Source organism: Pseudochaenichthys georgianus, chromosome 15 (assembly GCF_902827115.2).
Source record: "Pseudochaenichthys georgianus chromosome 15, fPseGeo1.2, whole genome shotgun sequence".
NCBI lineage: Eukaryota > Metazoa > Chordata > Actinopteri > Perciformes > Channichthyidae > Pseudochaenichthys > Pseudochaenichthys georgianus.
Window position 1 is genome coordinate 19,219,243 of NC_047517.1, and position 72,089 is coordinate 19,291,331.

Below are 72,089 nucleotides of genomic sequence, written 5' to 3' on the forward strand. Positions count from 1 at the left end.
TAACACTGAGAGAGTCCTTTAGTTCACTGAGTCTCTCAGTCTGACAGGGAGGACTCTCCTCCACCTTGTTGTTGAAAAAACTCCTTATATCCGTTATCGTAGCTCGCTAGCACCAGAAGCTAACAACAATGATCTCCGGTACCGGTGCGCTCTCTCTCGCTCGCGCACACAAAATGGCTCGTTCCACACACACACAGAGCTGAGCTTTAATGAAACACAGAGACCCAGACGTACACTGAACAAAAATATAAACGCAACACTTTTGTTTTTGCTCCCATTTTTCATGAGATGAACTCAAAGATCTAAAACATTTTCTATATACACAAAATAACCATTTCTCTCAAATATTGTTCACAAATCTGAAAAAATCTGTGATAGTGAGCACTTCTCCTTTGCTGAGATAATCCATCCCACGTCACAAGTGTGGCATATCAAGATGCTGATTAGACAGCATGATTATTGCACAGGTGTGCCTTAGGCTGGCCACAATAAAAGGCCACTCTGAAACGTGCCGTTTTGATTTATTGGGGGGGTCTGGGGGGGGTCCGAAAACCAGTCACCATTTGCCTCACGCAGTGCAACACATCTCCTTCGCATAGTGTTGATCAGGTTGTTGATTGTGGCCTGTGGAATGTTGGTCCACTCCTCTTCAATGGCTGTGCCAAGTTGCTGGATATTGGCAGGAACTGGAACACGCTGTCGTATACGCCGATCCAGAGCATCCCAAACATCCCGCATTATCATGCTGCAACATGAGGTGATGGTCGTGGATGAATGGCACAACAATGGGCCTCAGGATCTCGTCACGGTATCTCTGTGCATTCACAATGCCATCAATAAAATGCACCTGTGTTCGTCGTCCATAACATACGCCTGCCCATACCATAACCCCACCAGCACCATGGGGCACTCAATTCACAACATTGACATCAGAAAACCGCTCACCCACACGACGCCACACACGCTGTCTGCCATCTGCCCTGAACAGTGAAAACCGGGATTCATCCGTGAAGAGAACACCTCTCCAACGTGCCAGATGCCATCGAATGTGAGCATTTGCCCACTCAAGTCGGTTACGACGACGAACCGGAGTCAGGTCCAGACCCCGATGAGGACGACGAGCATGCAGATGAGCTTCCCTGAGACGGTTTCTGACAGTTTGTGCAGAAATTCTTTGGTTATGCAAACCGATTGTTGCAGCAGCTGTCCGAGTGGCTGGTCTCAGACGATCTTGGAGGTGAACATGCTGGATGTGGAGGTCCTGGGCTGGTGTGGTTACACGTGGTCTGCGGTTGTGAGGCCAGTTGGATGTACTGCCAAATTCTCTGAAACGCCTTTGGAGACGGCTTATGGTAGAGAAATGAACATTCAATTCACGGGCAACAGCTCTGGTGGACATTCCTGCTGACAGCATGCCAATTGCACGCTCCCTCAAAACTTGCGACATCTGTGGCATTATGCTGTGTGATAAAACTGAACATTTTAGAGTGGCCTTTTATTGTGGCCAGCCTAAGGCACACCTGTGCAATAATCATGCTGTCTAATCAACATCTTGATATGCCACACCTGTGAGGTGGGATGGATTATCTCGGCAAAGGAGAAGTGCTCACTATCACAATAGTAAACTATCAAAATTATCCTAATGACCACAGTGGTCAGTCCACTTACCCAGGAATTTTGAGTAGAACAATTACAAGAATATTATGTCTTTATGTTCTAATAATTTAAAAATAGTTTAGCAAATTGTTACCACAGAACATTTGCATAATGTTTTAAACATAAAGCATGTTATCCTTCTCTAAAATAATAATATTCTGGCAACATAAACAAATCTAACTTGCAGCTGAAAACATTTTAAGAACAGTAGGGCATAATGTTCTAACAATGTTATCAAAAACATTTTAAGAATGTTTTTAGAGACCGTTATCCTACCTTTCAGAAGAACATTCTGGGAACCAAAATAAAAGCTTCAGCTGAAAACATAAGAATAGTAGGGCATAATGTTCTAACAATGTTATCAAAAACATTTTAGGAAGGGTATCACCAAACATTTTAAGAATGTTTTTAAAGAACGTTATCCTACCTTTCAGAAGAACGTTCTGGGAACCAAAAGAAAACTTCCCGCTGAAAACATTCCTAGAACAATGAATGTAACATTCTCAGAATGTTTTTAGAACCAAACATTTCTAGCTGGGTTTATGGCATGGGAAGGACTGCTTTACTACAGAGTAAGCCCGCCAGTTGTTATGTTTCTGCCTACTGTAATGTCTTGACTTACTGCTGAATAAACCTGAGTCGTAAAAGATATCGACCCTCGATCATTCTACCAACCCGATATCACGGCAAGACGTGAACATGTGACGATTTACCATGCTGGGAGACGTGAAGATGTCACGATTTCATCCCTTCAAACGTGACAGTTACACGGTATTGTTAACCCATGTTAAAGAAATGCCAAGCAAATGCTACCCCGACGGTCGGTTGTTATTGTCAATATTAATATAATAATGATTTATTTTTTAATAGTCACACTCGATTACGCCAATTTTCTTGTTACCCCAGCTGGTCGACACCTGTTTTAGCAGAAACAAAGGCTACATTAATGTAGTAAATCGATGTTAATCCATGCGTGTAGATCTGGTGTGGATGTGGAATTAACGGACGTGACGTTGTGCGATTGAGTTGCCAGGCAACAGCTTCGGTTCATGTTAATTTACAAACTCTTCAACTACAACCGTAGTTATATTTAAAAACATGTTGGAAGGCCTCACGAAATACTTTAATGCAAATTAAAATGTAAATGTGAAGGAATAGTGTGTATAACAAAATACATCGGTGATAAATGAAACCGGAAACTGACGTAGGCAAGATCCTCAGCTCGATGATTGGATGGTTTAGCCGCAATGCATGCTGGGATTTGGGGTTTATGTGATGTGAAATATGAAAACGTTTTTTAAAAACAAAATAAAACTTTATTCCGAGTGTGCTTGCTTTTCTCTTTGAAAGTCATCACATAACAGCATTGTAATACATGGTTCGGCTACATTAAGTATTACATATCTGCCGTAGTTCTCTATGTATAGAGCCCTGCTGAGAAGACTTCTAGACAAGCAGGAAGAACTGCCGCCAAAACTGAAAACGTGACGTGGATCATAAATATATAAGCAATTAAACAACATCTTACATTTATTTTCACACAATACGTCTCCTTGCAGTATCAACACTAATTCGGCTGACTTTTATATTTGATCCAATTAGTAGATAGGCTGTATTTACACCATAACGGTGCAGAGCTGATAGAAAGGGACACCTGGTGGGTAAAGCACGTTATTGCATTTTATTATTTATTATTAGATATTAATAGGAGGATGTGCAAAACAGACAAACTAATAAGGCTTAATTCAAACATTAAAGAGTACTTTAGGTTAAGGTCTTCTTTTGAATAAGAAAAAAGCTTTGGGGGTATAGAAGAAGAATATGGAGGGATGAAACCCTCTTTAATGGTCACACATGCAGAGCACACAGCACACACAGTGACATTTGTATCTACAGATACATATTAAGCCTGACAAAGTACTTAATATAATTGCTTTCCTGCAATGTTAACTATGTTTAAGCACTTATTTGTTTATTATTTGTTTATTATTAAACTGATATTATACTGTATTATACTCTTATAACATGTATGTAGATAGTATAAGAAATATGCAGAATGACAGTTTAATGGTGGAGGTATACACACAATATTGATAGATGTCTTGTAATGCACTGTTGAGGAACCTGCGACCCAAGTTTTTCATTCATTGCATAACTACACCGTAGTTGTGTATAATATGTCAATAAACCTTAGCTTAGAACATCTTTAAAGGGGTGTGGAAACTAGTCATTATATACAGTCTGTTGTGACAATACAGTCTTTAATTAACTATTAGTAGAGAATAACGAGTAATGAATATACTTTATAGGGATCCTATTAATATCTAATAATAAAATTATAAAATTCAATAACGTGCTTTAACCACCAGGTGACCCTTTCTATCAGCTCTGCACCGTTATGGTGTAAATACAGCCTATCTACCAATTGGATCAAATATAAAAGTCAGCCGAATTAGTGTTGATACTGCAAGGAGACGTATTGTGTGAAAAGAAATGTAAGATGTTGTTTAATTGCTTATATATTTATTATCCACGTCACGTTTTCAGTTTTGGCGGCAGTTCCTCATGTTTGTCTAGAAGTCTTCTCAGCAGGGCTCTATAAATAGAGAACTACGGCAGATATGTAATATTTAATGCAGCAGAACCGTGTATTACAATGCTGTTATGTGATGACTTTCAAAGAGAAAAGCAAGCACACTCGGAAAAAAGTTTTATTTTGTTTTTAAAAAACATTTTCAGATTTCACATCACATAAACCCCAAATCCCAGCATGCATTGCGGCTAAACCATCCAATCATCAAGCTGAGGATCTTGCCTATGTCAGTTTCCGGTTTCATTTATCACCGATGTATTTTGTTATACACACATTCCTTCACATTTACATTTTAATTTGCATTAAAGTATTTCGTGAGGCCTTCTAACATGTTTTTAAATATAACTATGGTTGTAGTTAAATAGTTTGTAAATTAACATGAACCGAATGTTAAGTCATCCCAGATGACGGGAGAGTGCAGGTGAGCTGCCTGATTTATGTCATGGGCAATGAGGCTGAAAACATATTTAAGTCGTTCACTTTTGCCGAAGAAGATGATGGCGATGACTTTGCCGTTGTGATGGGAAAGTTCAACGAGTACCTTTTCGGAACATTATCCACGAGAGGGCATGTTTCCACCAGCAGGTCCAGCGGCCAGGGGAGAAGGCAGAGGGTTTCATCCGAGCCCTGTTTGATCTATCAGAACACTGTGAATTTGGCGCAAGCCGAGATGAGAATATCCGCGACCGAATTGTCGTCGGGATACGAGACAGAGAGCTCTTGCGCCGGCTACAGCTAACGGCGGACCTAACACTAGCACTGACGACGATACGGACCGTCAGGCAGTCAGAGGAGGTCGCAGCACAAGTGAGTCTGCAGGAAGACACAGTGGGATCAGTACGGGAGGTGAGATTCAAAGAAAAAAATAACAAATGGAAACATCAACAACATCAAGGCAAGTCAAAAGACAAAAAATGACAGAAAAAGCTACATGCTACAAGTGCAATAAAATACGACATTGGGCCAGAGTGTGCCGAAACAGCAATAGATCAGTGAATGAGGTCACAGGGACTGTACAGGCTGAGCAGACCCCTTATTTATTAGGTTCAGTGTGCAGTGCAGATGAGAAAGAGCAGTGGACAGTACAGCTCTGGGTGGATTATACTCCAATGGAATTTATAATTGACACAGGAGCTGATGTCAGCGTCTTATGTGAGGATGCATTTCACACACTCACTCCACCAAAAACACTGAAACCAGTTGACATCCCATTAGATAGCCCAGGAGGTGAACTGTTGTGTCTGGGACGCTTTAATGCTACGGTCAGTTACAAGGGAAATAACTACTTATTTTAAGCATATGTAGTCCGTGGCCAGAGTGTCAATAACCTACTCAGCCGGGATCTATCAGTGGAGATGAACCTGGTAAGGCGTGTTGATGAAGTGAAATTCACTACCAGTGAACACCTTCAAGCCTATGGTGAGCACGGCACACTAAAAACTGAACCTGTTCAAATCCAATTAAAGTAGGCAGGGGGGGAGCCTTCCTCACTATTTTACATGCAAACTCTTCACGAGGTAAGCGTGTCTGAGTGTGCTCTATCAGCCAAGTAAACTGCGGCCCCGACTCCTCCACGGTCATGGCCGAGGGAGGAGAGGTTGCGGTGCAGTGGCTGCTAACCAGAAAGCCGGTCAGGGGCAGTGTGATGGGTTGTTGGACGACAGGGCGTGTATCCATCAGGGCTCCACCCACTGTACCCATAGAGTCCAGTAGAGGGCGGAGCCTGTGAGATATAACGATGGGTTACGTATTGTAACCCTAGGAGATAAGCACAGGCGGAGCCCTCTACTAGGGGCCCTGTCTGTCCTATGCTGCTCGCTGAAGAGGGTGTAGGATGACAGTCAGGGTCGGCTTGCGTTTAAAGATATCTCAGTAGGTGAACGCTTGCATAGTAAGGTCAAGGGGTAGTACCCATAGAGTCCAATAGAGGGCCCCGCCTGTGCTTATATTCCTAGGGTTACAATACGTAACCCATCGTTATTATTCTTTTTTCCACAGATGATGTTTTCTTGGTCAGCAGATTGGCTGCCTTATTGTGCTTTATTCACTGCTTCCAAAATCTATTAAAAACGTTCCTTTCTGTCCTGCAAAAAATAATTAGTCTACTGGATAGGTCAACTTAATCATTCCTGAAAATAATATTCAATTATCTCCACAGCAACTTCTAGAGCATGTCTCCTATTTTTAGCCCCCACTCCCCTCCCCCTGCTTTACAGAGATAGGAAGTTTGATCGTTTTTATGTCAAGCCTGCATCCCAAATCAACGCAGAGAGCTAAACAGTCCTCGGCAGATACCTATTATGCCTTAATAATAGCCCTAACTCTCTCATTGTCTCTTCCTCTGACCGGTGCACCCCATATGAGTTCCTTCCTACTCGATTACGGCTCCCCTTGCCCACAGCTTTCCTCTACAGCGTTCCATTAGGAGCCTTTGACTCATGTCTTCAGTTAGTCTTAGCAAAGGTCAAAAAATAATAATAACTTCCAGCAAGTTACACATTGTCATTATATCATTAATACATGTGTTGGAGGGAGGGAGAAGAGGGTGAATTGTCTTGAGCTTGTAAACTGTTAAACATCCTATATGTCCTCATCGAGGTAAGATATCAGGTACATAAAAGCTCTTGAATGAGTTCCTCAGGCATAAGTGGCCCTACACTCTTAGAACCTCTGCTAAGGGAGGCATTTAGAAATAAATGGTGGACAATGTCACTAATGCACTGTACATAGCTATTATATGGAAAAACAGAGCAGTAAAAGTGGCACAGAAACACAATCAGAAACTACAGCATGCACAGACATGTAAACAGACAAATGCATTTGCAGCTCCGAGAAGCAAATCTGTCTCAAACACAACCTGCGAACTCCATTTCACGCCTAACCTCTCTCACTCTCACCATCACCATCAGTGTCTCTCTCTCCATCTGCGTCACTCGCCCCCCTACCTCTCTCTCCAGTCACATTAAAGACTTCGGGAATAAATAAATAATCCGAGTGTGTTCTGTGCTTCAGGAAACAACATAATTGTGGAAGGAGGGGGGAGGCACTGACAGTCATCACTTGTCCAGACAAATTATAACCTTTGAAGTTGAATTGGAGCAAAGTAGAGAAATGTTGCTCTGTTGCCAGAGACTGTGTCACATCCTAGAGAGGGGCCTTGCTTTAAACTCAGCAGCATGCGTGCATACTGGCTCTCTGTCTGCCTCGCCCCATGCCTAAAACTCTGGGCTTCACTCTTTTTTCCCCCATTAAATGTCCCAAAACAACTTGAGTTGTGTACTTATATTATACCAATTGTTGTTAACAATTTTCAAACCTAAAGAAATCTGTAATTTTAATCAAGGTAACAGTCGGCTTCACTTAAAAAGGCGGGGTTTACCCTCTGCGCATGCAATCAGCATTTTGTTTGTATGCCGTTATAAACTTGACTGTTTATCCTGTTTCAAGCCAAAGTGCAATTTGATTATTTTATATTATATTGTTATTTTTTAACCAGACAAAGGATTGAAGTTATCAGACTTTAGTGCTTAAAGAATCAAGCTGAGCGAACGTTAGTAGCAAATTAACAGCATTGAATACACGAAGATTTTTAGCGGGAAATTGCTTTATTAAATGTTTTGCTGATTTTGAGGAGAAGATTAATATTTTGGCTTCCAGTGATAAATTTGTGGACAATGAACAATACAATAAATCCAATCCAGGGGAAGCTGACTGGAATGATGTGATAGACGCCAAGAAACGCAATCTTTTGTAATGTTCTGATTAAGAGACCCCTAGTGGCAGGAAATGTTGCGTTTTGAGCATTTTACACGTGCTCATCATATTTCTCTGGACATATATGCAAGGATCCCCTCACTGACTATCAATTATGTGACTCAGCAACAGAAGGAATGAACGTGAGACTCAGTATGAGCCAGAGAGTGATGATGCCTGTAGACTGTAGAGTAATGTTGGAACTAATAATCTGTGACATTTTTCATATAGTGTTTTTGTTTTTGGTATCACTAATTCTAATTCACTAAATCATATAGCAGATGGGTGACAAATTAAAGGAAAAACACCAGTACGTTTCCAGAGCGGCTTCAGTGCTCCTTGGCACAGATTCTTTGTCTTTGGTTTTCTACTCAAGGTAAGAACGACATTCTTCCAAAAAATAAACACTATGGTTTGTGTTTCATGATGGTGGTTGAAAACAAACTCTCAAAAGGGTTAAACTAGATTCACACTGGGAACTGCCACATATCATTTGATAGATGTTTTCTTCCACAGTAAACATATTTGCACTATGTTCCCTTTAATTTATTCTGGTCTTTTCTTTCATTTGTATTTCAAAATGCAATGTTGTGTAGGGTTGCCAATGTAATGAAAGTAATAAGGGTATTGCTTCCAACAGCATTGATTTCCTAATACTAAATTAAAGAGGAGATAAGCAAATACCCTAAGATGTCCAAATGCAAAGACTATGCTGCTGTCATAGATGTTATGCCGTCTCAGATAAAAATATTTTTCTCCACAGTCCAAATAAAACCTCTGTTAATTGTGGTGAGAAGCTGTTCTATCCCTGCTTTATATTAAACATTAAAGCAGCTTCAATGCAATGCTCACCTCTTCATCACGCCCCCGGTGGTGTCCAATCAGACACTATCAGCACCATCCAGTCACACACAGGAAACGGCAGTGCTGCTGGAGATCCAGCCAGGTGTCGTTCTTATTGGAGAAAGGCTCATTTATGAAAGGGTGCTCTCTTGTGGCCAATGGGAGTAAAATATGACCCAAGGATGCTGGAGGGAGAGATTGACAGGAAATAATGTGCTCTCATAAAAGAGAGGCTGGTGCTGCTGGACATCTTTTTATAGACTCAACATAAGAAGATAAGCTGCCCACAGAATATTGACATAGGGGCATTAGAGTTATTAGACTTAAAATGAAACATATAGATAGATGGATAGATAGAAAGGGAGAGAGAAAGGTAGATGGATGGATAATATAATAGTAGATGGATGGATAGATTATAATAAAAATAAACTCACATCATCACTTCTCTCCAGTCAGTTCTGAATCCGGAGCCGTGCTGTGCGCTCTAGGGTCCGGGTTTTCTTTTTCTCTCCTCCCATCTTTTTCCTCCTTGCTTGCCACTACTTTACCTTCACTTGTTCAGTCTTCACTCTGAGAGGAGGAGGAGGATGGTTTATGATTGGCCAGGCGGGGACTGGTAGTCCGGAGGCTGGCATTGTGTTCCGCGTTGATCCCCGTGTTCTTGTTTACACCTTGTGGACGGGGACGAGACACCCAGTGGCCCAACAGAACAAACTCGGGGGTCCAGTGTGCAGAAAAGCTGGCTATCTGACAGCATCTCCTCCGTGGTTACTTGTTTTCTATTTCCCCAAACCACAAGTTTCTCTTTTGCTGGGAATCGGAACTCTCCCACTGCATTCAGAGCAGCAATGCTGCGTCAAACTTTTTGGTGACTTCTGTGGCACCTTACGGCTCCCAGGCAAGCAGGGTATGAGTCCAGCTGGACATGAGATCTACCAGGAATAACAGCGGCAAGTTGTTTCTTTACATCCACAGGGTCTGATATTTACGGACCGCTTCAAACTTTGATTACGGGCGGAAATTACACCCTCACATTCTGCTTGGTGATGGATGTGTTTTGAGCGTTGCAGTCTGTTTGCGTAAACAGTCAACTATTTACCAAAAAGACGACATCCAACATAAATTACTGGACTGTTTTGTATTTCTCCTTTTCCTGAGAAATCTGTCAGGGGACTTTGTTGGACAAGAGCAACTTGCTGTGTGAGAAGCACCGCAGGTTACGCTGCGTGGGAAACCCTGGGACGCTCCGCTACGGCGTAGCCGGAAAAGATGCTCTCTGTTCGGATACAGCGTGGCCAATGTCTCGGTCCTCTGGTTCTTCTCCTCCTGGTCGGGAGATATGTCGTGTCTGGCACTGGTAAGTTGTGAAATCAGTTTGTTATTATTTTTGGAAACACTGTATGTGACATGGTGCAACACTGGCATATTTACACAGCGAGTTTGTTTTTATTTAATTTGAGTAGGCCTATATCAAGTCAAACAACAAGAAAACATTCGGATTTTCCACTTTTTACTAACCTCAATGTGACCTTCACGCCCTAACTTTTGCTCCAGGCAATTTAAAGTACTTGGACTCCAGAGAGCACCCATAACAGTGCAGGGATCTAGATTCGCCTGCTGACCAGCACTTTCTTTTCCCCAGTAAAGTCTTCAGTCTTACAGTATAGACCCGAGCTCAGAGCTCTCTTTTCTTGAAGCGGAAAAATCAAACTCCCCCGGTGCGTAGGGAGTAATTAAGGTTTTGCTCCATGCCTTCTCAGCCTCTCCAAAAAAAGAAAAGAAAGGCCTTGTAAAAAGTAAGAGAGAGTACTTAAAGCGCTTGAGGGGAATTATTAATACAAAAATCTCATTGCAAGATCTACATTGAGTGTCTGAGGTGTAGAAGTTGTGTCTGAAAGACTACACCCACAGGATCATAAACCATTGATTATTTTGTAATCATTATTTTATTGGATGTAGAATTTCATTCTGAACAGAACATGCTTTGATCTGGGAAGAGCATATTTCTCAGAGTTAATGCCTTCAAAGACTGCAGCAGCTCTCATGGAGACAAAATCACTTGGTACATAGGGCAGGTCACAGTTGGTGATCTGAGGGGATAAGACCTGGACACCAAGGTGACACCCATTATGAATGATTTCTCTCAGTGTGGCCTAGTGGTAGGCACGCCTGGACCTTTGCTCCCCTTCCTTTGCCTGATAAGATTGAAATACAAGGCAGAAATCTGAGGCTTTAGTGGATTGAGGATTAAGCTCGGTTTACAGTAGGAAAAAAAAGAACAATGCGAACAACAATGAGTGCAGACTCCACACATGCATTGCTAAAAGTCCACTGACTCTGGTGAGGAAGTGCATTTTTTACTTAATGACAGCAGTCATCTTTTCTAATGACACTGCCTGTCTGTCCAGGTCTGTGGTCATTTCTTTGATTGCCAATAAGAACCCACCGCCGTACCTCCCAAGGTCCTCGTGTGTATTATTCCCTGAACAGGCGGAGCAGAAAAGCAGCTTACGTTTATTAAAATTGTGGAACATTCTGAAATCCTTGCATGAGAAATGAGAATCGTTCACATGAACAGTTGAGGATTGCAGTGAGGTCCTGTTAGGGGAGCAGAGCCTGGGAGGAGGGGGACGGCAGGGGACAATAGCTCAGTGTGCCCCAGTAAAGTTTCTGTCTGGGCGAGAGCAAGGCAGAGATATGTTTAGGGAATGCATGATGGGACAGACAGATTGCATTTATCTTCTCTCCACTTGTGTGTATACCTTTCCTATGCCGCCTTCCCTCAGATCCCTCCTGTCTCGGCCTCTGCCTGCATTGTGGATGTGCTGAGCTCACATTTCTGCATTGGTACTCCTCTTTCTGTGTTGACATACGCATTAATTACCCAGACTGCCGGGAACACTTGTCTGGAGTAACTACCCTGCTGTCTGCTGCCTCTTTCTCTGGGTTTGTTATTATTAATGACTTCATCAGAATTAAAAAAAACACACGGGAAATGTGCACAGTTTGAGACACATTGAGATCAAATCTGGCGATGACGGGGGGGGGGGGGGGGGGTGAGGCAAGAGACCAGTGTCCAGACTGGGAGGTCAAGCCAGGAGGTGAGCGAGGCTGAGGGTAGCGAAGAAGCAGTTGAGTGTTCAGAGTCAGGCAGCGTAGCATGTCAGACACTCCCAAAGAGGTTGGGCGGATAGTGACACCCCTCCATGATGTGCTGTCTCATCTGTGTTTAGTGTGGGAATCATCTTTCTCTTGACTAACAGCACAGCGACACTAAGAAGACTCTATGTGAGTTAATAACAGGCTACTAAAATGTTTGTAGCCCTGCTCTACACTTTGCTCCGAAGAATTCTGCAATTTTCAGCCAAAGTATGAATTTTAGATGCATACAAAGAAAGACACAGCTAACCTCAAACAAACACCAAAGCAGAATCGGCTTCAAAGATGCTCAACAGATTGGGTGTCAGGTTAGATTAAAGTGTCTCTGAAACATGTAGTCATAACAAAAGTGCTGCCAGGCTGTTGCATCTGCAGAGATTTGGACAGGTGGTTGGGCACCGTGATAAATAAACACACCGACAGCCCTCTTTAGGCCAGCCCACAGGCCAGACTAGTTCCTGTAGGCAAGTCCTGCTGGCAGACCAGACCGGGCCACATGCTGTCCCAGAGCAGTGCATTAGTTTTATGACCGTCAGGCGGCAGGGGATGGGATCGCTGGCCAGCCACTGCCTTCTCTGCTGTATTATTCATATGTGCAAAGTGGTCTTTGTTAATATTTAAAATGTGCTTATGATGCTCAAATTCTTGACATCGGAGACAGCAAAGGACGTGGGAGGAGAGCAGTTGCGCGGCTCTTATTGGCTTAGCTGACCCAGATGACTGCAGGGGGTAGTGAAGGATTTTAGGGTACCAATAGGCAATTTTAGACAAGATAAAAGAGTGGCAGTTCGAGCAAGTGTGCCAATTGCGGCCAGGGGCTATTGCAGAGGCGGTGTGTGAACCAAACAACAAGAGGGGCTACGCAGGGAAATGCTATCCATCTGAAGAGGAAATAACAGAAAGAGAAGATGGAAGAGAAATGAATCTGAGAGAGACACATTGAGATAGATCGAATGCAGGACATGGCTTTTAAATATCCTTTATGAGAAAAGAGCGAAGAGGAAAACTCCATAGCAGTGGCATTCAAGCGTCATTACACCTCTGGCAAAGGCCAGAGAATGAGGCGAGGTGTGTGTAAAAAAAGATTAAGAGAAAAGCAAGTGATGTGCAGCAGGAACCAGGTTAAAGCCAGCAAGGCAGAAGAAGAAACGGTTGTTCAGGGAGAAAGATATCGTCGAGGAGGGGCGGAGGGTGGAAAGTGAAAAAGAGACACACAAATCCACTTGGGGGATGTTTTTATTAAGGCTCTTATCGATGGAGAGAGCTCACAGTATTAAGAGTAGACATGTTTAATGCTTTGCCAATACTCTGCATGTTAGACCGGACCATAAATCTCCAGCAAACGGCAAGGGCTCTGTAGGAGGCAAAATGGCGAGGTGAATGGAAGAAGGAGCTGACTATAAAGAATGAAGAGAGGAATTGGCAGAAGAAGAAAGTTAGAGCAGAGATTTGCAGACTTGAGATGAATATGGTTTTATGCACAGGTCATTATTTTCTTCTGCAAAAATGAAATGTTCCCCAAGTATTAAGAATCAGAGGACGTAACATAATTATATAATCAATACTACTAAGTCAAGCAACTTATTCAAACTGCACATTATTTAAAAAGTGTTCATCAATTGAAGCAGTTTGAATATTTCATGTAATGCCACCTTGGATTCTGGCTGGAAAATGTTTTGTTTATCTCACACCAGATGGTCTCTCTTACCTGGGTGCCTTCACATAAAGCAGTGATCAAATGCAGGAATGCTTCAATTTAATCCAAACATTTAAAGCCATTGATGTTTGAAATTTAAAAACATTTCTGACCGAGCTATTTATCCCAGGGTTAAACTCGTTTTTTTTAAAGTTTTTTATCACTCATTGACTTTGAGGTGATATTTTCTGAATAAAACACAAAGAGTTTAACACAGGCAATGAAATAGCCCGGGAGTGTGTTTGAGGCAAAAAAGTTAAAGTTGGAGTGAGAGAGGGAGGCAGATGGGAGCTGAGTTGCTGCTGGGCTGGCAGGACAGGGGCACCCCCTGCCCCTCCAACCTGCCCTGTGGGGGAGATGGGTGGGGCAGGCAGGGAAACAGGAAGAAAACCTCTGTGGGGTTCCATTGTGCTTTAGATGAATAGGAGACTCCACAGAGCTTTTTCAGCCCCTTTGTGTGGGGTAAAGGGGGGCTGAAACAGAACACACACACACACACACACACACACACACACACACACTCAGAACTCATTCACAACAGGAGCTACACTTGCATTTATGTGTTTGTTCACGCTTCCTAAGATGGGTGTTACTGTTGCATAACACACAGGTTAGTTAGGATCACACCTGCTTGTTGTCTCTTAAAAGATCTCTGAATCTCATTACAATTGATATGCAAAGACAGTGACACCTGACATGAAAAGTACAGCACACACACAGAATCCCACACATACACCCACATATGCAAAACGGAGCCACATCCCCCGATGAAGAGGTAGTATTTATTTGTATAATGGTGAAAGACCCGCTGGGTCACTTGGGGCGGAGTGAGAGAGTGAGTGCAGGAATTTTCATTTAAGATCTCAGCAGCACTCTCGGCATCGTGACCAATAGGATCAGGATTCACGACGGGAGGTCTTGCCAGATCCTGAACAACCCCCCCTACCCTAAGATACACACACACACACACACACACACACACACACACACACACACACACACACACACACATATATGCACACTTGGTAAAAGTGGTAGCGCTGAGGTCCATAGATCAGACGCAGTGTCAGCACTTGATTGGCTGTGCTGTGGTCCAGCACTCAGCGTGTGTCTTATATAAAAGGGAGGTTTTTCAGACCATGTATATTCCCCTCAGCTTCTTAGCAGAGGCTTTTTGTCTTCAAAAGGCGGTTGAGCCAAGTCCTCTCAGAGCTTAGACCACAGCCAATCTGTTAATGCTTGTGTTTGTGTCTGTTTGTATGTGAGTGTGCCATGTGGGCTTGGCTTACTGGAGGAAAATTCAGCTTAAAGTGTGTTAAAATGTACTGCATTAGGGAAGTGATGGCAGTTAGTGTTATTCTGACTTCCTCCTATGAATGTGGCATACAAAGCTAAATTCCCCCTCATCCACATTAATAAATTGCCCCCAGTCTCCCTTCCTTCAATCTCTTGATAGTCTCATCAGGTGTATTTATAGCTTATAGGCTCACATATACCAACCTTTGTCATGCATATCTCTCACACTCCATCATTTTTCCCCCCAGCCAGCTCTCTTGGCGGAGTTTGGGAATTGCTCTTTATAAGGCACTGTGAAGAATCCCATTTCTCCGAGTGTAACGCTTATTAGGGTCCCATCTGCCCTCAGGGTACTTATGAATGTGGGGGGTGTTTGGGTTGTCGTGAGTAGGTAAAGGAGGAGGGACGAGGGGAGCTTTGTCATGACTCTGTGTAAGTGGATGTGGGTGCCACTTGGGGCTCGTGCGAGATGGGATGGGGCTCTTAACATTGTGGAGCACACACACCAAGCAGCTGGTGTGTCTAAAGTAGGGGAATGACACACAGACCTCCCCGGAGAGATGGCGGATCGAGCGTACGTGTGCATATCTCCGGCTGAGAGCGAGGGAACGGAAATGATCTTGCCTCCTTCTGTCTGCATGGCAGGCAGCTAGGCAACAGCAGGACTTTCAAACAACTTACCATTTCTTTCTTCCCTTGGGTTTTAAATCAAGGCGAATGATTGCTCAATGAGAGTATTTGTTATTTGTGAGTGTGTGTAGGGTTGTGTGATTGGCTGCATGTCAGCAGTGCGTAGCAGTGCGCTGCTGGGTGATTTAAGGGAGTTGCCATTGTGGAGTTAAAGCACCACTTTTCGTCTCTCTCCCACCCCCGTCAGTAATGGATCAGTGATTGGCCACTTAATCAGAGGTCAACACAACAGACCTCTCCTTGCCTTCTATTTGCCTGTTTTCTTACTTTTCCTTGTCTTTCCGTTCTTCTTCTCTCCCCTCCTCTCTTCAGTTAAGCTTTAAATACAGGGCTAAAGAAAAGTGTCTGCTGCTATGCAGTATCTAGCTTCATCCTCCAAACATATGCAGACACATACAAGCACGTACAGTAGGGGCAATAATCCTGCTTCTGCTCAAGCACTCTTGGATCACAACCATGGCAAAGAGAAGAGTGAAAGAATGATATCTGCCCTCATCCACTCTTTAATTCCTCCACCTGTCTTCAGCGCCAGGACTTACTTCTTACTTCTCCTCCAGAGGCTTTGACTGGGAGGCTCCTAACACAGTAAAGATTCTGTTCTCGCCTTCGATGCATGTCTTAATCAAGGGCTGACAGGCCCTTCTTGGCTCCAGCTTGTGGTGTGGGCGCATACGCGATGGGTGCACACTGATGGAAAGCAAGCCTTATTACTTAGGTATTACTCCCTTTTCTGCATGGGTCCCAGTGGGGTCACACGCCCAGCCTCACTCAGCACACAGCGCGCACACCCATCTCTCTGGCTCTGGCAGGTGCTCTGATTGCATAGGAGGAAACCTGGTCTATCCTCCTGCTTCATGCACCCTGCCAGGTGTATGGCAAGTGCTCCACAAAATGCCACCAGGCGTTGGTCACAGAAGAGTCAGGAATCACTTTAAATGAGAGCCATGTGTGAAGTACGACGGCTGGCCTAATGTGGCAGATGTACCGGCATGTAATTAAGGTTATATTTAAGTGCATGAGCTCACACGCACGCATCAAGTGTGTCAGCGGGTGTGTGTTTCAAGCCTCGTCTGCTGCTGACCAGATGGGCTCAACAGCTGACCTCACGCTCACCTCTTCCCGCCACTCCGCATAGATTAGCTGGTGAGCCGAGCTGAAGTGCAGTGGCATTATGATGGACACATCGACCCCCCCTCTCCCACCCCAACACACATGTGCGGCCCTCAATCTTTACGTAGGATATGTAGGTGATACGCTGTGTGTGTGGGCAACAGAGTGTGTGTGTGTGTGTGTGTGTGTGTGTGTGTGTGTGTGTGTGTGTGTGTGTGTGTGTGTGTGTGTGTGTGTGTGTGTGTGTGTGTGTGTGTGTGTGGTGTGTGTGTGTGTGTGTGTGTGTGTGTGTGTGTGTGTGTGTGTGTGTGTGTGTGTGTGTGTGTGTGTGTGTGTGTGGTGTGCGCATGTAGCTAGTTGGGCAGCGCCCGTGGCCGGCTGTTTATGGGGATTATGAAAGCAGATGGACAGCCATGCTGACTGGTGAGGGTTCATTAACTCTGGGTGTCTCTGCTCTGACTTCGCTCTCGCTCAGCTTCACTTGCCTCCAATCCTCTCAACAACAAGGTGTGTGTGTGTGTGTGTGTGTGTGTGTGTGTGTGTGTGTGTGTGTGTGTGTGTGTGTGTGTGTGTGTGTGTGTGTGTGTGTGTGTGTGTGTGTGTGTGTGTGTGTGTGTGTGTGTGTGTGTGTGTGTGTGTGTGTGTGTGTGTGTGTGTGTGTGTGTGTGTGTGTGTGTGTGTGTGTGTGTGTGTGTGTGTGTGTGTGTGTGTGTGGGCAGAGTAGGTAGAAAAAGCACCTCACGCAAGCAAAGGAAAGTCTTATAGAGGTTCATCGATCGGGGATATATATGACGTTTTTAGCTTGATTGGTTGATGTTGTAGCGTTGCAGCGCCAGTGGCTGCCACATCTCTGTGTTTGCGCTGTCTGACGTCATCATGTTCACCTGCTCCTCCCACCATAATTCTTATTGCAGCATTCCTGTCATCTGTGTCAAAAAGAGGGTTTTTGCAGCAGGGGAAACATGTTCCACGTAATCATACTAGTGCCGGCTGACGAGTTATGATCTAGTTTTGATGCAATACCTTCAGCAGAACATCATTTTCATGGAATTTCACTGCCGGGGAGATGAATAGGTGTAGTTATAGTGGGTCATTAAACACTGAGCGGTGTCTCTCTATGTCTTTAGCTTCAACCTTCACGCTGCAGCCAGCTCCTGCCCTCTTTGTCAGCGGCTTAATAAAAGAAACATGTATCACGCCGGGACAGATAGGGAAAGACAGACAGACAGACAGATTCCTGGACAGATGGGTGGTTCAGAATCCCTCAGAAGCCCCCCTAATTTACTACTGCTAACTCGTATACATCACATTGTCATCCAGCTCTCAAGTATATTTCCCTTAATGTTCCTTAAATGATTATCAATTATATAAAAAAGTCGTTGCTTGATTTTCTTGTGATAAACCACTTGTAAATAAAGCCCTGTTGTGGCATGGCATGACTCTATAGTCAAGGCATAATTCTGTAATTGTAATGCCCTTGGTTACTTTTCATTGACATGAACCTTTTGATGTCGTATGATGAGAACCAAAGCTCTTAAAAAACAGCAGGAATATCCCTCACATTAGCACTTCAAATTAACCGCAGGGGCACAGGGAGATCATTAACTGGTACCTTTCTGGAGTTGTGCGCCCTGTGCCCTTCGGAGTATAACATAACTAATGGGAAAATGGTTTACAGCAGAACAGAGTGTAACTTCTCTGCTGCTCTTTAGCCCTTTGTGATGAGTTGAGGGAGCCTTTTTTACATTTAGGCTAGAAAACTAAGAATGGCAGAATGAAATGGAACATTTATGTGTGCATGTCAACGTCCACCCACGGCTCTGCCAGTACCGAAGTGTGTGTGTGTGTGTGTGTGTGTGTGTGTGTGTGTGTGTGTGTGTGTGTGTGTGTGTGTGTGTGTGTGTGTGTGTGTGTGTGTGTGTGTGTGTGTGTGTGTGTGTGTGTGTGTGTGTGTGTGTGTGTGTGTGTGTGTGTGTGTGTGTGTGTGTGTGTGTGTGTGTGTGTGTGTGTGTGCGCGCTTGCATATGCGGGCATGGTCTGGTAAGTGTGTGTGTGCTGAGATGCTGTCGCTTACGGCGCTTCTCTTTATGCTCTTGTGAGCGTGAGTTTGTGAGTGACAGTTATACAGTGGTGGAGAGTGTGTAAATCTCCTTTCCTCTAAAGCTCCCAGCAGAGGGCCTTACATTAGCACAACAATTTACACATCTGTCCTGAGGCGAAGTCTAAGAATAATGAAAGTCTCAGTCAAAGATGGACTGTGTGTGTGTGTGTGTGTGTGTGTGTGTGTGTGTGTGTGTGTGTGTGTGTGTGTGTGTGTGTGTGTGTGTGTGTGTGTGTGTGTGTGTGTGTGTGTGTGTGTGTGTGTGTGTGTGTGTGTGTGTGTGTGTGTGTGTGTGTGTGTGTGTGTGTGTGTGTGTGTGTGTGTGTGTGTGTGTGTGTGTGTGTGTGTGTGTGTGTGTGTGTGTGTGTGTGTAAGAGAGGAAGAGGGAGAGGTAGGGGAGTCTCTGTAAACAAGAGACAGTGGAGGTTTATTAAAACCCCACTGCCACTCACCATCCTTTTGTCCTTCTATTTTCTGTTTCCCTCACCTCATCTCCCCCTCTCCTAGCCAGAGGGGCGATTACATGCCTCTGTCTCTCTTGTCTTTCATCTCTTTCTGTGAAGAGGAGAGGAATGAAGGTCCTCTGCAGCGTGTAATTACATAGAGAGATCCTGGATGAGGGTGTCTGTCTCCACAAACAAAAAGAAGCAACCCCCTCTCCCCCTAAATACCTCTTGATAGGGGGAGATCTAAAAAGAGACATTTAACTACCTTTGATCCCCAGCAGGGCCCTTGTCTTTACCTGCCACTTATGGAAGCCAAATAAGTACTATCACAAGTGTATTTATTTCATTAGAAGCACTGACACTAACATATGCGTGGCTCAGCTCCAGCACCCTGGGAATGAAATACACAGCTCCTCCATTCATTTTAAGCACAGAGTCATAATCGTGACACATTTTCAGGCCGGTGTTCCAATCTTACCCATGAGTCATATTGCTGAATGATTATGGAAGGGTGGATTTTTATGGGCTTACATTGGTATTGGCTCAAGCTCTAATTGGACCAAAGCACATTTGCATTCTGGGAAGGTAATAATGGGGCTCTTTGGAGGCACTTTCAATGAGAAAGTCATTGCACTATGACTTAATTCTGCTCATAGAAGTGCTGATGCCTCCAGATGGCTTTTTTATTGAGTTAGATATGGCCGTTTTGTGTGCATGATCTTACACTTACCCAATTATTTGGGAATAGCTAACGTGCTAGCAATGCCATTGCTCTCTTGTTAACCATTTTGAATTATAATATTTTTATTGCTTTCAATTTATTTGTTGCCACAGAAGAGAAATGCAAAAAAGCTAGCTAATATGACATGCTTGCAGAAATGCAAAATGGGAGTTTACACTAATAGGTTGTTTGTCATGAATCTAGTGGACAATTAAGAGTTACTTTGCCCCTCTTCTCTGTATCTAAATGTATGATTGAGTGTTATGTTGAGGGAAACAAACAGAGGTCATACAGTGTGATTTTAAAATGCCCGGCGGTCACTGAGGTCAAGCACCTCTTTGTCTGAGAGATAGAGTAGGCCTGAATGTGTTTAACGTGTATTTTTACTTGTGTAAATCCGCCCCCATTGAAAGAGACTTCACTGTTTCTCTGAACTCACTGGGAGATGAAGTGAGCGCTCTGGTGCAGCTCAAAAAGACCTGGCGTCAGACAATAGACTGGGGTCTTCTATTGCACTTAACTGGAGTTGCTGAATAGAGCCGGTGCAGCTGCCGGACAATAGCCAGCTCAGCAGAAAGGCAGCCGGCGACCTCCAGGTCTTGTCCACTCTGATCCCTGAACCCTCGCCACACAGAGGCAACACCAGAAAGAGACCCTGCAGTAATCTGAGCAAATCAACCAGAGAAACATTTTGTGTGCACTGTTCAGCTTCTAGTGGCTGCCATAACAGGCATAGTTATACATTTTCATCAATATCCCCTTTTTTCCGTTGTGAGTCAGATGAGTCATATCTGTATGAGAAATGTGGGCTAGAGCTGGCTTAGTGTAGCATAGCTTAGCACAAACATTGGAGGCAGGGGAAACAGTTAGCATGGCGGTTTCCAAATGTTGCACTCCAAATGTACTCAGTGAAGCATAGGTTTAAAACTAGAACTCATTCGACTTCCTTTGTTCTAAAAATACAGAAACACAAGTACATAATTTCTATCAACCCACTAAACACTCCCACTGATGACATTTAGTACACATACACAACTTATAATTTAGCTACAGGTGGTTACACTTTATACTTTAATCCATATTAGCCAGCAGGTGACATGTTGTGTTACATGAGACACTCGTCATTTACCCGGTAGAATCACGATAAATGCTATATTTAAATCATATCTGCATTACCGCTAGTTTTTTTTCACTTACACATTCATTATACATCTGTGTCACTAGCTTAACTGAAAATACAGAACTTGTGCACATCACATTATATCATGGAATAAATCTGAATCCAATTAGAAAATGAATACACTCACTTTGGCTTTATTACTGAAAATGTTTTCAGGAAACCACCGCACTGAATCTTTGTTCGAGCAGTAAATAGAAAACATTTTGTTCTACTTTAATAATAGTACCTCTCTGAGCTGCAGACATACTTTCATTTCCCAAAATAACTCCTAAAGTACATCCAAAACACAACTTTACACAAATCCCACGATCAGGAAAAAAAAATATCAACGCACGGACGCTTCAGATCCCAACCCTGTATTTGATCACTCGCGACCTCCCCTCCTCCCCATTTGTGTATATTCTGAGGATTATTCTGACCTAATCTCTTTAGAGCATAATTCAGATTAGATTGTGTGTTGTTATTATTATTGCTATGTCCATTCCCTACTGTCCTGCAGGGATTTCCTGACTGCTGCAGTGCTTCTGTGTTTGAAAAATTGATTAAAACTGCTGACCACCGCCCTAGATAGCGCAGGATCTGGAAAGTGGATGAAAAAACAAAAGCAAACACAAAGATATATTGCTGCATATTTTAAAAACATGTTCTCTGTAATATGGCTGTACATGCTCAGCTGCAGCGCCAATGTGGAAATCCCCTTTTCATGCATCTATTTAGCATTTACCCTACGTTAGAACAGCAAGGATATTCTCATTCTGAAAAGTTAAACCGTATAATGAAACACAAGATTTGACTCTGCTTAGCAGTTAGAATCTGCCTTAACAGCCATAACATTTTGCTTATAACCTAAAGCAAAAGTCTGTATGTGTGCAGTTAAAGCCAGGGCTCCATCTGTATTTGTGCTGCCATATCGTCTTGAAATTAGCCCAACAATTGTATTTGTTATGTTTAGTTGCATTTCAAGATAGTGTTTACACACCATCTGCCTCTTACCTACGTCTTTACGCTCTCAAATCTGAACCACAAAAAAACCTTGAAAAATATTACAGTATATGCGTTAAATTACAGTGAATTAAAAAATAATTCAAACATGTACCTGCCATTCATAATGTGTCAAACAAACGGAGTGTCATTTCCATTGTTTTCATTTTTGTTATTTTTCCAATTGAAATTAAACCATATTTCTAAACCACATTGTATTCAGTCTTTGTAGCACAAAATAAAACTGTACTCCTTTGTGCATGTTCTTTTTACATTTCTACCTTTCTACCTCATTAGAGTAATACTTCTTTTAAGTCAAAGTGCTCCCAAAAAAGAGAAAGTTGAATACATTATTGCAACAGTAAGCCCGTGCATTCACCTCACACAGAGACAAAACACACACCAGTCCAGGTCCCTCAGTCCCTGAAATACATGACCTGCACTTAATGTCCTTCCAGTGCTCCCCTTTCCTTGCTTGCTTTTCTTAATTAAGATGAATTATAGAATTGCATTGGGGAACGGGGACAAGGAGGGTTTATTGTGATGTTACCCTGAGGCACTCAGTCAATGAGTTGGAGAAACAAACAGAGTGCTGTGGATATTTTGGTCCCTCAGAGTCCTAATGGACCACCTGATATGCAACTTTAGCGCAACGTAAGACAGCCCTTGCATGTGCGTAAGAAGGAGAGACAGAGGGAAGAGGAAGTGGAGCTGGGGTTTATTGCTCATATGAGGAGGTGGAAGGAGATGAAGGAAGGGAGACAGGGGAGTCGCTGGGGCTGTGTTTGTGCTATCAGTTTGGGACTTGAAAGAGCTGGCTGCAGTGTACATTTCATTACTCTGTTCTCCTCCTGAGGTCCAGGTGTGTGTGTCGCAGCACCTTCAGTGGGCAGCAGAGCACCAGATGATTAGATGAGCTGCACCCCAGCAAATGGATGCTATTGATCTCCACACCTTGTTATATGGACCACCTCAGAACAGGAGTCTAAAAAACAAGACGGCATGATGAATCTCACACGTCCCAAAATTGCCTTTTCTGCTGGGCGATCTTTCTGACTTTTTCATCTTCACACTCCTTAAGTAGTATAGCTTCACCTCATCCCATCCACTTTGCTGTTGTCAAGTCGTTCTGTTCCTCTTTCCTCCTTGTTTAATTTGCTCCTCTTATCGCTTTCAACGTCTCCACAGTCGTTAAAATGATTGGGGACTGTGTAATGTATATTAATGTGCTGGTACTTTTAGAGGAAGTTTCGCTGTGCATGCTATTATATTTGATGGGGAGAAGACACAGTAGAGCGCCTCTGTGTCTGGTAATTACATTGAGATTGTGATCTGTTGTTTTTTCTACATGCGTATGCAGAATAGTCGTGCTCTGTGTATCAGAGAGGCCACCTGTGTGCGACTATAACAGGTGGAGGTGAGAGGTCGCAGAGGCTGAGAGACCTGGGTCGTCATGTCAACACACGTCAACAGTGTAGCCAGTAGTCTTAGTGCAGCAGAACCATAATTATAATTTTGAACGCTAGAATATGGAGTTAAACGAAGGGCAGCAACCTCGGATTAGCACTGGATAAATACATTGAAATGTTACATGTTGATGTTATGAAGGCACAATTGTGAGCTATTATAACAGAAACTGCAACATGAATACTCAATGTTATTAACCAGCTTCAGAATGGGTTGATAACACTGTTCGCATAAATTAAGCTATTTTCAGAGAAGCTGCACATAGTTTAATTTGTATTCACATCAATCATTTGCTGTTTGTGTAAATGTCTGATGTTAGTATGTTAACTATTCAAGCTGTTTTATAGTTGTGCATATGATGCAGTTTATAATATTAGAATACCCTCAATTTCACATGGTTTCTGTAATCTCGTCAGCCACCCAGACACTTACATGTTCCCCAGCACAGCTTCTACACACACACACACACACACGCACATGCACACGCACACACACACTATATGCTGGGTCATTGTTGTTGTGGGAAATTGAAGTTGTGAAGTCAGTCATGCTGAATAGATTGTAAATTGCGGGGAAGATATAAACACCTTTTATGTTTGCAGCCTGCCATTGTGCTTCACAAATGACCCAAGTGACCGCAGCCATATGAGGGTCAAGCTGTTCTATTCTTATCGTTTCCAGCACAGTGGGGCCCATTCAAGGCTTGCCGCCGTTGCTCTATGGCCCATAAGTATTAGGTAGACATATCTAGCGGAAGTTATTAGAAAGTTTTCCCTTCTGTTACAACGCTTGAATACTTTGAACTGAAAGAGATTGTGGAACTTTTGAAATTCTTTTACTGAAGAAGCTATAATCAATATTTTTGCTGTAGCAATCGACAAAATTATGTGTATTGTGCTAGTGCTTGCTTGCCATGCTTACCCCTTCCATCATGTTTCATGAATGTCAGGAAAGCAGTTTTTCTGTTATCCTGCTGACAAACAAACACACCCAAATCATATCGGCCTTTGCGGTATGTTGTTTCCCTCGGAAATATTTTGTGTTGCTAACGAAAGAACTGAATAACATTAAGCTCCAGGATTACCGCTTATGTTGATTGTCAACCATCTAAATCTTGTTCTCGATTTTTGTTGAAATATCAATGCTATCCGCTAGCTCCTCCTCTCAAGCTAAATTGAGACAATAGACCGTATTTCAGTGAAATCTAGCAAATGTGTGTGGGTTTACCCCCAAATGACCAAACAAAGTCAATCAGTGCATGTTTAATGTGGGAATCTATTTAAGAAGGCTTGTGTTCAGTACACACAGGACTTGGTCATTATGGTGATTTACTGACTACTTGCACTAGATATGCAGCTCCACAACTTCTGGCTTTTAAACTTTATAAAAGCAACTATTGTCTTTGCCTTTTTTTAAACAAGTACAAGCATTCTCTCTGGTACTGTAGTCTCTTTGGATAAAAGTATCCACCTCTCATCCTAAATAACAGATGAATGTGGAGCCGGGTAGAGCGCACTGTTTGGCAAGAGTTTATTTGCTACCTGTGTTTCACTTTAGTGTACTATGAGTCTTTGACGGCGCATCTTTGGCTGGCGTCAGCGCTATGAGCTCAGAATTCTCAAAGCGATTATACAGAGTTAATCTACGTGAAGCAGAATAATCCAGACTGCAAATGGGGAGTGTGTTTTCGGTACGCATGCATGTGTGTGCGGTTCCAAGCCCCTCTGCGTCGTCTGTACACATTCCACAGATTGCCCCACAAAATCCCACACAAAATCTAATCAGATCATGGGGCGTCCCATATGTTGCATTGGTGCCCTTGTTAATGCTGTTTGTGTGTGGATCCAGCGAAAACACAAACAGTCCCTACCTGTTATACTTTTCTTTCTCTTTTGTTGTCCCTCAGCCTTATCCTTCAAAGCAATGGATTAAGCACCTCACTTGCTTCCACCTTGTCACATTTAAGGCAATGCATTTGCAATAGTCAGATTCTGGGTGCGTACGTTGTGTTTGTATTACTTTCACCCAGTTCTGTCTTCGCAGGCCTTTGCGTGTGAGTCCATTTATCTAGTCTCAGAGCAGCTCTTTCCTTGACTTCACATCCTCAATAATCAATACTGGTCCTATGAATCCAGGTCATCTTGTGGCTTCTCTCTCTCGCTCTCTGTCTTTATCAATCTCTGTCTCCCTAACTCCCTCTTTCCCTCTCTCACTTGTACTCTCTCTCCGTCTCTGTCTTCTTCCTATCTATTCCTGTCCCCTTTTTCTCCTTCTGTCCTCACGTTCTGTCTTCCTCCTCCTGCTATCCTTATCCTGAAAAATGACTTTGCCCATCTGGACAGAGCCCTGCACGGCCGTTACACTATTAGTCCTCGTGTGGCACTGATTAAAAATAGATCAGTACTGAGTCAGAATTAGTCAAGACTTTTTTTTCTCTCCAGCCTCCTCCTTTCCCCGCTCCTTGTATGCTGAATTCAATTGGCTAATGTTAAAAAATGGATATAAGATTAAAGTAAAAATAGCCATAAACGACCCACTCTTCCCTTTTTGTCTCTAGTCAGGGTGTGTGTGTGTGTGTGTGTGTGTGTGTGTGTGTGTGTGTGTGTGTGTGTGTGTGTGTGTGTGTGTGTGTGTGTGTGTGTGTGTGTGTGTGTGTGTGTGTGTGTGTGTGTGTGTGTGTGTGTGTGTGTGTGTGTGTGTGTGTGTGTGTGTGTGTGTGTGTGCTGCAGTGAGGGTTTGTCAGTGAGTACGTGTACCCCCTGCGGACCTCTTTGCAGGGGTGCTGTCTCATGTCGAGCGGTGTGTTTGAGAAGCTTGTCGAGGTAAAGCTCCTGTCAGCGCCTGGCCGGAGGGAGTGTACTGATGAAAGGCCTCTTCATCATCCTAATGGGATACACAAACCTCTTAACCAGCACTGCTGCCATGGCATGGAGGGAGGGAGAGAGAGAGAGAGAGCACAGAGAGCACAGAGAGCACAGAGAGAGCACAGAGAGAGCACAGAGAGCCAGGCCACACACGCCAAGGAGGTCAGACATTTTTTATAGTGTAAACAAAAACAATGCTGTTAGAAGAGGAGGAGGGGGCGTGACCCTGGGTTAGATCAGGTTGTGAGAGGTTCAGGGGGCCATGGCCATCAGCATTAGCGTTACAGAGGGTTAATGCCCAACGGAGCTACCACCAAGCACCACATTCCCACTGGCAAAGACTCAGAAATAGGACTAGAAATATCACACATTTTACACATTTAAATAAACAAAATAGAGACAAAAAAACGTATGGAAAAAAGGCATCACTTTGACCACATCTTCCCTTTTATTCAGAAACACATCTTCACATTCACACCCCCTTAGGACACATTTTAATAACTTTGACTTTTTACTTACAGTCATCCTTAAGTTAAATGTTCTATTTATCCCATGCTTGTATTTATGAACAAATACCTGCTGGGCTAATGACAGTCCCCTCCAGATGTCCTTTCTTTCAAGTGCTAATTTGAAAATGCCTAAACGCTGTCGAGCTACACAAAGATGGGGAACGTACATCTTCAGCGAGGCAGTTTTTTGTGTTTGTTGAATAAATTATAATATCTCACTTTTTCGTTTGCAGACTTATTCTATATGTTGGCACGAAGGACAGAACAAATTTTAACCGACATCTGTTGAGCATGCACTGCATGAGTTGGGTTTAAGGGATCACAAGACTTTTCTAGCAGATACGATTTGAGTCAGGCGAGAGGAGGATGCACGGTCAGGGTGTGGATCAAAGCACCGGCCCCGCGGCGGGGGAGGGGGGGGGGGAAGAGAAGGAGGAGAGTGAGAAAGGAGGAGAAGAAACCAGAGAGAGATTGGGAAAGAGTCTCTCAACATTATTGTCACCGTGTCACACACTCCGGCCACTCAGTGTCACCATCAGTCTGTATTGGCCCTGGGCGTCTAGCGGGTGACACTCTGACTCTCCGTCCATCCATCTCCCCCTGTTTCAGCTTATACACAGGCATGTTTTCTCCCTCATTCGCAGCCGCATATTCTTTTTATGTTATGATATGCCGAGGGGATTCTCGTCATGCTCTCTTCATCACTGCTCTCCATCACAGCCATTCCTGCCAGTCCAGTCATATTGGCCGAGGCTCTTGGGTGTCCTCTTTTCCCGTTATAGCCGAGTCACTATCCTGATCCCCGGGTCAAGGACGTGTTCCCGAAGCATCGTCGAAGAGAAACGAAAAAACAGGCAGAAACCAAAGCCTCATGAATGATTGATGCGTGAGTGCTGACTCATCACACAGGAGAAATAAACCAACATTTGACCTAAAACATAACAAGATTTACATCCGGAGATGCACACCGGTCGTCCGGGCTGCCGATACATTTGCAGCAACGCTACCAGTCTCTTTGTGCAATGCAGAGTTATCATTTCTCACTGTTTCGCAATCTCTTAGCAGCTGAGATGGCCAGATATGGAAAACTTGGCCTGGCCTAAACTGATAGTCTGCAAGATGCTTGTGCTTTAGTTATTACTTTTCTGTTTTGTTTCTGCACCTGGCAGTCAAACAGCGTGGTGTGTTTGTGCCTTCCTATCTTCAACTGCACATTTCCCTCTGATGTTTTACTTTATCTGGGTTTATATTTTTTCCCTTTCTTGCTGTCGAATTGAAAAAAACACGCAAAGTACCTCAATAACTATGAGGAAAATGCAAAAATAACTCGTGTTTTTGAAAATGTGAGCAAACGTGACTCAACATGTGCTAATAAATAATAAATAAAATCAGATCTGACCACAAGACGTTTGGATGGAAAACCTGTATTCCCCTTTCCTCCTTTGGCCTGATTTGAGCAAGTGTGTCCGAGTTGAGGCAGGGGCCAGAGGGAAATTTATTTTTGAGAGAATGATGAAGCGAGGTAAAAGGGGAGTGAGAGAAAAAGATCAGAAGGATAAAACAACCATTAGCTTCAGCACAGGACTACTGTTGCTTACAAGACCCCGACATGTGCGGGGCGAGGAGATTCAATCTCACCTCCATGTTCTACCTCTCCATTTGTCCTCCTCTGCTATCGCCACATCACCTCCAGTCATCTATCTCCTCCAACATGGATTTTCTGACTATTAGTGCCCTAATCTTTTCTCTTCCTTGTCTACCTCTGTCTCCCCTTGCTATCTGTCTATTTCTATCCCAACCTTTTCTCATTTTTATTTTCTAAAATGTTTTTTAAATCATTGGCTTTTAAATAATCCCTGTTATTCAAGCAATTATTCAATATTTAATCATTGGTTATCCTAAAGTATCATTTTCGGAAATGTTGCTGCTTGTCGGCTGTTTTTGGAATATTAATGCGATTGCATCATTGCAGACATACAATGGGCGGTATATTCTGCAATTTAATTTGCCCAATTTGCCAAGCTCACAAACCATCTCTCTGTCACACACACATACACACACATTTCACACACAGAGGCTAGCCCACAGCATGTTGCTTGTTATGTACCGCATGTCTAGGGATTTCTCTGATGCAAGGGGACGCAATGAAGGAACAGAGTGACGCCAACCCCGCTGTGTTTGTGTGGAGTGTGAACGTGTGTCTGCCTGGGCACATGTGTTGTTGTTTTATTTTCCTCTCACTTTGTTTGTCTGTGTATTGTCAACTCTGTCACAATGACTTGGTAACTATAGTTATTTGTGAGTGGGGATATCTGGCATCTGTTCGCATCTATGACAAGGAGGTCTGCTCTGGTCTTCACATGGCGTCCGACCCTCTGTTTCTGGCGGTGACTTGTATCGCTCGTCCTGTGTGTGGCCCGTCGATCCGCTGTCAATCCGGCTCATCTCCTCATCTGTTCATTAGCATGACAGAGGAGCCCTCCTGCCAAAGCAGTTAGTCACAAGAATCAGCCCCTGTCACAACACATTACACCAGCAGGCATCTCTAATAGCACTGGCAGTCGTGGCAACCATAGCCAATGCCCACAGTACGCACACACACTCACACACTCGGACCAATCAAGAGTTGCACTTGATCTGCACCATGGGAGTGTTTCTGTCTCCCTCCATCTCCTTCTACCCTGCTCCTTCCATCCACATATCCTGCCTCCTTCCTTCCTTCCCATCTAGCATGGCGATAGCCTTTTCATTAATCCCCTCCCTCCTTACCCTCTCCCTCCATCATCGCCTTACATCAGCCAGGTTAACTGTACTTACCCCTCCATCCCTCCCAATTTTTTTTTGTCCATTCCCAAAAAGTGTCTCCCTGACTATCTCTATTTCTGTCTCCCTTCTTCCTGTTCTCTGTCTTCATAATGCTGGAAGAGATCAAGACTTTTCATTTTTAACCCATCACTCTTCCCCCCATGATGGTTTGTTCTCTTTCTCTTTCTCTCTCGAACCCCCCAACACTCTCCTCTCTCTCTTCATTATCACCTGCTCAGGATGTCGAATGTGATTTGTACAGGAAGTTTGATCCGGCCCGCTTCCTGTCTCCAAGGAGCCGAGTTGTCATATCAAATAATAAAACGTGCATATGCTGTGGCGCTTTTTGCCGTCTCTTCTCACAGTCACAGTTCATGCCTCCCGACTCTACATATTGCCATGTAACAATTACACGCGATGTTGGGCCGGATACAGCTATATTCAATTTCTCTTTTATATTCTCTTCATTTTAAGACAAACAAATAGTCAACTTCAAATTCCCATCTATATCTCCTGTTACCCAGGTGTATTGAATGATGAATTGTGTGGGTTGTGACGTTCATTATTAGCAAAGGTAACGCACACTAAACACTATATAAGAGCAGATTTGTGCCTTGTGTAAAAACGTTGGCAAATACTTAATAGTTAGAGAGCCGACACCAAAACCGGATATAAGAAGAACTATTAAGAACTAAATAACCTATACAACGACAAACTTGGTTTTTCATACCGTCAGTTCTGGGGTTAAAAGCAAAAGGCCTGGATCCCCAAAGCATCTAAGAGCAGTGTGCTAGCCATTCAGAGTACACTTTTTCTTTTGTTAATGTGATCAATCGACCAACAAATATGATAATCAAAGTTCCTCACATTTAATACTTATTTTTCTTTGCAATAAAAATGATTTGCCGACTATGAAAACAGGATATTTATTGCTTATCTTTTTAAGAGTGATCTCTTGTCTTACTTATGAAAAGATTGGTGAATCCCAGAAATCAATGGGTTCCACAACAAAAGCAGCAGACATGTGTTTCTATATCGCTTCCAACTAGAGCCAATGTGATATTCTGAGAGCTTAAATAACTGTAAATTAGTCCCATGCTGAATATGTGCTTGAAATCAAATGAGAGGGTAGCAGAGCCCGAGACTGTTGGTTGATGCAACAATTGTCGGTGTTTGGGTGAAAGACGTGTAATTTGACTGTCTGTGTGTCTCCAGTTTTACCAGAATCCCTGACTGGGGTGGACTTACTGGTTTTGTTGAGGTTTGTTTATGTGTGAGGTCAACCCCACCCTTACTTTGTGTGTGTCTTTGTGTAAGAGACAGAAAAGTGGGGTGATAATGAGCAGATATCTGCCTGTAAGGCAGGAGCTGTCAAGTCTTGTCTCAAGGAGTGGCCATCAGGATTGACTGGCATTTGACAACAACTTCCCCCCACCCAGTCATATTTACACAAACATAAGCACAGACATATACCTAGAGTAGGGATACCCGTAGAAGTAGTATTAGTGGTCATTATGAATTGACAAATATAGCTTTTGATATAAAGTATGTGCATAACCCTGCCTTGTTTAGAAATGTAATTAAGATTTTCCATACAATTTATTCCTCAATAAGAGATCTTTAGGCAACAGTGTGTGTGTGTGTGTGTGTGTGTGTGTGTGTGTGTGTGTGTGTGTGTGTGTGTGTGTGTGTGTGTGTGTGTGTGTGTGTGTGTGTGTGTGTGTGTGTGTGTGTGTGTGTGTGTGTGTGTGTGTGTGTGTGTGTGTGTGTGTGTGTGTGTGTGTGTGTGTGTGTGTGTGTGTGTGTGTGTGTGTGTGTGTGTGTGTGTGTGTGTGTGTGTGTGTGTGTGTGTGTGTGTGTGTGTGTGTGTGTGTGTGTGTGTGTGTGTGGTGTGTGGCAATCAGTTGGAGGAGCAATGAGAGAGGACAGAAGAGTGACCTGGTGAAGGGACGGGGAGGGCCGCAAATTTGGGAGAGAGGTGGATCAGAGGACAGGAGCAGGGGGGGAAACAGAGCCTATACAAGTACAGTGGGATGGGGGTGAAGAGGGGGGGGGGGCAGGGTAGAGTGGGTAATTACAGGGGCCCAGAGAGGAGAGGCCTGTAATCAGCCTGCCCTCAGGAAGGAATGCAGCTCATCTTCTCATGTAATTACTGCCATTTAAATGGCCCCGGCTTCCAAACACTCATCCCACTGTACTGCTCACCTATACACTATACAGACGTGCGTGCAAACACACACACACACACACACACACATTTGCTGCGAGACAATTGGTGACAGAGAAGGAGAGATTGTCTACAAAACTTCCAAATGGAGGAAGTGAGGTGGCAAAAGAAAGACAGACAACAGACACGACGTGTGTGTCTCTGTGTGTGTGCATCATAATGGCTGTGTAGACCACAGACCTCTAGAGGAGCCAGCTCCATGTGAACACCCACCATGGCAACTGGCCACTCTGGGTGAATTTGCGCAACTCTCATCAAGCAGCTGCACAGTGGTGGAGCAGACGAGCAGTGGCGCCTCACACCACACGCACGCACGCACGCACGCACACACACACATACACACACAGAAACTCATTCTACCATATAAGTTTGACCTGCAAGTAATAGTTGTGACATTGGTCTGTAATTTCGGGAGGATAATAGGAGAACAACATAGTCTCACCCACTCTGTCTCCTCTCCCTCCCTGTCTCCTCACCCCTCTGTCTTCCCCTCTGATAGTGATTGATAGTGCCGCTTGTGTATGCCTGTGTTCCCATGCAGTAGGTGGCCGTCGGGGCACACACAAACAGCGCAGGGCCACTTCTTGATGGGCTATGATTAATGAGCTCCAGGAGGGGGGGGAGTGGCGCCCCCTAGTTGTGATAGAGCACACTTTCAGCCACCATGTGGGCTCCCCCCCCCCTCCTCCCCAACAACTATAGGCGCTTTCACACCAAGTACTTTTCCCAGGAATAGTTCCCGCAACTTTTATTTCCTGGAACTATCTAGTAAATCGCGTTCACACCGGAATAAGGCCCTGAGGGAGCCGCTGACGTCACTTCTTTTTCTTCTTCTGCTTTGGGTTTACTGGCAGGCCGCAAACAACTTCATGCCGTATACTGCCACCCGAAGTCCCCGGCCGGAAGTCCCCGGAGTTGGGGAGTTTCTACTGAAGCCTTCCGAGTAAATCACCAGAACGCAGACACCTCCTCATCACTCTCCCGCTCCCATGTTTTATTTTGTGTTGCCATAAGTTAGTCTCTCTCCGTTTGTGCGCTGGGCTAATGCTAATAATGCTGATGCGAGCAAAGAAAATGGCGGCTTCACAAAAACTTTTCAGAGTTTTACGGGGCGTGGTTTGCAATTTGGCCAGCCAATCAGAAATTGGAACCTTTTTCTCCCCAGGAAAGGGGTGAAAAGATTCCCAAAAAAAGTTCTAGTTCCAGATGTTTTTGGTGTGAACGCAAAATCCCAGGAACTATCGGAACTATTCCTGGGAAAAGTACTCCGGTATGAAAGCGCCTATTGTCTATCTTGCAAAAATATTTTTCAAATGCTCCAGTAGCAGCGTTGGAATCACAGCAACACCACAAGCGCAAATCCTCTTAGCGCTCCCACTCTCGCAGTCACACTCACCCACACACTCCAAAACACAGTCACAGAAGCTCCCTTGCATACAGTTGGCAAATGTAATCCATAGTTAGTTACAAACACGCCCCTGCTACCTCTCACACACACAGTATGGATGCAGTGTGGGTCGATGTGAAAAACATTCTGCGGTACTATTCACCCAGTTATCAGTTGAAAAACACTCCTGACTGTCACTCTCTCATTGCGCCATATTTACTGTCTGGAACCATGCAGTTAGATAACTTGTTTACTTGTGTGTGTCTGCAATGTGGCTAATCCTCCAACAACTCCAACTGATTAAGTGTCATTATAACCAACTTACCTAATGCTCATAGGTAAAAGGGAGACGGAAGGTTAGTCTGTTTGAAAAAGGGCAGGTCACACTTCATTAGCAATTACAGGGTTGAAGGGCAACACACCTTGCAGCTACGAGTGGGGGATAACACTATGGACAAGAAGATCTGTAAATGAGTTCTTGCAAGCCTTTCCATTTGCTTTGTGTGCGTGTGTGTGTGTGTGTGTGTGTGTGTGTGTGTGTGTGTGTGTGTGTGTGTGTGTGTGTGTGTGTGTGTGTGTGTGTGTGTGTGTGTGTGTGGTGTGTGTGTGTGTGTGTGTGTGTGTGTGTGTGTGTGTGTGTGTGTGTGTGTGTGTGTGTGTGTGTGTGTGTGTGTGTGTGTGTGTGTGTGTGTGTGTGTGTGTGTGTGTGCGTGTGTGTGTGACTGAGATCATGTCCTCAGGCTTGCTCTCTCTCCTCCTGCCACCCGGACATGTTGGATGGACGAGCGAAGCATTTCTGTCACTCTGCATCTCCATCACCCGTTCGGCCTTCTCACTCTGCCAATCTGCTTTCCAGTCTCCTGTCACCTCCCTCCCTCTTTCTCTCTCTTTCTCACTCTCACACACAAACACTCACCTTTTCTTTCCCTCCTTCCTGCTCGAGCTCACACAGATTTCAACTTTTTTTACTCCCTTGCATCTACTCGAGTACACGCCTTGCACAATCAATTACATACTCACCCCCCATAGGTGGCACAGAGAGAGGAGGGTTCACACTGGCACAGATATAGCCACTTTGCTGACACCATTTTTTGCATGTTGGATCCAATCTAAGGTGTGACATTTCCATTGCAATGATGATGAACCTCCAACAACTCTCCACAAGCTCCCGTAACAATTATTTTTGATTTAGTGATTATTAGGCAACAATATTTGGCTGGTTTGGATTATTTTTTTTGGTCATAAGGAAAGAAAAAGCTAGTCAAACATGTGTTTTTGTGTACTGTTGTGTCCAAAGTTAATATTTGGAAGCAAACAATGTTAGCAGTATGTGCTAGCCATGCATCGAACACACTCAATAGAAAAGAAGGATCGCATATGTGAAAACAAGACGCCAACAAAAAAATGTTATCACATTTTTGGTTTACTACAAAAGTAAAAGACAGCTATATGGTTTAGAAGGAATTATTCAGATTAGACATATGTTATTTTTTAATCTCCAGAAGGAGGAGACTCCACAGGTTGAATAAATAAGCCTGATTGTATAGAAATCAATGACAAACTAACCCCAACTCACTTTATTTATTACCTCAGTATACAATTTCCTTATGGATTTTTGGTCTCAATCAAAGTTGTTTTCGTTACACCTTGTAGTCAATGGTCCCAATTATGAAATGGTTTTACTTTGCTTAACCTTCTTGTGTTACTTCTGGTTAAAACAAACTATGAAGTATCTGGCCAAAATTCCTTTTGGATCCTTTAAAACGATAGTCTACAAACCAATGGCCATGGGGGACATCATTTTGACAATGTCTACTTCTCATTTACTGTTAGTGGTATTGACACTATTTATTAATCTGTACAGCACTACGATGTGCTGAGCTAATTAGAGAAATTCCACTATGAAGGATTTTCTCAAGTTTGTAGCTAGAAAAAGTGTTTTTACGAAGCCTATCTACTTTGTCTTGTTTCCAGTTTTGCCTTACACATCTTGGACCTGTTGCTGTGGGCAACAAGGCATACAAAGATGCTATTAAAAAATGTTTTATTATCTGACTGGGCAAAATGTAAGAAATTATTTACCATCAGAACTTTTTATATCTGAAAAAGGTCATTTTACTTGTTAGAGGGGGGAAAACTGAAAGGGCTAGAGGCAGAAAAGGGAGGTAAGGAAGAATCAAGGAGAACCAGAGGAGGAATGTGTGCGCTCGCCTTTGTGAGACATGGAGTCTGTTAGTTAGAGAGTAACCGTGGTGAGTACAAAGAAACAGGCTGCAGAGGCATGTGGAGCCGCCGCAGGTGCACATCTTGGTGCCGGTTTCAAAATATCCAAACTACTTTCAAGACCAACGTGTCAAAGGGCTTTATGGGAGAGCACACCGAGTTGGATCTGTGTCGCTATTAGCAGGATGTCAAATTTGGCTTCCTGCCTCTTGTTGCCTCACAGCTACCACGATGAAGTGAAAATAACGGCGTGGCTGTTAGTCACTGGTGAATCAACAGCGTTCTCCATTAAAAGATGACCAGGTTTACCGCCTGCCTGTGCTGGAAAGGGTTTTATACACCCCAAGTGTTTGTGCGAGTGTGTGTTCAGTCAGATGGGTAAACTGCATGACTCTTCACACTTGTTCTGCCATTGTTGATGTGAGAAGTGATGCTGTGTGGCTCCGTCCTGCTCTCATGTCGCCTCATGCCCTGCCTGATGCCAACACAAACATGTCCCGCTCACACGTTTTTCCATCAAACTCTTCATCCCAATCTTGACACTTGCTTTTTTTCTCAGCCTCGTCACTTCATCTTTTTTCCTTGCCGCTGTTTCCTTCTCTGTCCCCCCTGTAGCAAGTTTTTTTTCAGGCTGATGAAGATGAGGTCTGTCTGCATATCAATCACTCAATGTAATTGTCCTTTAAGGAAAGCAAGGAGAGACTGTCTCCCTCGATCCATCTTGTGTCTTTCGACCTGCCGTGCGCGACCCTACCCTGGGGCTTCATTGCAAGAATGATGATAATGAGGTAGATCTGGTGAGGGATGATGAATCTGCTCAGCCCTGTCAATGCTACATAATGGATGCTGATCACTCTATTTATTGGCCTTGTTTCCTCTGTCACCTGCAGTGTTGTCATATTGGACTGTCTGTCCTCACAGCTGTTTGTCCTTAGTGGGCTCAGTGAACCGGTTGAGCTTCATGGCTGCGGGCTATGGTTCTCTCTCTCTATGCGTGTGTGTTTGTGTTTATCGCTGTAGGATGTCATTTGAAGTCTGGTGGAGCTTCACAAAGTGCTTTGAATCCAGCAGGCTGGAGGGAAGGAGGACTGGAGTCAGGGGAGGGCCGGAATAAAAGCACTCCCAAGTCAGACTCCAATCTGGGAAGGGGGAGGGCGGAGGTGGGATGCTGTGCTTTTGTTTGTTTGATTTCGAAGCCTAAGAAAAAAACCTGACCCCTTGTTTTTTTATTGTCCCTTTCTCATTGTTTAGTTTCTTCAAAGTGTTCTTCCTCCAATTCTCTCTTGCTCTTTTCCCCCCTACCTCTCAGTGTTGGGATAGTGATGGCACTGGAGGGGACAGTAATGACTAACTGACTGTAAAGGTAATGATAAAGTACAGATGCTTTAGATTCCTCTCTGGCTAGAGGCGCTAGGGCTAAGAAAATTACAGTCGTCCATGTGTGTGTGAGAATGAGAGGCGAATGAAAAGAGAGGGTGGAGAAAAAGACACAGGGCAGAAAGAATAACAGAGACAGTTCCCCAGCCTGGCTGAGACAAAGACAGACATTTTCTATGATTCATTTTCCTCGCCAGTTATTATAGCAGTGAGAGTTGTGTGTTTGTGTGCTCTCCGTCGTGCCTTTCCTCTCCACTTGTCGATTAGAGTCTCTTGACCCGTCTTTGACCAGCCTTCCTGTCTTCCCATCTTGTCACCTCTGTCCAGATTCCTTCTATCTCTCTCCCACGCATGCCTGGCTTGTAGTGTGGCCTCGCTTCACCACTGTTACTCCGACTCTCGGTTACACTGCGCTGAAGCTCTGACCTCCAGCACCGAAGAAGGGGACTCCCTACGCCATTTGCATGCAGCATCCATGAATAAGAGTGGGAGAGAAGTTACTGGATAAGCATAGGTTGTCATCTGGTGTCTGAGTCTCCATGCGTGTGTTCTTTCAATTGTGTTCAAAGAATACCCAGAAGCCTGTGTTTGCTTCCTAGCTGTCTGCTGTCTGTCATTAGAGTAATAAAATACTTGCTGCGCTGCACGACGATGAGTTCTTGTCTTCCTCCATTCCGCACAAATTGCCAGCTGCTGAGCTCTGATGGATGTTTGTATGCTGGCCCAAAAACACAGGTTCCACTTTAAAGCCGCTGCTCCATTATCCCGGGGAGAGACAGAAGCTGTCGGTCTGTCTACTACCTCTGTCATCCAAAAGTGTTTTAATTAAAATGTGCCTCTCTGCAGAGCTCCTCAACAAACATGCACACACTGAACAGTGAACACACAGACAAGGGTTTATCCAAATACACAGAGCTCTCCTCCAATTCTCTCTCGCTCTAAACCACCGTCTCTCTGTGTTTGTCTGTCTCTGCTGCCATTATTCCTCTGCCTTCTTCTTCTCTCTCTCCACGTGCCCCCTCTCATCGGGCCTGCGGATTGACAGGCAGTGTTTTGCAGCCGATGTTTGAACACAGAGCGATCAATGCCGGACAAAGAGAAAAAGCGGGGGTGAGGGGCAACACAATTGGTTATTGACAGTGAATTCAAAGTCTGAAATACTGGAGGCGACAGCTTAGGAAGAGGAGAGCCAGCGGAAGTGAGGAGAGGAGTTTGAGCGAGGCATATGTGATAAATGTGTTTAATGTTCACGGCGAAGCATCACTGCTGGGTGTGCTTACTTTTATTAATTACATGTGGTTGTGCCGAAAATTGTCAAAAAGTTGTGTTTTCACAATTATAAAGTGTGATTTTGTTATTAATTACAGTTTGTACTTTGGGTTTCAATATTGGTATGCAGTACAATCCCAACCAATAACTACACACTGGGCAGTTTCAAATGGAGTAAGCCAGCAGCAGCTCTGCTGGGATTAATATTGTACACCAAAAACAGCTTTGCTTTAAGAGCAGATTGGTTCAATGTAGATATTGGAAAGGGGTTAGACTTAGAGGATAAAACAATATTTCATCATCTCTCATTTCGATTGTTGGTTGTGTTTTTAACATACTTATGATACATTGCTTTACTGCTATGTACTAAATAACTAATTACTTAAGTAGTTGTGGAATGTTATTAGTGTTACTATATTAACTGTTTATTTATTCTGCGAATTATTCAGTTCCCTCCAAGTCTGCTTCATGGAGGGTAGTTAATCCCTTATTTTAGTCCATGGAGAGGGCCAGCTTCAATGATGTGTCCATTGTTTGCTCTTCTCCACAATGATGCGTCTCGCGTGGAGACAGGCCAAGCAGGGGCAGTGGCAGGTCCTAGATATTTGAAGGGCTAATCATTGTTTCCTTTGGAGATTGTCACCATGGACCTGTTGAGTGCGGTCTGACACTAAATGCTTGATTGTGACAACCTTGGACGCCCATTCCTTTTTCCAACAGATTGGGTCGTTTTCCCCCTAAGTGGTCATCTGGGTTGAATATGTCTTCTTGGATTGTTAGATGTAGAGAATATTTGACCTTGTCCAAGTCATATAGTGTGTTTGTGATCACACGAAGCTAACTCATCATCAAGCCTTTCTGTGTAAATTGTAGACTAATGGGCCAAGTGGAGGAAAGCGTGCAGTGGTGAGGGTTCATTTTGGGGTCATGGGTTAGTAGTAAATCAATGTAGTTGGTGGAAGGTCCTTCTAAGAGACATGTTTGGCTGGAGAGTCAGAGACAGATTAAAGATGACGGGTCACTCCTGGATTGCTGTGAGGCCTGAAGCAGCTTTTGCCCTTTGTACCTGTCCTTTGGCCACAGCGCTGCCAGGCTCAGATCTCTGCTGCTTGAACTTCTTTTATTCCAGACAGCCTTTTCATGGGGAAGGAAATGTAAGTCAAAAGATGGTACCTTCCGTTTATATGAAACGCATTTTCTGGAGCCTCTTGAATCCCTGCTGGCTTTGGTTTGAATCGAGCAACAACTTACTTCCTTCATGCTCTCTGTGTTCCTCTTAGCTTCCCTCTGATGTCTCAGACAATCTTGTCGAGGGGATGGGGGTGGGGGGAAGCGCTCCCTTTCCCAAAATAGGAGATGGTATCTTTCTAAGTAGTTTCTCTTGTTCCCTGGTTGTGGAATAACTGATCAGGATGGGCTCGATACATTTTGAGAAAGTGAACGCTGCAAATGCGTCTGCTTAAACCTCATTGTGGAAAAAGTAGCTGCATCTGACCTTGCACTTCTTTATTTATCCACTGAATGTAGAAAAAACATCGTAGCACTGTAACACTGCAGTGTATTAAAAGCCCCTGAGCTATGCCTGTATGTTTGTGTGTTTTGTCTGCATGAAAGTGTGTGTGTATGTCAAAAGGCTGGAAATCCCCATGCCTTTTTGAGCATGTCCCTGCACTCCATCCAATCTTTCATTTAATGCTTGTTGAATTCTGATTATTTTCCCAAGCAGAGCAGAATTGATATCTGGAGGACAGATCCATTAACAATGTATGTAAACAATCTGAAAGTGATGATAGGTGTTTGATCGTAATTGATGTTAAGAGATTGCATAAAGAAGACAACATTTCTGAAACATATCTTAATAAAGTGCATAGTTGTATTTGTGTAATATACTGAACAAAAAATGTGCTCTTGTAGTAACTGATAATCACATTATAATAATGGTCATATTGTCTTATAGAAATATTATGATTCATTACATAATGGTTATTAAACACGCTATGATCTTTGTAAAAGAAATGTCTGAGCAGTTATGAGAAACGATGATACCTAACCATTATAAGTGCTTATTGAATTCTTTATAATATGCTATGATTAGTGTTTTAAAACATTATGAAAATTGATAAGTGCTTATAACTATAGTCATACAGAGTTCTAAGCAGATCATAATACATAAATAGGTTGATAATGAATTGTATAGTAATTGGCGTCCTACACAGTATCCAAAAGCATTGTAGGTTATTATAACCCTATCAGTACCTACATCGTTCCACTGCTACAAAAACTCGTATAATAGCCAATAAAATTACAGCATTGATTTACTGCCTGGGATCCACCCATCTTTATTAGACGAGTCAGAGATAGAGGTCAGAGATAGAGGTCAGAGATAGAGGTCAGAAATATCGCGTCCTTCCTGCGAGGAGAAGCTCTCAGCAGCGTTGCCAGGAGCAATGTGTCACATCGGAAATGTCAGGGGATATAATGTGTGATCAAAAGGACCTGGTGGAAGGTCAGCCGCTCTCCTCCCAGCTGAGAGGCAAGAGCAGGAGGCCTACATTCACCAGATTGCTGGCAACACAAGGAGGCACAAATGTCCCTTCATTTACAGTCAACTGTCAACACCTTAAATGTGTCTCTGAAATGGATTGGATTGAGACAAGGTGTCACACACACACAGTATTCTCCCTCCAGGTGTGTGATAGCTTATTGATCCCAGAGGGACACATTTGTCACTTTGGTTATTGCTCACCTCTTCAACAGTGAGGTCAGGGTGCCGGATTAGCCACAGAGCGGCCATGAAAATAATGATGGGGTCTTGCTGCTTTGCTCGAGTACGCCTCCAGCAGGCGGAGACTTTAACTCTTTCCATTGATGTTATTCCCTTGTGTGTTTGCAGAGAGCACTGACTACAGCGATGCCGAGGTTCTCCCTGACTCCTTCCCGTCTGCACCGGCGGAGCCTCTCCCAGAATTCCTCCTTGAACCAGAGGACGCTTTCATCGTGAAGAACCGGCCGGTCCAGCTGCGGTGCCGGGCCTCGCCAGCCACCCAGATCTACTTCAAATGTAACGGAGAATGGGTCAATCAAAACGATCACGTCACCAGAGAGAGCCTGGACCAGATCACAGGTACACATTAAGTTATGTACTGTAAACACACACGAAGTAGTGTCACCTTATATTTCACAGACATAAACATCATACTCAATTACAAACATAATTTCCAACTACATAATCCATTAGCTCCCACGGGAGTTTATGTGCACGTTAACTGCATTGGGCCTGCACCCAATGCATTATTTATATGTGCTGTGAAAAACATGGCCCACTAATCTCTCTCTCCTTCACTCTCGCTTTGTCTCTACTTTCCCTCTCTCTGTCTCCCTCTGCTCAGGTCTGGTGGTGCGAGAGGTGGACATCTCGGTTGCGAGGACGCAGGTGGAGGAGCTGTTTGGGTTGGAGGACTACTGGTGCCAGTGTGTGGCCTGGAGCTCGGCTGGCACCACCAAGAGCAACCGGGCCTACGTCCGCATTGCATGTCAGTACCAAGGCTGTGTGTGTGTGTTTGTGTGAGAGGAAGGAAGAGAGACAGCAGAAGGGCAAATGTTTCCGACTTTTTGCTTGTCAAATGTGTCAGCTTAAGTATATATGCAAATAAAGTTGCCATAGCTCCCTATCTAAGTCCCCCGTGGTAATGGGTGGCATGGTGTGATTGACACTATGCATCTTTATGAGGGTGTGAAGGGAAAGAATACTCAACACATTGACAGGGACTTTTGGGGGTCTTTGCCTAGTGGATGTGTGAGTGTTTGTTGTTTATGTTAGTGACATTGGCTGTCACACAGTGTGTCACTGCTGTCACACGGAGCCTTCACTCATTGCTGACGATGTCTGTGTCGCCCCCTGTAGACCTGAGGAAGAACTTTGAGCAGGAGCCACTGGGGCGGGAGGTGCGCCTCGAGCAGGAAGTGCTGCTGCAGTGTCGCCCCCCCGAAGGCATGCCAGCTGCCGAGGTAAACCTCTCCCTCCTCTATCACTTTTGGGGTTCCTTCTCCGGGTTTGATATTGTAGGGTAATGGTTCAAGATTGTTTATATTTATCGCAAGGGAGATGGAAAAGCGGAGATCTAAATAATCATTTATAAAGCAACATAAACATTATATTCAAGGCAAACATTCAAAGGGCTTGCCAATAAAGTGTGAGAGATTTAAGTCTATCCAGCGACATGGCACCATCAAGAAAAAACTCTCAGATAAACATAACGATCAGTGATAATATGCGCTTCTTTTTAAGCAATAAAGCTACATTTGTGTGCTTAAATTTGCTTTGTGTCTTAAAACATTAAGCTGCTTTGACTGCACAACAATCTATCAAACAATTAATTTCTCATTAAACAACAGTGCAATTATATATATAAAAAAATAAAAAAATAAATTCATAAATGTAGATTTGTATTACTCAAGTAAACATTAATGTTCTTCAGACTGTATTGTATTATTAATACTGGCTAAATAACAAGTTGCAAAAAGCTCTGAGCAATAAAAGTATAAAAGCTCATGTGAAGTGATCAAAGTAAGAATACAAAAATGAAAGTGAGAGAAAGCCACAAATTCATATTTTCCTGAGCAAACCCAAAATGATCAAATATTGACTGTGCTGTGTGTGGTGGATAAATAATCTGCAGGTTTATAGTGTTTACTGAATGTCTCTGTGCGTGATGTGCTCACTCGTGTTTATGCATACACACCTGTTGATTTGTACAATGATTCTTCTGAAAAAATATCTCACAAAAGAATTAAAGCAATGCCTCATTCAAAATGTCTTCTGTCGAGAGTACAGACGCTTTTATCGCTTGTTTAATTTAACAACAGAAATGTTGGCTGCTATGTTACTTTTTTCATTTGCATCCATTATCATCCCTTTGTTTGAATATTTCTTTCATCATAGCAAAGTTCTGATTGATGTGTATCTGTGAGTCTCTTTCCAGGTGGACTGGCTGAAAAACGAGGATGTCATAGATCCATTCCAGGACTCCAACTTCCTGATCACCATCGATCATGATCTGATCATCAAACAGGCCAGACTCTCCGACACCGCCAACTACACCTGCATGGCTCGTAACGTGGTGGCAAAAAGACGCAGCAGCACAGCTACTCTTATTGTTTACGGTAATACGCACACTTCTGTGGGAAGGTTTTATGAGATTGGTTTATGAAACATGACAGAACATAAAATCTTCCATGTGTTTCTTGTCAGATCGCTTCAGCGATGCAGTATTTTAGTAATAAAAAGCAGCCTAGAAATGAGAAAATCTTACATTTTAGCAGCTCTGCACCAAGATTAAATGATTGAATGTATCTTGTACTTCTGTGTAAACACTGTTTAAAATGTAAAGGAAATATGAGTCAGATACCACCATACTTATTTGAATTATCAATAGTAAATACTTTCTGTGTTTACAAAGCATATGAGCGTGGTAGGCAGATTGAGAGTGGATAAAAATGTGATGAAAATACAAAAATTAATAATTTATCTGATTTCATCACATATATTTAGCCTGATTTACATTTTAAAACTGGTTTTACTACCTATCTACCATGTCATTACTGTTTAAGTTGACTCGGCGATTAATTGCCAGGCTTGCTCACTCTGCGTGTGTGTTGGTGTGTTTCTCCATCAGTGAGCGGAGGTTGGTCTTCGTGGACTGAATGGTCAGAGTGTAATGCTCGGTGTGGGCGGGGCTGGCAGCGACGAACACGCAGCTGCACCAATCCCGCCCCTCTGAATGGAGGAGCCTTCTGTGAGGGCCCGCCCTTCCAGAGAGTGACCTGCACCACACTGTGCCCAGGTAAGGATGAAATACTCATCTTTACTATTCATAACGTCTTCAGACCAAGTAGTCACGCTTCTGGAATATCAGGACATTTCCCAAATAGGCCATTTTGCAGAGCTAGGATGAATTTGAAAACTTTTTGATGTGCTGAGTTTCTCAACAAACCATGCTGTTAACAAACTTCCACTCAAATACAACTTCATCAAACATTTGGTCATGTAACTGCTTTGATTTCCTCATGAAATGTCACCTACATTAGGAACAGTGAATAGTGTTATCTGATGTACTGCCACGAACCTTTCTGCCCTGTGTGCCAGACCACCCTGACTCCAAAGTCATTTAAAACAAACCACAGAATGCATTTTTGCAATTTTCTAAATGATTCACTTTGGGCCATTACATATGCATCGCGCCACATTAGCGTCATGCCCAATTCCCCTCTACGTGCAGTGATGGAAGTATTTAGCTGCTGGCTGGCTGTAAAGTGACTCACATCTCTGCTGTCTCATTCCAGTGGATGGAGGCTGGACAGAGTGGGCAAAGTGGTCCGCCTGTGGGACAGAGTGCACCCACTGGCGCAGTCGCGAGTGCCAAGCCCCCCCACCTAGAAATGGAGGAAAGCACTGCAGCGGCAGCATGATGGAGAGCAAAAACTGCACTGAGGGGCTGTGTGCACGCAGTAAGTCACCTGAGCAATGTGTTTAAAGAGCCTGTGACACCATCCCAACAACTGTTGTGCAATGAAATATTGGGCTACTAGTAATCTCGAACCGTCAGTTTAAAAAAGAAAAAGCGATACCGTTCCGTTAAATATCAAGAATTTCGAACATCGCGGGGAAATTCCTTCACTCATTTTGAAGTTTTGGGGGAAGCCGGAAGTGACGTCAATGCGGGAACGCTTCGAGAGCCAAACACGGACAAAGTGTGTTGTGTTATGCGTAGAAATGGTGAATTACTGAGTTTAGGCACGTTAATAACGTTTTAATGAAGTTGACTACAGTATATTCATATTTGTCAGTGCTTTCATGTCAATTCGGCGACATAAACATAAATGATCGTGGTGAAGATGATGATTACATTAGGATTACAAATCGGGAGTGAGAGCTGCTGAATTTCCTCCCGTCGGATGTGATATAAAAACAAATCGATTATTTTTGTGGTTGTAAACTCAAGTGGATGAAACTACATTTATTAGTGCTTTCATGTCAATTCGGCGAACATATGATACATTAAATGATGAGTGAGGATGATGATTAAAAATCGTTTAGTTTGAGCCGGTCTGCATTTACTGATGAGAAAACAAACCGATGCTTTTTGTAGTTGTAGTACACCAACAACGTGGATTAAACGTGTGGTTTTTCACCACAATGTTGGGGAAATTAATGGATAAAATGCACGGAGTATTATTATTATTCCCACTCCGATCGGGACACTAGGTCCACTGTTTCCCCGCAGCGAGGCTCCCCCCGTTGACAGTTTACGTGGGCTGGGTGCAGTGGCGGACTGTGGGTGCAGTGGCGGACTGGCCATCGGGACGAATCCCGATGGGCCGGTACCGAAGTGGGCCGGTCGGATAAGTAACTAGCACATCCCCCATAGGCGGCGCGTGAGGCTCAGGTTTGAGAAGGCTAAATAACTTCTTTTACCTGACGCTGCCCGCCTCCGGCGTCTATAGAAAAGAGATCCAGTCAGTGTGCGGAGTTTAAATCTCTCAAGTCATATTACAGGATAAAGGAAATACAGTTTAAACTGCCGTATGCAGAGAAGACGCCGACGTGTCGCACTTATCATTCATATTACATCATCAATCAGATCATCGATCAGATAATATCATAATATATCATATATTTCCTTATCTGAGTCAGCTTCTCCAGCCTCATCTGGCCGTGCAACACTCACAGTGTCACAGACTGGATGCAGAAGTATTATTTAACACATTATGTTGACGAAACACTCGAGACAAATGTAATTAAAGTCAGATCCACTCGTGTCTTAGACGTGAACGCGCTCTCAGCTGGAGAGAGAAACCCTGGCTTGATTGACCGAGTTGATAACCAGCGTCGTAGGACCGCTTAGCGAGATCTCGTTTGTTAGTTTGTTGTTGTTAGTTTGTTTGTTACTCAAACATATCCAGGATCTGTTGAACTGGCTTCGGAGTACAGGGCACAGGTGGCTAGCAGCGCTAATGTCAAAGACACAGACATTATACATTATATTTGTATTTTACATCCCCCACTCCCCCCGTTGACAGCTTACTAGCGGTACCGAAGTGGGCCGGTCGAGAGTCCCGGGATGATTTGTAGTCCCATTCCACCACTGGCTACATGACCATATGATCGCCCATATTGACGCACCTCATTCCTAAACTTAGAAGATACAACATAAACCGATCCTTCAGCCTCATATGAGCTCTCAGACACGTTCAACATTAACCTGTCATCGCTGTCTGAGCTTGCTGCTGTGTGCGCCGTCGTGCGTTTACATCTGACTGTATATATATAAAGGTTTTCATGCAGAAGCTGGGATCCTGGACGGTGCAGCTGGAGCGCTGTGCCCGCAATGACGTCACCCATCATTTGGCGGGACTTGAAGAATCCGCGAGAAGATCCAGAAAATTGTCAACATTGAAGGCAGATTAATGGTTATCAAAGTACAAATATCCAAAATCAGTTCAGTAACGGTTTTCAAGGGGACAATATGTACTCAAATTGATGGGTTTGGATGATGGGGGAAAACCGTGTCACAGGCTCTTTAAAGGATAGTAAATATGTGGCTCGTTTATATTTATTTTTAAAATATCCCAATTCCCCAGTTGGTGTTACAATGAAGATAAGCAACTGGTTAGCTAAGTTCACTTTTGCACATATAGTTCAACTTTCTATTATCTGACAGAAAATGGTCTTTCTGAGGTATCTACTGGGATTAAGTCCCCAACGGCAAATGTAATGTGTATAGGTGGTTGTTGAATTTCTAATAGTAGTCTTTAATGCGGTTATATTATGGTTCACAGTTCTATAAAGTGTGTTGCAGTTCAAAGCTATTTGTATAGAACTGTATTCCCAAGGTGATTCGGCGCTGCGTGAATGATGTAGCAAGAGATGAAAGGAAGAAACAGCTAAATCTCTGGCAGATGTTTCACGAGGCAACATGTAGGTTCACAAAGAGACAAGGCAAGTGATCCACATCTGAAAAGCACACAGATGGAGAGAGAGAAATAGATAAAGTAAGAAAAGGCTAAAGGAGCGTACGGAGTGGGAAGCGAGCATGACACAGCCGAGTCGAGAAATTAGCACAGGGAAGAGCAGAGCATATGAGAGTGAGTTAGACTCACACTGACACCAAATGTGCAGCCCGTGATGAGCTGGGAGGAATCCAGCTGACAGCGCATTAGAATCTTTGAGACGCACATCCACAGAGGCAGTGAGATACATTCAAGAACACACTTTAAAACACATACGCACACGCCCAAGCATGCAGACTACCCTGGTAAATACACGTGCAGAGGACGGATCATATGCACCCTGTGTTTCAACCTTATCAGACTTGCATGCGAGCCCTGACATAAACAGGCTTCTATGGAGCAACCAGATTAGACAAATACACTCTCTGATTTGTCTGTACGGAGCGGAGGGCTCTCAAGAGGCTGTCAGCGAAAACATGCACTCAAGTGGCTCTGGCAAAAAGGAGAAAGATGGGAAGCACTGTGCTGTTGAAAACCTGTAGATGTGTGGCTTGGCAAACTCCAGGTTCCTGGCTTATTTATTTCCCCAGCACATTAATATTCTGCGGGCACATATTGTCCTGATGACATGATGAGGCTCTCTCTGATGTCTCACTCATTGTTAATCCCTCTGAGGATCAGCTAAATACCCCAGTCATAAATGTAAAATGCTTCGAGACACCACAAACCATCAACTCTGCTGCCTCTTAGTAGGTTGTAATTGTTATTGGCTGAATGGAAAAGTTGGAGGGGGGGCCATTTGGTGTTTTGATGATGCTTAGGAGAGAATGTTATTCGCTTTGAGATGTAGTTAGTGGCACGATCCTGAAAGACCATTTCGACATTCATCAAACCACTCGGGGATGATTCACATTGGTGTTGTCTAGGAAAAGATTGTTCCCGTCAGGAAAGAGTTGGTTTTTTTCTTCGAATGATGAAGGAGATAACATACCCTGTAGGGTGTTTACAGACACAGTTTCAATCGACATTGTCCCCCTCATGAACCGCAAAACACCAGCGTCCTTTTCCAAACTGTCTTTTACTTTGCCACTACCATCCAAATGATCCTAATCTCTCTCAGTCATTTCTAAAACTCGTTTTTTATACATTATATAAACAATTATGCACAACTTCCTTTCACAATGTGACATGTGACCATTGTGACACAATTCTAGAGGAGGTTATTATTTCTTAGATAACAAGTATGTTTTCTTGCTCTCAGTATGCCTTTTATATTTCCATTTTCATATTGATGAGCTATTGTTTACTCAGCTTTGTATTATGTTATTGTATCTTTCATTTGCATAACGACTATTCCATCCATTTTTATGTTTTTCCTTTTCTTCTTCTCTTTTTTTTTCTCTTGTTCAAACAGATAAAAAGATTTCTATTGAACATGCAAGCCATCGTAAGTTCACCTACCCATGACTTCACTCCTTTACTTCTTCGTGTGTGTGTGTGTGTGTGTGTGTGTGTGTGTGTGTGTGTGTGTGTGTGTGTGTGTGTGTGTGTGTGTGTGTGTGTGTGTGTGTGCGCGCGCGCTCATAGGAGAGGATTCGTAACATCTGTGTTAGCACGTGGCGCCTCATGGCCCATCCACACTTTGTTGTCATGTCGGATGGAGCTCAGTGACAACACGCCTCACCTTCTTGTCTGGCCTGCTTATGAGTGTTTCTATTCAGTCTTGTCTTTTATGTTGACTAAGATTAGCATCGGTTTCTGAGCTGGCTCTGCGTTAGCACATTGCATCGGTTACATAACAGCTTGCTGCAATTCAATTTAGAATCAAGATACAATTACAACAAAGAGATCAATGAGATGTTGGTGCAAATGAACTAACCGTCTCCACTCTGGCTCTAACCCAACATGTCAGGAGAAAAGAAAATCTCTGTTATGAAAGGAGCGAAAAATGACAGGCCTCTAAACTGAGACTCTTTGATCTACAGGCTATGAGGTAGCACTTGCTGTAAAAAAAGAAAGAAAAAATAAGCAGTCTGACTTTCAGTTAAGCTGTGATATATTTTACATTTGAAGTGATGCTAATTCCTGTAGCTCAATGTGACGTGGACTCAGGGGAGAGCAGCCGCGGTAATGCACCTAATTCGCTATTGTTCCGTTTCTGGTAATAAGTGCGGATGGCTGTCTGATTCAGTTCCATCGAGCCACGTAAGCACGGGAGCTCTCCTCTCAGTCTGCCTCCGGCATTCCTCTCCTCCACCCTTTCTTCTGCTCTCACTGCTGCTCTGTGGTGCCTGTGCTTTCCTCCAACTCCCCCCCCCCCACACTCTCTCCTGCTCTTTTAACAAGGGCCTGTTCCTCAAGCGCCGCAATCCTTATCTGCTTCCTCCTCATCACCACACTTATAATCCGTCTGTCCTCTCGACAAATCAGAACCTTATCTAACTCCTTCCCATCCCTTTTGCCAAATTGCCTCTCATCTAGCTCTCTCTGTTTATCCAGCCCCCTCTTCCTTTCTTTACTCCTCTTTGTCTCCCGCCAACCTCGCTCCATGTCTGCTCCTCCTTTCCGCTGTGGTGTGACTGGCTCACGTGTCAGGGTCCGGTATGGCAGTGTTAGTGTTAGGGAGTCAGGGCCAATCACTCAGCAGGAGAAAAGAGAGGGAGCCCAAGCAGAGAGCAGGTGAAGTTATGGCCAAACCACCCCGCCCCCACCTGTTATATCCCCCCCCCCCCCTCTGAAGGATAGGAGGAGCTGTTTATTAATGTTGCTTCCCTGGATGATCTGTTTTAACCAAACAAAGCTGCAGCTTTAGCTAGAATGAAATTGAACAACGGGAAAATACTAGCAGGCACACTGCCAGAGTGAATGAATAGTTTTTTTAGGTCTATCTTAAAGCAACACTCACATGCTCACAAGTGCATCATTCCTCCTCTCTGTACTGGCTGTGAAGTGATCCCCTCCCTAATGCGATTCCAAGGTAACAGATGGGGGACAAAATCATTAGTCCTGTGTCTCTGTGAAAATGCATCATTACATTTGGCTTAGGCTTAAAAGAGTGATCTGAGTTCATCACATAAGGTGAATACTTTTAGGGATGTACCAGTCAAACTTTTTTTCTCTACTGATTTCAATTTCTTCCCCAACTTTTCACAATGTCTGTTAACGACTCGCTGTGACTGATTTGTTGTCACTCATAGCAGAAACAGTGAATTTAATAATGACATGACAAAGTAACTGTATTTTATGTAGAACGGTCATAACTGTCAGGATTCGGGAAAAGGTAGGACCCAAATGCAGTATTAAAAAGGATAAGCGAGTTTTAAGGGGTAACAAAAAGCGAGCTTTATTTATAAAAGCCGATGACAAAAGAAAACAAGAAACAAACTTAACATTACCAAATCAGGGGAGCACGAGTAAAGAATCCTGGATAAAAAAACTTCAGGGACAAACATGGAGCGTGGCGTGAAGGGACAGACAAACAGTGAACCGACCTGGAGCACAGGGGAAGACAAGACTAAATACAAAGAAGGGTAATCACAGGACAAGACACAGCTGGGCAGGGGAGGCAGAAACACAAGAGCAACAGGTGAACACAATCAGACAATCAGACACAGGAGGGAAAACACAGAGACGGGAATCAACAGACAAGACAGGGGGTGAACACTTTTCAAAATAAAACAGGAAACCAGAGACAGACAAAAAACAACACAGACAGACCGTGACAATAACTGATCGACCTAAATTGTTTTCCTATTATTGTCTGATGTTAGAGCTTAATTACATTTAATTATTATTATTACTATGCACCAAAAATACTCAAATGTAAGATAAAGTTCTTGATATGACTTTAGAATTGTCTTATTAGCTTCACCTAAATTAAGGGATGCATTTTTACGGAGTGTGGATACCATCATTTACATTGGAATCACGCTAAGCCAATAACTGATTGAATATATGGGCAGGTCAGAGTTGTTATAAAAAAGACTTCGAAAAAGTGAACCATCTTCAACCATGTGAAAAACCTCAGGTTATTTTAATCAGTGTTTAATTTATTGATTACATTTGAATTAATCAGGTATTTTAATATATTGTCACAAGTGGCTCAAATAGCTTGTTGTGTCCGATCTAAAATCCAAAGATTGAAATAGAACATTTTTTTCTTTTTTAAACCGTAAATCTTGACATCGAAAAGCAGGAGCCAGCACGTGTTTGGAATTGTATCTTGATACATTTCTTAAAGATTAATCCAATTCTCAATTTATTTTTCTATTCTGTTGACTGACTAACTGCTTCAGCCCTAACTCGGCTCCAATAACTAATTTATACTACTTTCTGCTTCAACGGGTTGTAAATCAGATTATATCTCTTAAATTGTGTTTTCTTCCCTCTTGTGCTTCCCTGTCATTTGTTCCTGTGTGTTTCCACATGTATCTCTGTATGGCGGTCTCACCCCCTGCTTCCTCTCTCCCCCCCAGCTCTGGCCCCAGGTATGGGTGTCACCGTCTACGCTGGCCTGGCCGGGGCCCTGCTGCTGTGTGTGATCCTGGTGTTGTGCGTGGGAGTGCTTGCATATCGCCGCAGATGCCGACATCTCCATGGAGACATCACCGACTCTTCATCCGCTCTCACTGCCGCCTTCCACCCTGGCAATTACAAGCCTCCCAGACAAGGTAGTTTCACACACTGACTCACACGTAGGCCATTCAACACAAAATGTCGCTTTTTCTCGTTGGCATGTTTTCACTTATCTTCTCATTCACAATCCATTTCATTATCACACTGCTATTTATATCGTCGCTTGAATTAATTCTCTTTATACCATTTATCTCCTCTCGCCTCAATTCTCCATTCGTTGCTGCATTTCATTTTTTATATTTGCAGCATTTGTCATGGTATCCCTTCTCTTGTTCTCGACATCAAATATTAATTAGCGACATTAATCCATTTCACTCGCGTCACTTTTAGCAGTCGGAGCCCTGCCTGTGTAATTTCTGGTGATAAGAGAACAGCTCCACTCTTCTCCACAGATAACCCTCACACTCTGCATCCCTCAGCTCCTCCAGATCTGACAGCCACAGCGGGGACTTTCCGAGGGCCGCTCTTCTCCCTGCAGCAAGGGGTCAACGACAGCCCACACAAAATCCCCATGACCAATTCTCCCCTGCTGGACCCACTGCCAAGCCTCAAAATCAAGGTGTACAACGCCTCCACTCTGTCCTCTCTGGAGCTCCCCGCTAACATGTGTTTAGGCGATGGGGAGATCCTAAGCCTGAAGTCGGTGGGAACTATGGGTAGAGAGCGGGATTACCACAGCCACACCATGTCCAGAGAGCCTGGGCTGAGCACCAGTGCCACCTTGGGTAATCTGGGAGGACGCCTTACCATCCCCAACACAGGTAATAAATATCACACGTAGCAGAAACCAGTATTCATACACACATGACATGTTCAGTTCATCACCCGTAACACAAATGTAATCATGACGCCTTCTCCCTTAGGTGTCAGCCTGTTGATCCCCCCAGGGACCATCCCCCAGGGGAAGTTCTACGAGATGTACCTCATCATCAACAAGTGGGACAAAACGACGTGAGTGCTCTTCATCTTTACTCTTCTATTTCACTCATCTCCTCCGCAAACACGAGGCTGAACCGACCTCAATTCTCACCTCAATCAGAAATGTCCCCAAACACGTCTGGCCTGCTGCAAACCACTTGAAGCTTGTTTGAAAGTTCTATCGCTTTTTCTGAAGTAAAAAAACGGACTTGTCTAACTTCTGCTACACTGAATTTTTTTTTTGTGGATTCATTTCTTGCCAATTTTCTGGATGTTTGATATTGAGTTGGCCTCAATGCGTCAATACCAGAAGACCAGAAATTCGAAAACCATGCCGTGGCCATGTTGTTATTTTCCCTGAATGAACTCACCTGGTGTTCTTGTGTGTGTGTGTGTGTGTGTGTGTGTGTGTGTGTGTGTGTGTGTGTGTGTGTGTGTGTGTGTGTGTGTGTGTGTGTGTGTGTGTGTGTGTGTGTGTGTGTGTGTGTGTGTGTGTGTGTGTGTGTGTGTGTGTGTGTGTGTGTGTGTGTGTGTGTGTGTGTGTGTGTGTGTGTGTGTGTGTGTGTGACATTTGCAGGTTACCCTCTGAGGGCAGTCAGACTGTACTAACTCCGGTGGTCAGCTGTGGTCCATCCGGTATGCTGCTGAATCGTCCTGTGGTTCTTACTTTGCCACACTGTGCCCAGCTCGACACTCCTACTCCTGACTGGACCCTCACTCTGAAGACACAGACGCACCAGGGGGCCTGGGAGGTGAGGCAGCCTCTGACTGGTACTATATCATTAATATCTCTCTGGACAGCATCATTGAACACCACTTCAATCTGTTCCCAGGAGGTGCTGACAGTAGGAGAGGAGACGTTGTCTTCTCCGTGCTACCTGCAGCTGGAGGAGGAGTGTTGCCATGTCCTCATGGAGCAGCTGGGAACGTACGGCCTGGTGGGCCAGTCCTGCCCCCCCCAGCCCGCCTGCAAACGCCTGCAGTTAGCACTGTTCGCCCCTCGAGCGCCATGCCTCTCCCTGGACTACAGCCTTCGTATCTACTGCATCCAGGATACTCCTCATGCTCTCAAGGTAATGCTTGTGTGTTTTTATTTGTGCAAACATTTCTACATATGTCTTTTCAACTCTCTTCTTTCTTCTTCTTGCCTTTGTGTACTATTGCTTTTCTATTTCATAATTTCTATCAATGTTAATGTTTGTCAATCTAGTGAATTACTGTTTATATACCTAAAACGACATACAGTATCCCCTTAAAGCTGCTAGGGACAATATTTTAAATATAAATACATTGATTATATCAGCTTTAGTTCTAAAGTACATAAATCATAAATAACAAATACCGCACACCCTGACGCAGAGGCAACTACTCAAAATAGTACGGTACAAAACAAAACCCTAGCAAAGAATATCAAGTTTGACTTGCTGAGTTTTTTTATTTCCATCTACCAGTCCCTTTTGTATCAAAGTGTTCACAGACCAGCCTGGGTAGTAAACATGAGCATCCTGTGTGCAGTTTGCTGGCATCACATGACATGATTTCTGGCTGCTAAAGTTCAAACAGCTTTCCAACTGTTAGCTCTCACACATTTACATTTTGGAGACCAACTTAGAGAATGCGCGCCACATTTTAATTAAGCTTTGCAGAAAACATGTTTTGAAAATTGTGTTAGTATGTTAACCCATAATTGTTTGTATTTCCTAAGCCCGTCTTCTCTCTCTGTCTGTGCAGGAGGTGCTGGATTTGGAGAGGAGTCTGGGCGGAGTTTTGCTGGAGGATCCCAAGCCTCTTCTTTTTAAAGACAGCTACCACAACCTGCGCCTGTCCATCCACGACATTCCTCACACTCACTGGAGAAGCAAACTACTGGCAAAGTATCAGGTACTTACAATGCAGCAGATAACGGCCTGTTGATGTGAAGTGCCTATAAATGAGAACGTGTGTCTATTTTCAGAGCACAAATCAGCAGCAGCTTGAATGACGTAGATTGAAAAAGCTATTGCTTAAGTTAAGTGTCGGTGTTACCTCAAGCCTAATAGACAAACTCTCCTAAAACAGAACTATGGTCAGACAAATGCTTTATTTAACTTTCACAGGAAATACAGCTATTCACTTCCAGTCCAACCCTTTTGCTGCATTCTCTCGAGATTGCAGTCTGAACCCTCTCTGAATAAATCTGATAGTGGGCCTCATTTATGGACAGTGCGCGTGTTTTCCTCAGCTTTCCCAATGTAACATTTGTCTTTGTTCACAGGAGATTCCTTTCTATCACATCTGGAGCGGCAGTCAGAGACCCCTGCACTGCACGTTCAGCCTGGAGAGGGGCAGCCTGGCCGTGTCGCAGCTCGCCTGTAAGATCTGCGTCCGACAGGTGGAGGGGGAGGGACAGATATTCCAGCTGCACACGGATATTCAGGAGGTAAAAGTGAAATAAAGTTGCATAAAAGCCACATAGCAATGCCCAAAAAAAAGGTTGGTTTTAATGCTCCTCACCTTTCCTGTCAATCCAGACTCTCCCCCCACACTCGCCCCTCCCCTCCGGAGGCACCTGCCTGCCATCCTCTCAGGTGGGACCTTATGCCTTTCGCTTGCCTGACTCCATCCGCCAGAAGATCTGTGCCAGTCTGGATGCCCCCAGTGCCCGGGGGTGTGACTGGAGACTGCTGGCCCGCAGTCTGGGCTTTGACAGGTCAGATCTGCTCTACATGTTTGTGTTTGAATGGCAGCTTGCTCAAGCAGTGAGGATACTCAGGTTCCTAGTTCCTGCTGTCATGTGATGACTCAGGAGTGTGTATGAGCTGGCATGAACATATTCACTGGCTCAGGTTAGGTGTTGGCAGTGGCGTTTTTATATGTACAAAAGTGGTGGGGCACGAACAACTTAGATGTGCATATATAAGCTTCTGTTGCTTTTTTAAACACGTAAACAAATAGCTAGGCTATCCATGGTCCCGATAGAGAGAGGGGGGGGGGGGTATAAGAAAAACACAGACACTCATCACCGAGGTCACAATATCAATCGATCCAGCAGAGAAATAGCCTATAGGCAAAACACAGAAGATCAACAAAAGATATGACATCAAATGAACTTACCAAAGCTGAAATAGATGGTCAACTTCATTCATTTTCTTTCCGTTTTACTGATTTGAATCGCTATACGCTGCTCTCTCTCGTCTACTCTTCACAAACAACTACTATTTTCGCGGCACACGTACTTACAGCCAATCAGCACTCTGAATTATGAGATGACGGTTGGTAGGTATGTCAGCACAGTGCCCCTATGGTGATTTTTTTTTTGCCGCACACGTTGAATAGAAAAATACTTTGAGCAGTGTAGTTTTTACAGCAACCATTCACTTTGACAGTGAGAGAGAGGGGCATGATCGGGGCTTGACCCACGTTGCTCAAAACGGCTCAATAGGCGCACACTGTAGACACTAATTAGAAGAACACAGACTAAAACAGCAATGTACGAACGAATCAGATGATTAAACATGATCTTAAAATATACTTTAAGATGTATTTTTTTTTGCATTTATTTGCATTTTTTTGGAATTATTATTTGAATTACTTTCTGCTGACACTAGGTAGGGCTGTGCCCCACCTGCCCCTAATGACCAGTCGCCAGTGGGTGTAAGGGGTTATGATTTTTTTTTTTTATATATAAAAGCTGAAAACTGGGAAAAAGACTGTGTCATGGGGTCTAAGTATATGACCAGTCTATTGATTTTTTTGAATGTTGTTATTATGTTTAAATACAAATATGATAATATTGTGTAAATCACACAACACTTTTTTAATCTTTTTTTTTTAAGTTCATGCATTGTCACCCAGCTCTAACTGCCACTCAAATAAATGTATTTAATTTGCAGGAAAATAGACCAAACGCACAATAGGCATAATTAATGATGAATTTATACTATATGACTAATAGTAGTTTTATTAAAAAATATTATGTTATTTATAAAGATATCAACATAATATCGTTATTGTGAATTTTTTAGATCTGGAAAAACCTGTAGTGAAAATCTGATCTTCTGACAGCACTAGCCATATCCTTGTTTTGACTCGGGGATATGATTTAGCCAGACATGTTATACATTGCTTCATTAAAAAGATTCGGAAGATATTTCATCTTGCTAGCTAGCTAATCCTGCTTTGTTAAAAATATTGGACAGTCAGAATATAAAGTGGTTCCTGCAGAAACAAATAGAATCAATGACTGATGGAGAGCTTCCTTTACGTTTCTCAAAACGTGCCTCTTCTTTCTTCCCTGCAGGTACTTGAACTACTTTGCAACAAAGCCCAGCCCCACAGGTGTTCTCCTGGACTTATGGGAAGCCTGTCACCAAGCCGACGCAGACCTGGTTTCTCTGGCGACCGCGCTGGAAGAAATGGGCAAAAGTGAGGTGCTAGTCGTCATGACAACAGATGGGGATTGTTGATTGGTCAAGGAACAAGAGAGCAAGCCAGACATTTTCTTTTTCTTTTTTCACCACCGTGATGAAAATAAGAATACCTGCCTATGAGTATGCACACATCATAAGCCCACAGAGCGTTTTGGTTCTCTCACATGCTCTGTTTTGCCTCTGCCTCATTCCTTCTCACTGACCCCTGATCAGCCACTGTAGCTACAAACCCACCGTAACCCATTCCCATGATAACTGATCTAATTCAGCTTCAATTCTCCAAAGCAATGTTGCATCTGCAGAACCAATTCGAGGGGTATGAAGCATAAAATGGACGTAAAGTCATCTGTCATACGTGGTGCTTCTAAGATACAGAATTACACTTTTATTTTATATAAATAATACAAATCTAAGGGACAAACAAACAAAAAAACTCATGTATTCAACACACGGAAGCACGCACAATAAAACAAACAGACAAATGCTAACAGGGGATTACCCATGTTTCAGTAGCAGCATGAAAGTGCATGATTTAGCACCAACAAACCTCATGGCGGGGGCTTTTGTTTTCTCCATTGTCATTCTGTGTGTGCAGTGGAAGACGGGCAGCACCGACAAACAGTCTGAAACCTCCTCGGGCTACAGACGCGGACAAACTGGTCATTAACTGGCTCTGAATCAGATGGGCCAAGTTTTCCTCTCTAGCTGCTTGGCGAGAAAGTCAATTGAGGTCCCAAAAAGGTCCGGAAAAGGTATGAGAGCTCAAGCATGTTGCTTTGGGCTTGGAAATAAAAATCTGCCTCATCTTTTTGGAGAGAGGGTGAATTTTGAAGTTCATTTAAGAAGGAATTGGCAGATAACTAGACCGACTGACTCTTTATATTGTACCAACAAATGCCTCAAAGCCTTGGCATATCGTTCCCACTCACAGGGGTGTTTTTCTTTCATCTCTCCTCGCATTCCTTTATCGCTCTGCCACACTCCTCGGATCTGTTGAGACAAATCTGCAGGAGAGCCTTTCTGGTCGTCCCTTAAAAGTTTCCTGTGGGGAACGCTCTTTAAGTTATTATCCATATTTGTGGATTGTTTTTTTTTCCTTTTCTTTTTGTCATTGCTGTTACGATCACGTAGAACATCTTAATTCTAGTAGAGCAGGCCAAATGGGAGTGTTAGATGCACAGTGGATGTCTCAGTTGTGAATAACAGAAACATGTTTATTTGGGTTTTTTTATGCGGTGCAACTATTCAAAGTGTAAAAGACGATTAGAGGTGATGAAATGTCTAGGTGAATATACTGTATATTTGCTTCGCTGTAACTGAGGGCAGTTTTCATTGTTCAGATATGAATATGACAGAGTAGATTAGCCATGCCTTGAATCAACTAGGCTGCAAGGGACCATAAAAATTACCTCAATCTATTCTCTGTCCACCACTTATCTATCGGTTTATTAAACCCCCCCAGTAACTCATTATGTCACCATTCTTGATTTGATAACGTTGTCAACCTTTTTACTAAGCCGCCTGCTTTGTGGTCAGGGTCCTCAAGCTTTTTGCATTATCAAGATTGTTCTGTCAGTTAATGTTAGACAGGAATTGAAATGCTTTCATCTGTGACTTTTTCATGACTTAAGTTCTGTCTTATTTGTGTGTTTTTTCCCCTTCATGCAAAAAAAAGTATTCATATCGAAACCACAAAAACCAAAACACAGGCAGTATCCCTCCTATTCGGCAGTGAGTCACGTCACTGTTTTGTGTGAATTAACTGAAATATCAAATGTGTGTGTGTGAGTGTGTGTTGAGTGAGTGGTAATGTGTGGGCAGGCGGGTGTGCACTAACAGTACTGTATGTGCGCACACTTCAGATCTGTCATTTCTCTTTGTAAGTGCTATGCAAGTACAAAAGAAAAGAAAAGCGTTTTGACTTCTTTTGTTTCCTGGAAGAGACTTTCTATTTTTTCAGATCAGGGCATTGACAGGGTTTTGATTTTGTATCCTAAAGTGATTTTAGAATGGGATAACATTTTGGTTATGATGGTATATGTGTGAATTCTCCATCTGGATTGGGAAGGATTGAATCACGGACCAATGAAGCTGCTGTTGGAAAAGCCCACGTTGGAGATCTAAACAAATTATGTGGCGGTGGCTGCAAAACTATTTGTGGCGAACACCATGAACTCGTGCCCTGCAGGTCTTTGGGAGGACATATCTGAACACCACCAGTTCAGAGCGTTGGATCCCTGAACACTGCAGGACTATTTTCCTTCCTCAGAGACTGGCTAGGTGTAGACTACAGTGTTTATTCGTCCAGATTTCTTAAGTATTTGTTGGATCTTTGGCCATAGATCTGGATCATTCATGCTGGAGCTGGACTGGATTCCTACCCGCTCCCTTCAAAGAGAACATTTTAGCCTTTGTTCGAGAAGTCATTTTACGAAAATAACTAAATGGATTCAGTGAAATTATTTTATCTCTGTAAAGTACCAATTGTAAATAAACGTCTAGCCTTCTTACCTGTAACTAAATATAATTTTTATGCAATAAATTATATTTCTTAGTTTAACAACAGCGTGTCTTTTTTTGTTATTTGAATACATGTGATATTGAAAAACCAAACATTAAAGTGGCTTTCATAAAAATCCATAGAGCAAATTGCAGGCCTCTCCAGAGCTCCTTAGCACCACAAAATGACTTTTAAATGGCACCTGTGTTTTTATCAATTACATCCCATTTTCACAGAAAATACGGAGCTACTTAACCTGTCTCTGTTTCCCTCACACCTCATTGGAAAATTCCCTTTAGGTCCATTTAGCTTTAAAAGCTTTTAACTGCCCTTCAAATTAACAAATAGCGTCCTTAAAGGATTGACTCTACGCGCTCAAGCATTCTAACCTCAGTTTGTGTTTTGTTTTACGAGGGCAGGAAGTGGGGGGATTTGTCAGATTAGACTATTAAAATAGAACAAAACAAATATCCCAGTGAGTCATCTTTAGTGAGAGTGCACTGCAGTATTAGGGTACAAAACAGCCGTACAAATATTATTCTGAAGGTGTGTAAACACTATCTTGAGAACATGCTACACATGTGAATTGCATTTATAGCACACATTTATTTCCTGCAATATGACATACCAGGATTTTTCAGTCACTTAAGCATACATTCAAATAGATATGTTACCATATGCATTGATACAGTATATTACAATGCTATGGAAGCCTTTGAGTAAAACATACATAATCAATGCTAAGTATTATAGCCTGCAATATGGATGGAGGATGTATTTTAATCTAGGCTCATGATGGTACGAAAAACAAAAGATACATAATGGAGTTTATTATTTGTGCCGACAAAAAAAAATTGTTTCTGCACAATTAGACCTGTTGTTGCCAGGGAACACAACAGATCAGCAGCTCTTAATTTGATAACATGCACATATAGACAGTGATTCCATTGATAATTAGTTTATTTGGGAGATGTCCAATCCTGTGACACAGAGAGCCATGAGTGCAAGCTTTAAATCCAGACATAATACAGAAAACCTCTCTGCTTCATGTTCGAATATAGGGGACTTTTAGTCTTGATTATTTCTTATGCAATTGTTTTTCACTTTCTAGAGGCCAATAACACACTAGATGGGTGGATATGCTGTGTTATAGTGCCCTCTCCTGGTAAACCCCACTCCTCAACAAAAGCTATCTACACAATGCTACACTATAATCAAAACAAATGTATAGATAAACAGGAAATATATATAATTTAAGGGAAATTAAATGCGTATTAGTTTATACAAACCATAAATGAATCAAACATGTTATATTTCAGTATGCTTTTCAGTAGATTAATAAATTGGATGTTTGACAGGCCAGTGGCGAGCCGTCAGGGCCCTCTAGGCCCTCTGTGAGGGCCTAAGATATTCTAAAAAATAATATTTGAAAACATTAAAAAAAAACACTTTTTTTTTTAATATTTTGTTTAATATTTTTTTGTTGTTACATTTTTCATTAGTTTTACCAAAATAACTTGATTTAATTGTACAGCGAGGAAAAAAGGAGCGTAAAAGGTTAAAGGTCTCCTGATTTAGTTTGTGAATTAATGCTTATTAGAGTTTGGGCTGGAGAGTGCGTGCGGACCTGTCGGTTAGATAACAGGCGTGTGTAAGTCTTGCATCTGTATGATACAAATGTGTGTAAAATGATACCGGGTGCTGTAATCACTCATCTGGTTACGTTATTATATTGACCACCACACCCCCCCCAACCCAAAAGAAAGGACGTATTATTGGCTTCCCCTAATTTTTATCCCACGCCACGCTACTGCCTCCGGGGTGGCCTTATTATGGAGGAGTGGATTGAGAAGTGCCTATCTCCAGAAAGAAAAAAAAACCTAAACGACGACAATGCTGTCTAATATGTTCTCTAGCTGTTATTGTTGTTGCATAGCAACCACCTCGCACTATGTTTTGTGCAGAAGGCAATGGAGGGACTATTTTATTTTGAACATCATTATTTAATAATAAAAACTTTGCGTCGGGCCGAACCAAGCCGTAACACAACAGTGCTGGAGCAGAACAACAGTCTGGAGGAAGAAGTGGGCCGGTCGGAAAATTCACTAGCGATCCCCCCTCCCCCCGTTGACAATTTACTAGCGATAACGAGGGCCGGTCGAGATTCCCAGGCTGATTTTTAGTCCCGGTACGCCACTGAACGTAGCTATTATGTAAGGTGCTGGTATATTCTTTCACACACAGTGAGGTCACGAGCTACCCACAATGCAACGCGCGCCATATATATATATAAATACGCCATTTTCCTGGAGGTGCAAATATAAACAGCTAGCTAACGTAGCCAGGCAGAGCGCACTAGGTTTTTTTTCTGAATTAACGACCGAAGAAATCGCTGCATGTCTTCGGATTACATCTCTGGACTTGAGGGGTGTGCTCTTGGTCGTTACCAGCGTAAACTAGAGCTGTGTGGGTTGTCGGATTGCCCTTACAGACTGCCTGCAGATGTATGGAAAAACGACCCCCGAAAGTGGCCTTCGTCGATTTTGGCTGCATCTACGTCTAATTTCTGGAAACACCAGGTGAATACCCCACTTGTCACAATAATATTATCATGCCATTGCATATATGTGGTATTTTAGAGTTGACTAGATATTGATTAAGGCAATAGACTATGATATTCTGCTTGCACCTCGCGTGAAATGGCGGATACCGGAAGTACGGTGTCGCCCTCAGCCCAATACCCGTATGTGTGTGTGAAAGAATATACTAACTGTGCTTCCCCCCCCAAAAAAGTTGTAAATCAAACAAGTGAAGTACATGCTATGTTATAAAGCCGTGGAGGGCGGGAGTTTATAAACCAAAGAGTAACTGCCCTTACGGGACGCTGTAATAAGTAAAGCGAACGCACTCGCAAGGACACAGGATTGTTGCACAAAAGTTTCGAGCATGCACAGAATAAATCTGAGAGCAGAAAAAATCTGTAAGCAGCAATATATATGAGTGCAAGCGTACAGTTTGAGTACAAGCAGAGCAAATCTAAGTGCAAGCAGGCACTATTTGAGTGCGAGGACAGGGTTTGAAGGAAATAAATACATAAAGTATGCTCTCAAATTTAAATACCACATTCTTGAATAAAGATAGGGAATAACCCCATACTATTTTACACTCGATGTCTCCAAGACCTACCGAAGGTTAACATCAGTGATGTACATCGGCTGGTACAAGCGGCAGGCTCAGCCCCGAGGAGCAAAAGAGAAAAGGGGTTCAAGATGTAGCTACATATCCAGCTACGTCGACAATTATGAAGGTAAGTGACACACAAAGCTGTAGTTACTGGCTAACTTTGACAAATTGACAGTCTTGATACAGTGTAAAGCGTTTTAATGATGTACTATTACGTTTTTTGGATAACATGAATGATATTCTTTTACACACAGTGACGTCACGAGCTACCCACAATGCAACACGCGCCATATATATATATATATAAATAAGGGCTGTCAAGTTAACGTGTTAATAACGCATTAACGCAAAAAATTAACGCCACTAATTATTTTAACGCGATTAACGCGTATTTTTTTCCTCGGCCGCCCCGTAGTTTCAGAGTGCACAACTTTAAAATACCATCTACAAGCTGATGCTGACAGCCCCGCTCCTGCTGCCTGCTTGCGGCAGACCACACTTCCACGCTCACTGGCCCAAGCCCCCAGGAAGTGCGCCGGACTCAGATGAAAATATTCGTGGTGGCCAAACGGTGGTACTGCACATCCGTTTGGTTACCAGGCCCGGAAACACTTTTTCCCATTGACTTACATGGGGAAAGAGTGGTCTGTAAATCGTTGGATAATTGTTTTTAAACTAAATAAACTACCCAGTATGAACACTTGTATAGCCCTTATTAAAAACATTCGTTCCTCAAGTTGTAAAAATGTGCTAATAATGTTATTCTGAGAGTTATTTCCCTCTGCATTATGAACGTGCATCTAACCCACGGGACCGCGCCCCCCTGCACGTTCATGTTACGTGTTCAGCACTACATGCCACATGCGTTTATCTTTACCCATGGATGCACAATAACAACGGACCCATATCGCCTTACTGCCAGCCCACGGAGCTGTAATAATGGATATATTGCACATGTTTGCTGTAATTCATCATTTGTAAAATATTATACAACATGGGCTGTATGATTAAATCTTGTACCGTAAATGTTGTATTAAATAAAGTTAATATTACCGACGTTAGATTAACGTCCCTGTAGCTTCTTATTGCACTAAGAAGCTTATTGCACTGTGTGTGTGTATATATATACACAGTGCAATAGTTATTTCATGCTAAATGAAGCTCTGTTGCTTGGATATCACTAGATCCTGTTACAACGTAATATAAGTAGGCCTACATTATGATTGATGTGTACATTAGCATCATTACTTGCTAGCCGCTAGCTGTTAACTGCCGCCTCGTTAATATCAAATCCATGATAACAACAATCCATTACCATGCTGTCATGAATGCGCGGTGCTGTTACGTGTACGCAAATTGACGTGCTTTATGTGAACGAGCATTTTGGTTAAAGTTGCGCATGCGCTATGAGCGTACATACGGGTACTTCTCAGGCATGCCGGGTAATCTGTGACTTTTCGCTCTCTCAAAAGTTGGGCCATTTTATCATCATGCGCTAATGAGCAACTCTCATAGGAATGAATGAGGCCCCGCCTCCCACGCTGTATCCAGTTCTTATTATACATCCATGTCACCGGCAGGCACCGACTGGCCATCAGGAGGACCGGGAGGGTGTGTGTATGTGTGGCTCGAGCGAGAGAGAGACCTTACGTGTATTGTTGTTGTTAGCATCTGGTGCTAGCTAGCTGCGCTAACGGATATAAGGAGCTGTTTAAATGAAAACTGAGGAGCCACATTTCGCCGACAACTGCGCCGAGCACTTGACTTTATGCAGGAAGCCAGACAGTGGGACATTGTACGAAAAGTCAGCACACTCAGCACGGATAGTGCGCGTAACATAATTGCAGCGTCCAGGCAGCTCCCGTTCGTACACACACACACACACTTTGTATTGTATTATTGAATGAGAGAGGTTCCAGGTTGAATTGAGGCGAATATTTGTAATGTTCAGAGGTTGTTCTGTTCAATATTCATGAGAATATTTGTCATTGTTCAAATGATAATAAACATTTTCATAAAGCATATTTGTCCACTCATATGTTGATAAGAGTATCAAAAACTTGAAAAATATTCCTCTAAGGTACATTTAGAACAGATAAAAAATGTGCGATTAATCGCGATTAACTATGGACAATCATGCGATTAATCGCGATTAAATATTTTAATCGACTGACAGCCCTAATATAAATACGCCATTTTCCTGGAGGTGCTAATATCCTGGAGGTGCTAATATAAACAGCTAGCTAACATAGCCAGGCAGAGCGCACTAGGTTTTTTTTCGGAATTAACGACCGAAGAAATCGCTGCATGTCTTCGGATTACATCTCTGGACTTGAGGGGTGTGATCTAGGTCGTTACCAGCGTAAACTAGAGCTGTGTGGGTTGTCCAATTGCCCTTACAGACTGCCTGCAGATGTATGGAGAAACGACTCGGTCGATTTTGGCAGCATCTACGTCTATCTTCTGGAAACACCAGGTGAATACCCCACTTGTCACAATAATATTATCATGCCAATGCATATATGTGGTATTTTAGAGTTGACTATATTGATTAAGGCAATAGACTATGATATTCTGCTTGCACCTCGCGTGAAATGACGGATACCGGAAGTACGGTGTCGCCCTCGGCCCAAAACCCGTATGTGTGTGTGAAAGAATTGAATCAAAACGCACTAAAGCTGTTGATCTTAATACGTTTGTGAGGCGTTTTGCAAAATGGTAATCGCCGCATTCAGCTGTAATAGACATGTCAACTTGATACTCTGCTCATGGATGAGCATACAAAACTATTAAGATGATGACCTTACGTGTGTAAAACATTTTTTTTCTTTGAGGGGGTCTGCCCCCAAAAAACTGTTTTAAGTCCTGAGAAAGTCAAATAAGACGGTGTGTAAAACTACACTGCCCAGCCAAAAAAAAGTAACCACTTTGATTGAACTAGGCCAGTAGGTAATGACATTCCACTGGATAATAACTGAAGTATAAAAGAATGCATGACTGAAGTGATGTAGACCATGTTGAAGGCAAACAAAAAGAGGAAATAACAGGTCAAATCAAGCAAATCCCCTCTCAGATTCCACAGCAACCAGAAGAACATAAATACTGGCTGGTGATTTGATTCATCAGCTTTGTGATGGAATAAAAAATGCACAGTGCATTTCCTTAGCTGTGGATGAGTCCACTGACACCACTGACAATGCTCAGTTGCTGGTGTTTGTGAGTTTTTATGATGAGGCAAAGGGGGAGTTTGCTGAAGATGTGTTGGGCCTGACGAACCTCAGTGGACACACAAGGGGGCAAGACATTTATAAAGCAATAATGGGAATGCTGAATGAAAGAGGGTGCAGCTGCCTTTATTCATAACTGTGCAGCTCTGCGACTCTGAGGGGTCAAGCACAGACACAATAACAATGAAAACTGCTGCATACAGATTATGTTTGTTTTTGCAACCTCGTGTTAAGAATCTTGTTGCAATTGTTTAAAAGTTTGACTGACCGTAATAAACGGACCTTTGTCTTATTGAAACATTTATTTTGGACCTTTAAGATTTGTATTTGAGTACCCCTGACCTAGACGGTGTACGGCTGCCTGCTTGCACCTCGCATAAAACAGCGGATACCGGAAGTACGGTGTCGCCCTCGGCCCAATACCCGTATGTGTGTGTGAAAGAATCCAATTCCCCACAGTTTCAAACAAAGATCTACCTTCAGGGAGAGTGAGCATCAGGGCTAGCTGTTACAGGTCCATGAGAAAGCATGAAAAGCCTCACGATCTTAGAGTAGGGAGGAAAATAAAAAGTGTTAATCGGTTCAAAGCCTCAATTAGGTTCATGTTCTGGGGTTTTGATGTGGCAAGAGTAGGTAACCTGTGTTCTAATCTGTAGCCCCTTCATGCTACACACACACAGCTAGCTACCAGTTGATGTGAGCAAATGTATTGTCACTATGTAATCTGTTGCAACACGTCAGCTAGCTGGGCTTGTTTGAATCCTAAATCAATAGTTACGGCAGTAACTACGGTTCTATGAGTCCCGGATGACCGCCAGAGGCGATGCTTTAAGCACTGGATATGTCCATCGCGCGCATGCGCAGCTCGAGTACCAATAACAACAAAGTCACCTGTGACCCACGTGACACCGGCTATATCAGCCGGTAGTACTGGCCATAATTACTACTGTAACTACGGTTCCAAGCCGTGTAAGTACTGGCCATAGTCAATACCGTAACTACGGCTCTTTGCTGTGTAAGTACTGGCCATAGTTACTACTGTAACTACGGTTTTAAGCCCTAAGTACTGGCCATAGTTAGTACTGTAACTACGGGTTCAAGCCGTGCAAGTGCTGGCCATAGCCAATACCGTAACTACGGTTCTATGCTGTGTAAGTACTGGCCATAGTACTACTGTAACTACGGTTCTAAGCCATGTAAGTACTGGCCATAGTTACTACTGTAACTACGGTACCAAGCCGTGCAAGTACTGGCTAGAGTTACTACTGTAACTACGGCTCGATGCTGTGTAAGTTCTGGCCATAGTTACGACTGTAACTACGGTTCTAAGCCGTGTAAGTACTGGCCATAGTTACTACTGTAACTACGGTCATATGCCGTGTGAGCACTGGCCATGGTTACTGCTGTAACTACGGCTCTGTGCTGTTCTCTTCTTTAGAAGCTAGTTATCTGGTCTTAAACATGTGTGTTATTTGACTTGATCTCGCTTGATCGTTAGCAGCAGCCGCTCGGCTAACGTCTTGCGTGTACTGTTAAGCTGCTTTATTTTACCCAGCTAGGTGAAGGCAGTGCTCTCGCTCCCGCTCCCTCTGCCGGTAATGCGGATGTAGCTACATCCCTTTTTCTGTTCGGCGAGTAGTAGCACCGCTCTACTCTTCCCATTCAGCAGGTAGCTGGTGAAGGCTGTGTTCCCGCTCCCGGTTACGCTGCATCTGGCATTCGTCTCTAACTCAACCAGTGAAGGCAGTGTTCTCGGCCCCGCTCCTGGTAGACGCCAAACTCCCTCGTTTTTCCGTTAAGCAGGTAGCCGGTGAAGGCTGTGTTCCCGCACCCGCTCCCGGTTATGCTGCATCTGGCATTCGTCTCTAACTCAACCAGTGAAGGTAGTGTTCTCACCCCCGCTCCTGGTAGACGCGGAACTGCCCTGTTTTTCCGTTAAGCAGGTAGCTGGTGAAGGCTGTGTTCCCGCACCCGCTCCCGGTTACGCTGCATCTGGCATTCGTCTCTAACTCAACCAGTGAAGGTAGTGTTCTCGCCCCCGCTCCTGGTAGACGCGGAACTGCCCTGTTTTTCCGTTAAGCAGGTAGCTGGTGAAGGCTGTGTTCCCGCACCCGCTCCCGGTTATGCTGCATCTGGCATTCGTCTCTAACTCAGCCGGCAGTGTTCTCGCCCCCGCTCCTGGTAGACGCTGAACTGCCGTGTTTATTAATCCAGCCAGGTGAAGGAAGTACTCTCGCTCCCGCTCCCTCTGCCGGTAACGTGGGTGTAATTACATCCCTCTTTCTGTTCGGCGAGTAGCAGCAACGCTCTACTCTTTCCATTAAGCAGGTAGCTGGTGAAGGCTGTGGTCTCGCACCCACTCCCGGCTACGCTGCATCTGGCTACCTACAGAATGGCTCATTCATGTAGCGCCTGTATGGCTTCTCTTGAGCCCGAGGACGGCCACGACCGCTGCCCCTCCTGCCTCGGCCGCCTCTGGCGGTCAGTGGGGACGAAATTCGAGCATCTGAGGGAGGTTCTCACGGTAAACGCCTGCAGTGGCTGGAATCACTGAGGTGGAACGTCTGGCAGCAGCCAACAGACACCTCTCCTTGTCACATCCTCCTCCAGATCAATTCGGCCGTTCCCGGCAACTTGAGGGAGCGATGGCTATGTGTGCTCCCCCCAATTGAAGGACTAGAAACAGGCTGTCCTCTAAAGTGGATCGGCTAGCTGCCGATAGGGGCATGATGAAGTCGCCTCTTGGCCCTTCAGCCTGGGCCCGGTGTAGGGGCTGCTCGGTAGGCGCACCTCCTTCGGCTCACGCACCTCCTTCGGTTGACGCACCTCTGTATGAGGACGCCTTGTCGCTGGTACAGACTCGTCGCCAGGTTTGGCTGGCCCAGTCACCACTAACGGAGGCATGTGGGGAGTCCTCCGTAGCGTACCAATCGAGCCAGGGGAGCTGTTTAGGCAACACATCCTCACTCCCAGGTCGGCCTATGTTGACGTTATGTCAAGTCCCCTGTGTCGGCTTTTTCCAACGCAAGGAGGGGGGGGCCTTAGAGTCCATTTCCAACGCAAGGGGGGGGCCCTTAGCGTCCATTTTCAGCTTTCCGGGATGTCCATATGCTTCTATGGACGCTCATGGAAGCACGGCATTCGTTTATGTCGACTGCCCTTAAAGGCAATGTGAGCGTCCATTCTCATTGGATAACGGAGAATTGTACACCCGGAAGTAAGTATTCCCCTTACTGTCGATTGATTTTACAGTGATATCTGCACTACTCATCGACTAAAAAACACCAGATTATCCTTGTTAGTTACACAACATTGATTGGTTTAAATTGTGTGCAATGCTTTTGTATTTTTCCCCTTCGATTCGGAGAAACAAATATTTTTTCAGAGTAAAGGATGGCAGAAGACACTACACTACCCAGAATCCCCAGCTATCGTTTGGACTACACCATGTGCTCTGTTTGACATCACGTGATCTTCAAATTTCTCCCTGCAGAAAAAAAAAACATGTCCGAACTTCGTTTTATTCTCGGTGTAAAATGCCTATTTTAAAGTTAGTTTGGCCATTAAAATGCGTTTTGATGTCGTTTGATGCGAGAAATATGAGTTGTTATTTCAGATTATGTGTGCAGTGGATATACGTGATCTTTAGTTTGCTAGTTATTACGAAGATTCCTTCAGGAAATTGCGTCCATAACGTTTTCATTGTTACCAAGATGGTTGCTAGGGACGCTGCTATCGATATTATTTCTGTTATGTTGTGTAACTGTTTAATGGTGTTATCTTTATTGCTACCCCCTTCCCCGTCAATGTATAGTGTTGGTCCACAGCGCAAACATATTAGTTTAACAAAATCCGCATCTAAAGATAGCCTACGTTATTTCCCCTGTGCAATTCCAGTCTCACATCTCAGAGCACATCGTCATTAACAAATACCGGAAACAGACCGAAAACATTTAAAAAAAAAAAAAATAATACTTTATTCCGAGTGTGCTTGCTTTTCTCTTTGAAAGTCATCACCTAACGGCATTCTAAAACACGGTTCGGCTGCATTAAATATTACATATCTGCCGTAGTTCTGTATTTATAGAGCCCTGATGAGAAGACTTCTAGACAAACATGAGGAACTGAAAACGTGACGTGGATCATAAATATATCAGCCATTAAACAACATCTTACATTTCTTTTCACACAACACGTCTCCTTGCAGTATCAACACTAATTCGGCTCACTTTTATATTTGATCCAATTGGTAGATAGGCTGTATTTACACCATAAAGGTGCACAGCTGATTTAACCTAGTGGTTAAAGCATGTTATTGAATTTCATTATTTTTATTATTAGATATTAATAGGATCCCTATAAAGTATATTCATTACTCATTATTCTCTACTAATAGTTCATTAAAGACTGTATATAATGACTATTTTGCACATCCCTTTCAAGATTTCAAGATTTTCTAAGGTTTATTGACATATCATATAGGCCTACACAACTATAGTGTAGTTCTGCATTGAATGCAAAACTTGGGTCGCAGGTTCCTCAATAGTGCATTACAAGACATCTATCAATATTTGTGCATACCTCCAGCAATGTTAACTATGTTGAAGCACTTATTTTAACTGATATTATACATAATGTATTATACTCTTATAAGACGTATGTAGATATTTCATCTCCGGCCTTGTCAGGTATTGAACAATCAATAAATAAAGAACACAGAATTGTTAAATATAAAACACAGAATTTGTGTGATTATACTAAATTATTTACAAATAAACACCACTGCATATTTAACTGTTACACATGCTGATGTAACGCAAATGTTCCAACTTGGGATCAATAAAGTATATCTTATCTTAAGATGATTGATGGCTACTGCCATATTTCGCGGTGGACCCGTTCAAATCCAGTTTTGGACAGTCTGCCGTTCCATCCCATTTCAAGTGCTGTTCGAGGCTCAGTAACCCTCGGAGCACACTCTCCAATCACAGAGCTTGAGGACTATCACGGGGTTTGTCAAACAGAGCACATGGTGTAGTCCAAACGATAGCTGGGGATTCTGGGTAGTGTAGTGTCTTCTGCCATCCTTTACTCCGAAAAAATATTTGTTTCTCCGAATCGAAGGGGGAAAATACAAAAGCATTGCACACAATTTAAACCAATCAATGTTGTGTAATTAACAAGGATAATCTGGTGTTTTTTAGTCGATGAGTAGTGCAGATATCACTGTAAAATCAATCGACAGTAAGGGGAATACTTACTTCCGGGTGTACAATTCTCCGTTATCCAATGAGAATGGACGCTCACATTGCCTTTAAGGGCAGTCGACACAAACGAATGCCGTGCTTCCATGAGCGTCCATAGAAGCATATGGACATCCCGGAAAGCTGAAAATGGATGCTAAGGGCCCCCCCTTGCGTTGGAAATGGACTCTAAGGCCCCCCCCCTTGCGTTGGAAAAAGCTTACACAGGGGACTTGACATAACGTCAACATAGGCCGACCTGGGAGTGAGGATGTGTTGGTTTAGGTCAGCTGCCCTGGAGTAGTGTTAATTTCGTCAGCTATTTTTAAATTTTGTTTTAGTCTTAGTCCTGTGTTAAATTTCCTTTTTAGTTTTAGTCATATTTAGTCACCTTCATCCTGTTTTTATTTAGTCAAGTTTTAGTCGACTAAAAGTCTGAGCATTTTAGTCTTATTTTAGTCGACTAAAACAGTAACTATTTTAGTCAAGATTTAGTCGACTAAAAGTCTGAGCATTTTAGTCATATTTTAGTCAAAGAAAACTAATTATTTTAGTCTACTTTTTGTCAATGAAAACTGTTGTCTTTTTTAGTCATCAGATTATATAGAACAT

At 43.4% G+C, this 72,089-nt stretch overlaps 1 protein-coding gene across 2 annotated transcripts; it reads left to right on the forward strand.

Annotated features, from left to right (window-relative positions):
- Nucleotides 1-9,421: 9,421 nt before the first annotated feature.
- Nucleotides 9,422-59,831, forward strand: unc5b (unc-5 netrin receptor B). 2 transcript variants are annotated; one of them, XM_034101026.2, is made up of 17 exons: nucleotides 9,422-10,202; nucleotides 41,247-41,477; nucleotides 41,743-41,886; nucleotides 42,258-42,361; nucleotides 43,336-43,516; nucleotides 44,029-44,196; nucleotides 44,696-44,860; nucleotides 48,777-48,809; nucleotides 51,838-52,032; nucleotides 52,390-52,758; nucleotides 52,861-52,948; nucleotides 53,493-53,667; nucleotides 53,749-53,988; nucleotides 54,647-54,796; nucleotides 55,170-55,334; nucleotides 55,426-55,604; nucleotides 57,195-59,831. In XM_034101026.2, the coding sequence occupies exons 1-17, from the start codon at nucleotides 10,115-10,117 to the stop codon at nucleotides 57,358-57,360; spliced, it is 2,841 nt and encodes a 946-aa protein (XP_033956917.1). In that variant the 5' UTR covers nucleotides 9,422-10,114; the 3' UTR covers nucleotides 57,361-59,831. The 2 variants fall into 2 exon arrangements, with proteins under 2 accessions (XP_033956917.1, XP_033956918.1); XM_034101027.2 differs by having other exon boundaries at nucleotides 52,417-52,758.
- Nucleotides 59,832-72,089: the final 12,258 nt, after the last annotated feature.

What these genes read in the sequence shown, in the direction of transcription:
- unc5b (XM_034101026.2), top strand. Translation starts at nt 10,115, where the DNA reads ATGCTCTCTGTTCGGATACAGCGTGGCCAATGTCTCGGTCCTCTGGTT. An exon ending in CCTTACCATCCCCAACACAG is followed by an intron (nt 52,759 to 52,860) that starts GTAATAAATATC and finishes CTTCTCCCTTAG; the next exon opens with GTGTCAGCCTGTTGATCCCC. An exon ending in CGCAGTCTGGGCTTTGACAG is followed by an intron (nt 55,605 to 57,194) that starts GTCAGATCTGCT and finishes TCTTCCCTGCAG; the next exon opens with GTACTTGAACTACTTTGCAA.